At 46.5% G+C, this 72,089-nt stretch overlaps 1 protein-coding gene across 2 annotated transcripts; it reads left to right on the top strand.

The window, feature by feature from the left end:
- Window positions 1–14,266: 14,266 nt before the first annotated feature.
- On the top strand, window positions 14,267–69,196 carry LOC115331978 (cytochrome P450 3A4-like). 2 transcript variants are annotated; one of them, XM_040213158.1, is made up of 14 exons: window positions 14,267–14,369; window positions 36,966–37,062; window positions 40,325–40,377; window positions 40,764–40,860; window positions 42,587–42,712; window positions 44,497–44,746; window positions 48,198–48,328; window positions 50,957–51,050; window positions 51,754–51,811; window positions 52,099–52,207; window positions 55,768–55,856; window positions 62,204–62,344; window positions 63,441–63,606; window positions 68,951–69,196. In XM_040213158.1, the coding sequence occupies exons 1-14, from the start codon at window positions 14,314–14,316 to the stop codon at window positions 69,065–69,067; spliced, it is 1,584 nt and encodes a 527-aa protein (XP_040069092.1). In that variant the 5' UTR covers window positions 14,267–14,313; the 3' UTR covers window positions 69,068–69,196. The 2 variants fall into 2 exon arrangements, with proteins under 2 accessions (XP_040069092.1, XP_040069091.1); XM_040213157.1 differs by having other exon boundaries at window positions 51,751–51,811.
- The last annotated feature ends 2,893 nt before the right edge of the window (window positions 69,197–72,089 follow it).

Below are 72,089 nucleotides of genomic sequence, written 5' to 3'. Positions count from 1 at the left end.
GTGCTAGGTCCTGACTAGCACCTTTGGTCGCAGCAGATGAGTCCTGCAAAATCCAGTTAAACACAAGTTAACGCACAACAAATTGACAGCCTTTCTGGTCACGCGTTGATGTAATGCCCCTTGCCTACACCTTAGAATTCAGGTATCGGAGTGCCTCATGCACAGGTCTAGAGAAATTAACTCGTGAGCTTGAGCGCTACGATCCGAGCTTTCGAAGAAACATTACGAGGCAGCACACTCGTGCAAAGTCTATAAGACCAAAAACAACATGGTGTCTGTTCACTACCAGTAGCAAGTTTTAGCAGACCGTTACCGTGTTCTGCGGTGGCCACAGTACGGCTAGTAAGGCTTTAAGCGCGCTGAAAAGCATGCTTCAAAGTTACAGCGCGAGCTACCAGTAGCAATTTCGCTGCGCACGGTAACGCTACGCTAAAACCGCCTATTGCGATTCCCAGCACTTACCAAAACTGCAGCCGAGATGCCGTGTGGCGACGGACGAAGCGCGTCCGTGTCTTTGCGGGCCAGGATTCTGTCCTACCCCTTGAGTTCAGCGACGACACTTGGTTCACGTTCCCCAACAGACTGCCGAGTGGCAATCGCGACGTGGCAACCTTTGAAAAAGCCCGACTGACAGCAAAACTTCCAAAAGTGAGGCAAATCTTCGTACAAACACACGAGCACTTTAGGTGCGACATCCACCGTCGGCCATGACGATTCATCACGATCGCGATTCTGCTCACGCATTGCGATCATCTAAATTGTTTCACTTGCGTGAAAAGACACGATCCATACGACCTAAACTTGACACCGGTAATTATATTTAGATTGTACCAAATTATACATTTTCAGACGTTAAAAATGTTGCTTTTGCAAGAACCTCCGATGCGACGTTGCGCATTCCCTGTAGGGACATGTTTTGGGTACAAATCCCGATGAAGTTACAACTCAATCGCCGCTCTTCGTCGACGTCATCAACGCGCCGCGATGAAGTTCCCTGCCAGTTGAGTTCGCCGCCGATTGAGGTTCGGCTCCTCCCACCGGCGACGTCACGATGAAGTTTCTCCATCGCTCTTTCCAGCATAGACACACAGTACTCGAACAACACGCCTCATCTCCTCACGCTCTTTTGTACGATTTCTGTCACTGACCAGTTCGCTGTACATGCATTACAATCCTGTCTGTCTACGCTGGAAAAAGCGGTGGAAAAACTGCATCGTGACGTCGCGGGTGCGAGGAGCCTAATCTCCAACGCCAACCAACTACATCGAAAGAGAACTCCACCGTGACGTGTGCGGTGACGTCGCCGAACAGTGGCGATTGAGTTGAAACTACATCGTTTCTTTTTTCCCTACGGGGAATTTCGCAGAATCGCTGAGTGGGCTAGCGCACACCAGCTCGGAGCACGTGGAGCGAAAACTCGCGCTGCAGAACCCAGGGATCCTGGGCTCAATCCCCGCCCCTGCCCGTTTCCATCTGGACGAGCATCGTACCGGCGTGCGGTCGTGTATCACGACTGCGTGGTGCACGTTAAAGCCCCTGGGCTACCAGTCGTACTGCACTGGCTGCATTTCTTATTTACAGTGGGTAACAATGTCGCCATGTTCAGGCAGACTAACCTTCTGCTGTATAAACAACTAACGACCAATTTTACTTTTTGGCTATATTTGACTGCGTTAGAGCAACTTCTCTCGTGCTGCACGAGAAAGAAAAAATGTTCCTTCTGGGGTTCAATTTTCGTTGAAGTAGGAAGCAAAAAAGAAGAAAAGAGAATATTTCCCTCAAGTTCGGTTTGTAGCAGAAGATGAGGCAAAAGAAAATCAGTTGTTAGTCCCACGGTGTGTATGGTCTTTTCTTTATGTGTATGTTTATTCTAGTTCAGCTGGCTTTACCTGAAGTAGTTGCTTTAAAATAAAGTATATATCTCCCTCTCTCTCTACCTGAAGTATGAACGAACGAGCTCAACTTAAACCTGTTACCGTTGCTTGCTTGGCTTTTCGCTCAGCCAAATCGCTTATATAGGGTGCACTCAAATATAAACAGAATTGTGTTGAATTTTATAACAGTATTTAGAATATTTATCGATCACGCCGCTGAACTTGCATCACTCGAAGAACTTCCTTTTTGTGAGCGCTTTCTCTGCTTGAGTTAGTTCGAAACACAGCCACTTCGATCCGAGGCAATCGATGATAGCGTTGGTGCCATCACCAAGTACGGGACTTACAGAGCACTGGAAAACACCAATGTTTTCGTCGCTCCCGACGGTTCCCTGGAAGCCGCCAGCGGCGTAAAAGCGTAGAGCTGCGAGGACTGGTTGTTCGACCGTCAGCATGCAGGGCCCTTCACGACAACGCTGGAGCTCTCCGCGAAGCTGGTTGCACAGCCAGCAAGTCACCCCTTTGGTCAGCCGGTATTCTCCCACAAACCTCGCATCGCTCGTCTCGAAAGCATCCCGGTTATCCCTAAAATCTCGATCCGCTGGCGGACCCAACAGTAGAGATGCATATGTTAGGGTCGCCATCTTTTACGATGCCGATTGATCTCTGGCTTCGTCTCGACCACTCAGTTAGGTGCATCGTGACGACATTTTGACGTCACCGCCAACTGCATCATTTTACGAGCATAGCTCGAACTGCATGGGGAAAAACTACATTTCAACGTCATGCCACGTGACCCGAGAAAATAGCCAATCAGTGCCTAATGCAGTTTTCTACATCATTTAGTTTGCGTTCCAGCATAGATAGACTGCAGATGCCTCGCTAGTTCAGAGTTTAAAGCATTAATTCGCACATTCCGTTTATGTTCAGTCAACCTATCGTTAATGCATCCTGCAGTCTGACCAACATATTTAAAGCCGCATTCCAAAGGAACTTCATACACTACTCCACTGACACATGAAAAAGATCTGTCGCGATGCATTTTTTTACATTCTTTCTGTCCTGCCTCAAAAGGAGTCGGTCTAGCTAATTTGAAATCACATGTGAAAACGGCGTTAACCCCAAATCTCTCTGCACACGCCTTCAAGTTATGCGAAATGGCGTGTAAATATGGAATCGCAACCCTTCGGTTCTTGACACTTCGCTTATCTTGCTTATCTTCGATCTGTAGAGCAAGCTGCCGTTTTATGAAGGATTCTTGATAGCCGGCCCTCTCCAGACTTCCCCATTGTCGTTTCAAAGACTGCTCCATGTAATGAAGGCATGACCTTTGTAGAGCGTTCTGGATAAGAGACTTCACTACCCCTGCCTTCCTAATTTTAGAAGGACGACTCTGCTTCGATAGGACGGGTTTTGGCGCCTGCTTCCCATATTGCCAACACAACCCACTGCCCACATGAATACGTAAATCCAAAAATTGAATGACATTTTCCTCCGGCTTTTCCACAGTGAAACGCAGCTCCGGGGCCGCTGAACTTATTACATTTTGTAGAGAATCCGAAAGGTTATCTTGAAAATTGCACACAATTATATCGTCTAGTTATCTTCGAACAAAACCTACATCTGGGTGCAGCTCTCATCTTCTCAACCACATCTCTGTCTAGGGTGTTGAGATAAAACTCAGCCAAAAGCGGCGCGACCGACGATCCTATACAGACACCCTCCTGCTGTACGTACATCCGTTCATCATATGTTGACTGCAGGTATCGGTCCAGAACTATGAGAAAAACCATCTACCGACACTCCCGACTCTGACTGAAATTTCACTAGATTTAGTTCTAAGAGTTCCTTTACCGCCGACATCAGTCTTTTCATTTCAAAGGAATAAAATAGATACTTTATGTCCATTGCGAAAACCGAACACTTTCTACCGTGATTGCTATTCATGACATCCATAAGCTCTCTTGAATTTCTTAAGGATAGATAGTGCTCCAAGGAGATTAGCCCAAACCCACGTTAGAGAAGAGACGATCTTCTGCCAAGTGCCAATTTTATCTATAACAACTCGGAGAGGCATGTCAACCTTGTGGTCTTTTAAAAAGAATTTCAAACATAGAGTCGTCTTGGATTGAGACATGATGCTCTTCACTACACTTTTCTTTTTCTCATCTATTATTACGTTACAAATGTCTCTCCTTAACTTTCATAAGTTTCCTTTCCATTCCGTGAACAACGACCCCAAAGCATGGTCTGTCTGTATCCGGAATGCCTGCTCCGGGATGACAGCAAACCGTCCGGTCTTATCCGTTTGAAGGAGTTTCAAAGACTTTGATTCCAGCTCCTTCTTCACCATGTTTATATCTTTGAAATTCTTCCTCTCCTCTCCAACGGGTATGCGGCCCACCTAATTTTTCCTAATCTCCCTACAGTTCGATCGACAAATGATACCCTTTCATCGTGATTCACATATCGTGCAACGGTGTGGACCGCGGAAAACACATCCAGTCTGGAAAGCTTTACATCCATACAAAACTTGGAAACTTTTTCCAGGATTGCTTCTGTTCTTTCCGAAATCGGTTCTTTACAAGGGTTCACTGCAACTGGTTGATACACCGACTCAACCTGGATACAGATCCAAACTTGGGGCACAGTCGCATTCCTTAGTTTCATCATCTTGATCGAGCTCAAAACATGCGATCTTTTCACATACCAATCTGGTTTACTACGCCTTCTTGACATTGTCCCAGTGTCGATATTCCTTGCTTGTCCTGAAGTCCTTGCCCAGGAGGATATCCCACAGTCTATCGCAGGCACTCCGGAGTTCGTGGATTCTCTTTGTCGCTCCTTCTCTGTATGTCCTGAACATAAACGGAATGTGCGGATTAACGCTTCAAACTCTGAACTAGCGAGGCATCTCCAGGAGTGTAATGCGTGTACAGCGAACTGGTTAGAGACAGATATCGAACACAAAGAGCGTGAGGAGATGAGACGTGTTGTGCGAGTACTGTTCAAATAAAAACACCGGGAAATTGCATTAGCCAAGCGTCACTGCAAATTGGAAGTGAGTCAAAAAAGTTTCTTTGACTGTAAAGACATAGTGTGGGGTGAACGCAAAAGGGGAGGAGGCTGCTTCGCACTTGTTTGCATTTTTGGGTTCGGGATCGTAATGGGGGGCATTGTTGGCAACTGTGTGTCATTCATGGTTTAGTTCAGGGGGAAGGGGGGTAAGTTAGAGAGGGTCTTTTTGTGTTACCAAGTGCTGGTGTTACGTTGTACGCTTCAAAGTCCTCCCGGTTGCGGTGGTGAAGACCTTGTGTTTCTGTTTGTATAACGCGTTTTTTTATGTATTGGTTGCGGTTAGGTGTATTGTCATTCCAGTGTATTGTTTGTAGTTCAGTGATCAACTGTTGTTGTGGTGGCGACGTTCGACGTCCGGGGGAAGTGTATATAAGACGTAGAGGCAATAAAGTTTTAGCTGAGTTTGAGGCGTTGTCTGTCCCTTTTTCTTTCTACTTCACGATTTTCTGTTTTTCAAACCACAGTCTCAGGCTTTCAATCATCATGTATAACTTACACCAGCTCGCCTGCATTTTAACCGTTTTTTTCATTAAATTTTTACTTTTTCTTCTGTCAAACTTTAACGGATTAACTGGTTAAAAATGTAGTCGCGCTTAAATAATTAATTGATTCATCGGTAGGTTATTAAATCAAGTGTCCACACCTAGTTATAACGCAACTTAGAAAAACGTAAGCAAACGCCCTTGTCTGAGTGGACAGCAGCTTGCGGAGCAATGGCCGGGCTAGAGTGAAGAGCCGCGATCTCTCACGGCCTTTGCACCGGGAGTAGTTTTTCCCTGCGGCGGAAGCTTGGAGGGGTCGGTATAGCCCTACAGGTCGCTTTGATTCCCTCTGAGAGGCTCCTCACCGTGTTGTCCTCTTTGCTCTGGGGTTGCGTTGGACAAGCCTCTAGAGTAATTAGACATACAGGTAGTGAGGGCGGCTTCCTTCAGGGACTTATGCGGAGCACCGTCTCCTGAAAGACAAGTTTGTATAGACCAGCATTTAATTATTGTAAGCCGAAACCTATTTGAGTCGGCTGACTACGGTTATTTCAAGCAAGTATAAATTCACACATTTTCTATCGCAGTGGTCAGGGAAGAGTTGTTCAGGATGGTTCAGGCGGCGTTGGGCATGGCTGTGAGGTCGCATCCCTATACGCGGCTAAATAAGTCCCATTGCTCCTCGGCGAAAGTGAAGGTCACAGGGAAAACGCTCTCTAGCCCAGTTATGGTAGAAGATGTCAGGTCAGCACTGAGCATCTCGCTTAATTTTATTTCGCAACAGTCATTGCGGGGACTCCGAAGAACGGAAGAGGAGTGCGAGGAAACTTCACGAGCTGTGATTCTGGTCCGGCTTGCTAAAACAGCGTATTAGCTGAGACTGAGTGAAAGAAAGCATTGCAATGGGTTGGGCGCGCGACTGTCTTGAGACGCGGCTTGAGTGCCACTCGGCTCGAGCGCTGGCTTTGGCATTGCTTTGTTTCCCACAGTCTCAGCTGAGTCGCTGTTTCTAACTAGTTGAACCAGGGCCCGTTTGCTCGAAGCGCTAACCGCGGCTAAAGTTAGCCGCGGTACCTAGGAGAGGGAATTTGAGATCACGTGACTGGCTCGGTAGGGATGCGGGGAAACATGGCGTTGCCCCAGTGAGTGAGCGCCGCTCGCTTTGGAACTAATATGTCGTTGTAGCTGCAATATCGGGCGCGTTAGTCAGCAACGAATAATGCAGGAGGCTTTCGCTTTGCCTTACCTCACTTAAACCGTAAAGCATAGGCAATGACATCGCCGCATTTTTTAGATAGTGTTTCGATTCTGGGCATTCCTAAACCTAAATGACCGCGATAATTGTCGGCATGGCAACGTCTTCGGAAAGCGGATTGTTGATAGCACGCAAAAGCAGACGGCGTCTCGACAGACTTTTTTTCTAAATTATCCAAGCATCGCGAGGAGAACGCTGGAAGTGTAATTCTACGGTTCACGCGCGCTGGCCTTCCTCTTATAAAAGATTTGAAGTAAAAAATCATAATAAGGCTTTAACGAACGCGCGTGCGAGGCAAAATTTGTTTTATACTTTTTGCTTCAGAACGGTTACTACTGCAGACGCCAGCACGTGCGACGCGTGCAACTACAGTCGTAGCATGCACCTCGGTGCTTGGATAATTTAGAAAAAAGGTCTGTTGGGACGCCGTCTGCTTTTGTGTGCTATCAACAATCCGCTTTCTAAAGACGTTGCTATGCCGACAATTATCGCGTTCCTTTAGGCTTACGAGTGCCCAGAATCGAAACACTATCTAAAAAATGCGGCGATGTCATTGCCCATGCTTTGCAGTTTAAGTGAGGTAAGGCAAAGCGAAAGCCTGCTGCACCATTCGTTGCTGACTAACGCGCCCGATATTGCAACCACAACGACATATTAGTTCCAAAGCGAGCGGCGCTCACTCACTGGGGCACCGCCATGTTTCCCCGCATCCCTACCGAGCCAGTCACGTGATCTCAAAATCCCTCTCCTAGGTACTGCGGCTAACTTTAGCCGCGGTTAGTGCTTCGAGCAAACGGGCCCTGGCTGCTTATAATTAGGTGCAAATGAAAAGAGTCATGGTTGGTGTAAAGCGCAAAGTGGAAGCTTGGAGTCGTTGCATTATTAAGCCAACATCATGAAAGTTGATCGTCTGACATTGTTGTTATTTAAATAAATGAAGTAAAAATTAATCAAAAGAAAGACAACCTAGTGAGGGTTTCGCACAAGTGCAACGCTTTTGATAGAGCACTTCATGGAAAGGGGGTTTATCAGACCGCCTTTCCATGACGGTCTGATAAACCCCCTTCCATGACGCCTTTCCATGACGGTTTTCAGACGATGACTGATTGTTTGTTACCTTACTATGAGGACCAGTCACAGCGGTTTGCACATAACACTCTCCGTAAGTTGTGTACGAGTAGAGTAACGTCAAAACTAGAAATCTCAAATCCCTGCACGATGGCGAACAAAGCAGAACCAGCGCGGTTGGAAAGCTGGAACCTTAAAAAAGATGTCTGTTAAAAATCTTGGAGTGGAGGGAAAAAAATTCTCCTTCGACGTCACCATAATATGGAGTTCAATATTTGCACCTTTCGTGGTGTCGGAACATGGCGGGCAGCATTGAATAGCTTATTTGTAGGCACTATGCGTATCGAGAACTTTCTCGTGACCCTTGTAACGCGCTTCACGTTTTTTGTTTTTTTTTTTCGTTTTTTTTTTTTCTTGCAAGATTAACTGTGACTTGCAGCAAGAACGAGGAAGTAGCGCGAGGAAATATTTGAGAAAAGAAACTTCTGTGTCAGGGACAGAATCGACGCCACTTTGCCCGAACTTCTCTACCTCGAATTTCAGCCATCTTTCAAAAGATGGCGCAAGTGCGCGTCGTCTGCTACAACATAGGTCGTTTTTATTATTTAAGACAATTAGTATGCTTTCAAAAAATTACAATCTTAGAATGTGATTTTATTTAGAACGAGAAAAGCACTAATTAAAGAATCGTTGCTTAAATAGCTGACCTCTTCTCTGAAACCGGTTTCTTGCGTACAAAGTCGAGCTTCAAAATAGTCTCATGATTTAAACTTATTTTAAACAAATCTGAATATGCATACGGAAGTATCACGCTTACAGTGAACCAGCTTAGTTCCTCTAGCATACAAATGAAAAAATTAAGTCAGATGCCAGAACGCTGTCTGAGGAAACCAAGAACGCGCTAAGGAAATTTTTAGAAATTTTATCACAATCAAGTTGTGTTTACAAGAAAACGGCTGGCGTTGCACTTCTAATATTTTGTATGCTAAGTTCCTATGTTTACCACAAGCATGCCCTTACATGTCGTTGCTGCTTTATGATGGGAAATTGAGTTACGAGACTTCAAAATCGCATAAAAAAAGCTCTTCTTGAATCAATATTTTAAAAAAAAATGTGAGCTTGCTAATTAAGAAAAACACGTATACAAGTAACTAGACGAGTCCTTTATCTATTCAATAAAAATATAAGAACGCGCCTCGGATGCATTGCAAGTCTAGAAACTTGGAATGCATAGAGGTATGTCTTTGAAAATATCAAAACTTGCACTTTTTGTTTTCTTTTTGTGCGTTAAGTTTTAAAAAAATGTTAGTTATGAAGCGTTCGCATCTGGTTCAAACCTACAGGGCTACAATTGGAGGGAGAAGGAGTGTTCGGGGATACTTATTTTATTGTCGCAATAAAAAAAAATGTTATTTCTTTTCCTTTGGAGGGGGGACATCTTGTCCCCACCCTCCTCCCAATTCCTGCCACCACCTAGGGGGTGGCAGGAGTCAGCAGGGTTTTTTGTTCTCTTTTACCCCTGTACCATTTTTTATGCGAGTAGTAGGATTTACTTAGAAATAACTCTTTACGCGTAAACGCAAAAAAAAAAAATTCCTTTGTTGTTAGACGCAGACAATCCAGGTGACCGCCGTTATACATGAGGTAAACACCAGGAAAAACATTTCATCCTGTTCACATTTCTTCAGGCCACGGAGACAACCAATCAGAGCAAACAATAAAATGTCCCATCAAATGATTAGGCTCAGCACACGCTTATAAATGAAAAATAAACGCGAAGCGATATGCCCACGGACAACCCATAGGGAGCGCGTGGCCGAGGCGGTGGCTGGCGGAGCGCTGCGAGCGCTCCGGGCAATTCCATTCTGCTTCGAGGGAAGGACGCTCACTCGGGGCTCAGCGCAAACTGATAAGCGCGTTTCGCTTTAGCTGAGCCCGAGTGAGCGTCCTTTTCTCGAAGAAGAATGGAATTGCCGGAGCGCTCGCAGCGCCCCCGCCAGCCACCGCCTCGGCCACGCGCTCCCAGTGGGTCTTTCATATTGCCGGAGACTGTACATGACGTTACACCTCGCTGTCCCAGCGCGAATTACCCCTTTTTATATCTTATCCTACCAAGCTCCATCATTCGCGGGTACCCTTCTATTCTTTACCGTGCTTGATTGATTAATTGATTGACTGATTGATTGATTGATAGGATTGACCGATTGACATGATCGATTAATTAGTTGATTAATTCATTTGTTTATTAATTCATTAATTGGTGTGATTGGTTTATTGATTGGTTGATGGATTGATTGATTAAGTGATTGATTGATTGAATGATTTATTTATTTATCTATTTATTTATTTATTCTTTTACTTGTCATACTCCCAAGTCACGGAAGCAGGGATCAGAGATTGTAAGATAAGAAATCGGTGGCGAGTTGCTCGAAATAGGTGGCTTCAGAGATGGTAGTTAGAGATGGTAGGCAGGAAGATGGCTCTGCTCGGTTTGACGCTCTTGGGGCGAAGGAGTCGAAATATTCGTTTTTACGACATGCTGGCATTCTAACCTTAAACTGATGATCCGTACCAGATGACAAATAGGGTGCGCTAAGAAAAAAATCATCTCTGATAATCGGGATAGAATTATATATTTTATGAAAAAGACAAATATATTAACGACGTAAGGTTGTCTCATTGTTCTACTAGAAAATGAGCCTACAGAACATGGTGTGAAGTGTACCCGTAAAGAAGAGCTGCCATTTGCTTACTCCTTCAGGTTCATAGCGGAACAGTCTTCACGCAGAGGCCTTTAAGGGTGCTCGCCGATGGGCCGTGCCCGCCGCCATATTTGAGCTATGGGGATGTGGCCAACTTCGTCGAATTGACGGCGAATCCCGACATTTGACTGGTTCGGCGAACCTTCGCACATTGACAAATTTCGACGAAGTTTGACTTCTTCGTGTGTTGTCTGACTCCCATATTCAAAGGAAAATATAAAAAGAAATACCTCGTTTTAAATTTTGGGGAAAAAAACAAAAATAAAAACGAACCATTTAATGATGTAGCTGCAGTCAGTGACAGCTCAAGAAACACAGGAATTCGTGGCCAACGAAATTGCGTTGATAAGAAGGAACCAATCACAGAGTGTGAACATGGTAAGCCACGCCCCGTGTTTTTACAGTACCTTCAACCCCGCCCCCACCCCCGAGGCGGTGCCACCTCGTTTCTAATTGGAGCGCATGAGTCCGACCCTTGCCGAACCTGTAGTTGAAAGTCGGAGGCGGTCGAACCCGTTAGAACTCGAACCTCGGTAGGGTCGCAACGAAGTGTTCATAGTCGGTGTCAGTTTAAGATCGCAAGGGAAGCTCTTTCCACTTTCGAATACCGAACGCTGGAAAGGAGGCGACCTCCCCTCGAGCGTCCGCCCTTAGAAAGTAGAAAGAGGTGAAAAGAACTCCCCCTGAAATTTTAAAGGGGCACTAAAGAAGATTCTGCCAATCGCCTGTTCTTGGTCATACCTAATTCTACAACCCTAAAAATCCTAAGAAGAAAAAAAATTACAATCGCGCGACGCCGATTTTTTTTAATAAAAAAGTGAAAGCTGCTTACAACTCCCTGTAACGCCGAATTAGAGCGCAGCTCTTGAGGAGGAGGAGGGAAGGGCACTGGGGGGGGGGGTTAAACTAACCAGGGGGGGTCACGTGACCCCCAATGCCGATGATGTCACCACTGACGTCACTGATGACGTCATCAGTGACGATGACGATGCGGGTACCGATGACGTCATTAGTGACGTCACTGATGACTTCACCAGTGATGATGACGATGACGATGCGAATGTCGGTGACGTCATCAGTGACGTCGCTGATGACGTCATCAGTGATGATGACGATGCGGATGTCGGTAACGTCATCAGTGATGATGACGATGACGATGCGGATGCCGGTGACGTCGTCAGTGATGATGACGATGACGATGCGGATGCCGGTGACGTCATCAGTGACGATGACGATGTGGATGCCGGTGACGACATCAGTGACGTCACTGATGACGTCATCAGTGATGATGACGATGACGATGCGGATGTCGGTAACGTCATCAGTGATGATGACGATGACGATGACGATGACGATGCGGATGCCGGTGACGTCATCAGTGATGATGACGATGACGATGTGGATGCCGGTGACGTCATCAGTGATGAAGACGATGACGATGTGGATGCCGGTGACGTCATCAGTGATGATGACGTCATCAGTGATGATGACGTCATCAGTGATGATGACGATGACGATGTGGATGCCGGTGACGTCATCAGTGACGATGACGTCATTGGGGGTCACGCGACATCGGCGGGGGTCACGTGACCTCAGGGGAGTCACGTGACCCCGGTGGGGGGGCTCGCGCGGTGCATTATGGGACATTTCCCATGATGCACCGGGGTCACGTGACCTCGGGGCGGTCACGTGCCCCCCACGAGGTCACGTGACCCCGGTGGGGGGCTCGCGCGGTGCATTATGGGACATTTCCCATGATGCACCGCGCGGTTACGCCGACGCCGACGCCGACGCCGACGCCAACGCCGACGCCGACGCCGACGGCGACGCCGACGCCGCTCAAGCCGGAAACGGGCCCCTAAGAGCTGCGCTCTAAAACGTGACTACGGGTCTTAACACACCACTTTCTGGACAGCTGTTTCTGCTCAGGAAAGGCGGTGCATAACCCTGCAGCGGTGTCAGCGCAGTGACGGCGGGCCCTAGGCGGCTTGCGATTGGCCGGCGAGCGGCCATTGTCACCGCGCTAACACCACGCTGACACCACTCCTGGGCTATGCCCCGCTTTTCCTGAGCGAAAAATTCGACTCAGAAAGTTGTTTGTTTCAACCTTTAATCACATTTTTTTATAAAGAAATAGGTTGTTGCGTGATTGTAGTTTTTGAATTTTTAAGATGATTAAGGCCTGTAGAATCAGTTACGACAAAGAACAGACGATCGCAGAATCTTTTTAGGGGTGAAGCTCCTTATGGGCTAGCTATGTCCGTATGTCCGTCTGTCGTCGGGTGCACGTACTCCTGCTCGTGAGCTCACGCGCTCACGTGCTCGTGTAGGGCAAAAAAAAAAAGAAAACCTCATCTCCACGTAGTGAATGATATTGATTGGGGCGAAGCTAGGTGCTTGTCTGCGTATAGCCGCAGCATGCCGAGCCTTTCGTTCGTTTTCATCCATGTCAGAAAGAGAATGTGTGGTATGGAACGTGGTTATATACACGTTTGAGCATTTGACCTCAGCGTGACAAGGATGAAAGGCTCGGCATGCTGCGGCTCAGCGTCTTCGCAGACAAGCACCACCAGAGCTTCGCCCTAATCAACATCATTCACCACGTGGAGATGCGGTTGTTTTAGAGCGCAGCTCTTTGGGGCCCGTTCCCGGCTTGAGCGGCGTCGGCGTCGGCGTCGGCGTCGCCGTCGGCGTCGGCGTAACCGCAACTCTCGTAACCCTCGTGAGGGTTACGAGGGTTACGAGGGTTAATCTCATGAGGGTTACCCTCACGAGGATCACGAGGGCCACGACGGTTACTTACCCTCGTAACCCTCACGAGGGTTACGAGGGTTAGTTACCCTCAAAAGGGTTACCTTCACGAGGGTTACCCTCCACCAGGGTTACTGACCCTCGTAACCCTCACGAGGGTTACGAGGGTTAGTTACCCTCAAAGGGTTACTTTCACGAGGGTCACCCTCACGAGGGTCACGAGAGTTGCCCTCACAAGGGTTACTAGGGTTACCCTCACGAGGGTCACGATGGTTACCCAGGTCACGTGACCCCGGGGGGGGGGGGGGGTCACGTGACCTGGGGATACCCCCGAGGTCACATGACCCCCGTTGACGTCATAGCCACTTATGACGTCATCAGCGACGTCACTGATGACGTCACCGGCATCCGTATCGTCATCGTCATCATCACTGATGACGTCACCGGCATCCGCATCGTCATCATCACTGATGGCGTCATCAGTGACGTCACTGATAACGTCATCGGCATCGTCACGTGGCCCCAGGTCACGTGACCCCACGGACGTCACGTGACGCCCCAAGGTCACGTGACTCCCACAAGGTCACGTGACTTCCCACCCCCCGAGGTCACTTGGCCCCCCCCCCCCACCAGTACCCTTCCCTCCTCCTCCTCAAGAGCTGCGCTCTAATTCGGCATTACAGGGAGTTGTAAACGGCTTTCATTTTTTTAGTGCCCCATTGACCTGTCACCGACTATAGTTTACACGTGGACGGCAGATATGAGCACAAATCTATAGCGTGGCGCGAAAGAGACAAATGAAACAAAGAATGGAAATGAAGCGGAGGCAAGGGTTATAATCGCGTGTACGCTCCAGCTGCCGATATCTGCTCCGACCCGGGCTTCGTGGAATACGATCAAAGAACAATCAGCAGCCGCCAGGGAGCGACTGCGGAGGGAACGCAAAGCCGGGAATAAATACCGACGCCTCCGGGGCTGTGCCACGCACGGCAAGCAGTGTCGTTTCTCCGGACTGGACGCAAATTGCCACCAGAACTGCCGCGATGCTCGCCTTAGCGTTCTTGGTGCTCGCCGTCAGCGTGGGAAGCTGGTTTTATTCGTGAGTACTGCTCGCCGAGTTTTCACATCATCGTGTAGACCCTTTGAATCACAGTCACACTTATCATGCATCTTATACAGAGGACAAGGTGTTCGCTGCGGATTGATGGTAGAATTATCCGTAGAAACGTCTCAAGCATAGCATTTTTTTTCGGGCATACTGATGGTTTGCATTTGAGAGCTATTGCAGGTCTGGGTAACATTAAGGTAGGTTATACAGAACTTGGTACGAAACATAACATACATTTTGAGACAAAATTCAAAGGATGGACATCCCACACAAATCACTTATACATCTTTCCTGAAACAAATGTCACTTTCGCCAAGGGACGTGGAAATAAGTATTCCAGACTCAATCCCATAAGCAAATGTATATATATATATATATATACATATAATTACTTTATTTTTTTACAATCAACGTGTCAGTATGTGACCTCTCGCGGAAGCTTGTTCCTATTCTCAAAGGAGAGTGGAAAGAATGATTGGTTAAAACACTTTGTTCGACAGAATAAGATTCTTAACGACCTAATGTGAACGCCTCTAACTATGCGAGGCAAACTCTGTTTCAAATAATTAATTGTGTCAATATTCAAAGCATTGTTCAATAACAAAAACAAGAAAAGCATCCGAGTGTTGTAGCGCCTCTACGGTGTCCAACTTGGCTTGTGTGAAGAGAGGAAACAGAGAATGGAGGGTGCTATATTAATTATACTTTACACGAGCTTACTGGCATTAATGGGACTCAACTATACTCTCGCACAACGAAACTGACCAAGGTTACTAGAACACTAAGTTGTGAAACTCACCGATGAAGCCTGGGCCGCTGGCGTCCACCGAGACCGAGCTAAACACGACAACAGCACCACTCTTTTTCGTTTGTCTTTTCTGTGGTTACCTTGAGCTCTTAGAAAGCATGTTTCTGAGTGAAAACAAACGGAAAAAAACTCTTTTTGTAGTAACTTTTATTTGATTTTAGTACGAAATAAAGGGCGCGTTATGTTTTCTATAATCTTTAGTTTGCAAGGTTTAACGGCCCAATTAATATCGTTTTTATACAACCATGCCTCAGCGGCATACCTCGGCATTCTCACTCATGAGTGCGATCACTCACGATCACTCACGCTCACCGTCAGATTTGAGGTGATCGTGAGTGAGGCCGCGAGTCTCGGAAAATTGTGAGTGTGAGTGTGAGTGTGAGTCCTGAGAACTGACGAGCGTGAGTCTGACCGTGAGTGTGATCGCGAGTTCTGGGAACTAATGAGCGTGAGTGCGAGTGTGAGCCCTGCGAACTCATGAGCATGAGTTTGATCGTGAGTGTGATTGTGAGTTCTTAAAACTCTTGATTGTGAGTGTGAGCTTGAGCGCTAAGTGAAGTACTCATGAGTGAGTTTTGAGGTCTCTTGAGTGTGATTGTGAGTTTCGAGGCTCATGAGCATGAGCCTGAATCAAGACGTGAGTCTTAGGGTGGGTATGAGTCCGGTGATCGCATTAGTCCGCGTGATGACGTGAGCCTGAGGACCATGGCCATGATGAGTCGCGGTGAGCGCTAGTATTATCTTAGCTGGGTTGGTCACGTGAGCTCCCGGGCCGTCTTAGTGGGCGAGGAGACTACCGCTTCGCAACTACTGCGTGGGGTTCAGGGCTTCAGGGTTGGTTTGGGTGTCGCTCGCCTGCTCCTTCGCCATTTAAGCGCGCCGGTTCCTGTGGAGGGCGGAGGAGGGGGGAGGGAGGTGCTTGTTCTTGCAGGCTCCTCCTTGCCAGCGCTCTCCGCAATCTCTCAACCAGCTGTAGAAGGCAAAGGGGGTATGGGGGGGGGGGGGGGGGGGGTCGCTTTCGTATCTCCTCGGCGTTCGCTCTTCGCTTCCCGGCAGATGGCGAGACGCCAACGGACTGATGGCGCCTCGAGGCGGCGCGGTAACGTCGGAGTTGGGGAAGCGCTCCAAACGGTTAGCGCTCCTCTCTCTGTGGCATAGAAAGGTTCGTGTGGATTTCGGTTCCTGTTGTCACGTTGGTGTCAGTGGGCGCAGAATTTTATGATTGCGTCAACTATAATGTTCGCACGGCTGCAATAAAATTAAATGACTCGCATTACCCTCATCAGCACCCGGAATTTTATTTTTCCCCGCACCTCAACGTACCTTTCGCAAATGAGTTATCACTCAGGAAGTGCAATAAAGGCGGTGTCATGATCGATCGAAGCTTCAAGTGAGGTCTTTCACATTGTGCGATATCATGCTTTAAGTGTAATTTGGGGCAAGCTGGCGCAAGTGCATGACAGCCAGCCGCCAATGGCCAGGCGGCGCCACGAGAGTGCTGCATTCAGCGCCACAAGCGGAAGTGTGTGTGTTAATCGGTCGGCCAGTCTGCCCGTCGGGCCGTGGCGAGCGGCGGCGACCCCGATTTCAGCAGTCCCCGTGTGCACGTGCGCGCCATGTCCCTGTTTATTTTATGCGGTTTTTTAAGACCATTGGGAGCCTTGATAGGTCGAAGTGCTTAGAGCATAATCTGGAGTTGTCATTTGGACACCAGTTTGAACTGTCTTCGCGCACTTGCGGGGTCGCTCTATAATAATCGCTGCCCGATCGGTCTGTGCTTCGCTCGTCTCCCAGGAAGTGACACAACACAACGAGAAGGCAGCGAATGGGTTTACTGTACTTCCCGGTTGCCCGTCTTCGAGAGCCGGCAGTCCGGACGCGCCGACCCTAGTTGTCACCTGTCGTTCATAGATCGCAGTCGCAGTCCGTGTACACCCCTGCGGATCGTCCTTCCCACGCACTGCGTACGCTAGCTGTTCCGGGCTATCACAGCCAGAGTTTCGCTGCGAAACCACTCCTGGACCGTCATGGCCGAGGCCGACAAGGCCAGTCTCGCTGTTTCCGCCGGTCCCGATCTGAAGTTCGCTGGTGGAATGCTCCGGGGACCGACATGAGCCGGACCAGCCAGAACGGCTCTATCGTTCCTGCCCGGCTCCAGCCTCGTGCAGCAGGCTCTTCCTCTTTCCTCGCCGGCTGGCCCCCGCTCGCGCCTCGCTCGACCGTACTCTTCTCCCGACGCCCCCACCACACTAGAATAAAATGTGGGCAATTAGAACCAAACTCTGCGTGCTAGAGAACAGTGCACAAGCCTGGTGTAAAAAGGCGACAGGCAAAAAAGTGTGCGTGTGAGAAGGATATTTACGCTTCGCACGAGCTTTTCCTAGAAAAAAAAATGTGCATCCTGCTTTCTTCACGCCGTCACATTTATCACCAGACTCAGCATTAAATTTGGTAGCCGAAACAAACAAAAATTTGTTCTACGAAAATCCACTATTTGAAAACTTGCATGCTTAAAAGGTTTTGGTTGCGACCGCGCGTGCCGAACGGCGCGCGCGGTGGCAACCAAACGCACGCCTACAACTACGAGTGCCGGAACAGGTCGAAGGGCATCTCGCTTGAAGACCTGATCGCCTGATTCTCGACGTCAAACCGAAGCAACAATCGGCCCGATTTTTTCTACTGTATTTCTCTAATAGCTGTCTCAGAGACTCGTAAAACAACTTGTATAAATACGGTATTTTGCAAAAGGAGTCTGTCAGACCACTTTCCAAGCCTGCACATATGTTTTCGTTCACTTTAACAATTAATGTAAAATTCACTTACTTGATGCATCGCACTCCAGTAATCCACTTTGTCGCCGTGTCGCTTCCCAAGATCTTAAAGGGAAGCGGTAAAGTCTGACGCTTGGGTAACCTTCGCGACTGTGGCCGTCTTTCACGCAGCAGTAGCGACGTTTATTTTTTGGGGAAAACTCTAGGCTTAGGGGAGATGTCACAGGAACCCGGAAAGGTCATAGAGACGTGAAGTTGAGACTTATTTTTTCGAAAAAAAAAAACAACTCCAAAAAGGCTCACGCCGATCCAAACTTCCACGTTCACACGTGGTTTCTAAATACGCCCGCCCGCGGGAGGCACTCACTTGATCGAATGACGTTTTAGCGAACGCCCACGTTTCATCGAATGACACTTTAGCGAATAGTCGGATGCCGCGAAGCGGCGTTTTCGGGTGGGCCAAGTGAGTTCATATTTTTGTAACGAGTTGCCGCAGACTGTCGCCGCGAAGCGGCGTAAAGCGCAGCGCGACGGATGGGTTAACGCGCGCCCCCGTTATTCGCTAAAACGACCATTCGCTCAAATGTCGCCGTTCGCTAAAATGTCATTCGCTCTTGTGATATGGACCCCCCGCCCGCAGTCCTCGCGACCCGGGCCGTCTTGGTCTACCCAATTTGTTTTATTTTTCAGTCGCTAGATGACGCAACGTCTAGTGCCAAGCTGCATTGCTGGTTGCCTATGGGCACACTTAGCAAACTGTGGAAGCTACGACTCAGTGGGGAATTAGAGCGTCTAGAATGGACGCCTGTGAGTTAGAGTATCTAGACTGGACGCCTGTGAGACGCTGTCACGTGCTTCACTCCAATAAATCTACTGGCTCATCGGGATTCGTAGAATTCGCCGTGTATCGTTTGCCTTCGATAACGGAGGCGCGCGGTGGCCGCAACGTCGCGGCGCCTGCCGTGGCCACAACCCGGCCACGGCGGGGCTGCCGGCGCGCCGGCTGGACGCGACTCCGAGGCGCCAATTGCCCGGGCTTCTCGGGCTTCGTGCATGACGCTGTGCTCCGCTTGGCCGCTGTTTATTCATGTTTTTTTTTACGTTATTATGGTTGAATGCATAGGTACTCGGGGTGAGGCAAGAATTTCTTGTAAAACAAAAGTATTATATCTGATAACCAACTTTTTACAATTCAATTCTGAAACACTTCTTATCGTTGGAAGGCATATGACACATATCGCGATAATTCAAGTCCGTAATGAATTTTTACAATGATGTAGCAAAGGGCAAGATTGATCAGCGGGTCGTTGAAACGCAACTACTGCGTTGAATGAACACTTGTTAACCGAGCGACAGAGAATCTGTCTCGAACCGATGGTTACAGAAAGACCGCGGGTTTAATCATTATGCAACATAAATTATAATATCTCTTCTGAATGTGCAACTAAATGACTAGAGGAACCGTTTGTCATCATTTCCGCGAGTTACAAAAAAAAAACAAAAAACAGTCAACTTCAACTTCCCAAATGTGCTGCTAATTTCCGGGAACTAAATGCGCGAAACAATGCTAAATATTGTATTTAAAAACACCGCCAAGTTCGATTTTGATAGGGGCGGAGATTGTGCCCGGGAAGACACCTTGTTATTTTACAATTAGAATAGGATTCAGGAAATGTTGACAAAGTTATAACCTGTACTGACGCTTGTGTGCCGAACAAATCACTTAATACCCCGCTAGTATTCCTACCAGTGGCGACACCTGGAAAAGGCGAGAAGACCGATTTTCCGTGACGCTCAAGCGTACCATCAGAGTAGGCTCGTAAAGGCCGGTTCACACATCTGCGTTCCAAGCTACAGGAACGACAGAAACGACACGAACGACATGACACCGGGACAATCGTGACACATGATTGCTTGATAAAACTGCTCTTTGCATTATCTGTCACGCTCTGTAATAAGAACATAATCGTTCCGGTGTCATGTCGTTTGTGTTGTTTTTGTCGTTTCTGTCGCTCGAAACGCAGATGTGTGAACCGGGCATGGGATAATAGACCGACCTCACCGCCAGTTTCGCAACGCCTTCTCTGTCGCAATGGTGGTCTTTCCGCACGAGGGTAAACGCCACATTGCGCGTGTCGATCACGAGCCGTCTCGTGCACTACCGCTGCCTCCTGTGAAGTACAACTATGGTTGCGTCAGGCACGCTCCAGGCAGTTGGTGAGATCGGTCTATTGGTCAAAGCGAACGACGCTCTCTTTTTTTCTTTCTTTGTCGGGGGTGTTTAGAGATATTGCGTTTTCCTGGTTGATAACATTAAACTATTGATATGTTGGGCCTGAAATATTCACTACAGTACACACGGATGAGCACTATATAAATAGGATTACGCTTCCAGCGAGAGCTCGTGCACGTAGAATTGGTCAGCTGCCCTATGGCAAAGAAGACGACGTAGACAATTGAGGAGTTTCAGCGATGGTGTCACCGCCCTGGCGGCCGGTCGCCGAAAGAGAAAGAGGGGGATGGGTTCGCTGGGCGTTGGCTTTGTGTAAATCCGTTGGCCGCGAACGTAGGCTTATAAACTTCGGCAGCAAGAATATTACGCGGCTCTAGTGTTCCGGTACGAGCAACAGAGCAGACACGATCTGCTTCGACTAGCTACGACCACCCGCCGCAGCGATGGAGACGTCGAAGGAGCGCAACTTGTATACTACGCAGTCAGTCGCCGTCGCCCGACGCAGATCGTTTGGCATTCAGGGCTTTCCGCCCCGGATTCTTCGTTTGTACTTGGAACCGAGTATTATTTCCTGTGCTTGTGTATGTGCTCAGCGGTTGGATATGGATCTCATAAAGCAGTTTTTCAGACTCAACAGCGACTCAAAGTTGACGGCGGAGAGGCTTGCAGCAACGCTTTCGATTGGTGCACGGGTGTGACGACTACACGGGTAAATTTTAAGATACCTGCTAGCATCGTGGACCATAGTCGCTTTATGTTGACACGATTTTAAGTTTAAGTACTCCGTGCAAAGGCGAATCTATCGCGTTTCTAATCTACCTTTGTTTTTATTGTTGTTTTTATCACGCACGACCGACTACTAAGCAAATGCTTCTGTACCGATCACGGAGTGAATCACTTCGGCCTTACATTGCGGAACGCCCAATAAAAAGTAATGTTCGTTCGGCGAGAAAACTTCCCTTTCGAGTGACCTTCTTTGATTGATCTATAATTTCTCCCGTATCTAGGTGCTTTATTCAACACGATCGATTAGGTTTGCTTCCCTAGTTAAGACATTTTGCTGCCACATGCTTGGCATGATGTTGCCACTGGTGGTATTGTGAACTGGTTTACTTCCAAAGCTAAAAGTGTAACAGGTGGGACCATTCAGTTTGCTAAAAATGTGATGATATGGAAATTTCGTTGCATAACTAGCGTTTTACGTTTAAGATTGATAAGAAACGTGCTCATGTGATGATGCATGTCTACAGCATAAGCTTTGCAGATCCAGAATGGGTGTGCTCGTGGCTACAGCCTTGAGGTTTTAGAGCGCAGCTCTTAGGGGCCCTTTCCCGGCTTGAGCGGCGTCGGCGTCGGCGTAACCAAGGTCATCCCAAGGTCACGTGGCCCCCAAGGTCACGTGACCTCCAAGGTCACCCCAAGGTCACGTGACACACAGTCACGTGACCCCCTGAAGTCACGTGACCCCCCGAGGTCACGTGACCCCCCCGAAGTCACGTGACACCCCCAGGTCACGTGACCACCCCCAAGGTCACGTGACCCCCGCCGAGGTCACGTGACCTCCCCGATGACGTCATCGATGACGTCATCAGTGATGATGACGATGACGATGCGGATGCCGGTGAGGTCATCAGTGACGTCACTGATGACGTCATCAGTGATGATGACGATGACGATGCGGATGCCGGTGACGTCATCAGTGATGATGACGTCATCGGGGAGGTCACGTGACCTCGGCGGGGGTCACGTGACCTGGGGGTGTCACGTGACTTCGGGGGGCATCCGCATCGTCATCGTCGTCATCACAGATGACGTCATCAGTGACATCACTGATGACGTCATCAGTGATGATGACGATGACGATGCGGATGCCGGTGAGGTCATCAGTGACGTCACATGACGTCATCAGTGATGAGGACGATGACGATGCGAATGCCGGTGACGTCATCAGTGACGATGACGTCATCGGGGAGGTCACGTGAACTCGGCCGGGGTCACGTGACCTGGGGGTGTCACGTGACTTCGGGGGGCATCCGCATCGTCATCGTCATCATCACAAATGACGTCATCAGTGACGTCACTGATGACATCACCGACATCCGCATCGTCATCGTCATCATCGCTGATGACGTCATCGGAGTCCGCATCGTCATCGTCACTGATGACGTCATCAGTGACGTCACTGATGACATCATCGGCATGGTCACGTGACTCCCCAAGGTCACGTGACCCCCCCAGGTCACTTCACCCCCCAGTACCCTTCCCTCCTCCTCCTCAAGAGCTGCGCTGTAATTCGTTGTTACAGGGAGTTGTAAACGGCTTTCACTTTTTTAATGGTCCAAATGGGTGATTACACGGCGATAAATATAGCGGTGGAAAACTGCCCATTGACTCGGTGAGTTTTGATTGTGACCATTGGTGTGCTGTTGGCAAATTAGGTAATGGCAGACCTTTTCCCTGACCATCTGGCTTCAGGGAACAACGCGTCTAGATGTGCTTAAATATGTTTATATCAAGGTTCACAGTTGACCTCTCTCCATCGTTACACGAAGGCCGTCTCAAGCCGCAACAAACAGTAGTGAATATACAATGCATAATAACAAGCAGTGTCCAGGCGTATAGTCCGCAGAAGCCAATTTGAGCCGAAAAATGTTTTTTTTTTAGGTAGTTTGCATTTGGTCTATAATCCGCAGGGCCTGGTTTCCGCGCCCAGTGCATAGTCCGCCAAGCTGGTGCGTTGTTTCTTCGTGTTTTTTTTCCTGGGTGGCATTTTCTTCACAAGTTCTTCGGCGAATGCTATTGAGCCTGAAGAACTGCTCTTGAGGTCCATATCCAGCCACTGAGCACAGACACAAGCACCGAAAATAACACTTGGTGCCAAGTACAAACAAAGCACCTGGGCGGAAAGCCGTGATTGTCAAACGAGCAGAGTCGGGTGACGGCGACTGACTGCGTTGCACCCTTTCGACGCCTGCATCGCTGCAGTGGGTAGTCGTAGCTAGTCGTAGCGAGATGATCTTCACTCCAAGCAAGAAATCTTGCCATACCATAGTCATGATATGTGTGCAAGTTTTCGGCGACGTGGGCTCTCTCACGTTGGTGCAGTTGTCACCAAGAAAGGTACATATCAATATTGTTTGGCGTTTGAGGCTGAAACTATGACGCATATTTTATCTAAACCTATATTTGCCGGTCTGCGGCTACAAACATTTTCGTTGACGTTGCTTAGATGATGTAACCATTCAGGCCTCGCATTAAATGGTGTTGCGAACTCTTCGGTTGTATATGAAAACCAATTTTCGCCCTAATAAAATACATTTTCAAAAAAACACGTTCCTTCTGCTGATACATATCTTGCAATTTACAATGAAGAGGCCAAAAAAAAAATCAGCTGTGTACATCTACCACTTAGCATAAGCACCTATTGCCATCCATTCTTGAGCACACTCAAATATCAGCTTAGGTTGCTCTTGTTCTAGAAGCTTTGCCCTGTTTTACAAAAAGAAAAAAAAAACTTAAAAAAGCTTTACCTTTTTTCTTCTTCTGGCATTTAATACAGACTTGTTTATTTTGCACATCACACACAGCAGATATCACCGTGGTACATACAACTCGAACGGCCGATGAGACTATTTCTATTACGATAAAGCTTTCCACAAAACCCATAAGGACGTTTGTAGGGGTGCACAAGCACATCGAAATGAGATTGGCGCTTCCGGGGGCTTGTTTACATTATGCATAAAAACAGGACGATCGGCGACCAGCTGATCACAATATAACACCAAGGATACTTATGTTTTCGTACATAAAACGCAGGATAAAGACCTCAATCGTCCCTTGTATGCTGTAGCTATCATACTTTCCATCCAACTGCTTTTTAGCACAAGTAACTAGAACCGAAGAGTTCGCAACACCGTTTAATGCGAGGCCTGAATGGTTACTTAATCTAAGCAACATCAACGAAAATGTTTGTAGCCACAGACCGATAAATTTAGTTTTAGATAAAGTACGCGTCATAGTTTCAACGCGCCAACATTGTTGATATGCACCTTTCTTTGGACCCGCGTACATTCGGTTCAACTTGATGACAGCTGCACCAGCGTGAGAGCTCACGTCGAACACTTGCACACATATCTTGACTATGGCAAGATTTCTTGCCTTCGCCTGGCTTGAACACTTCATTTGTAGCATCACGGTAGGTCTTGGTTGAAGCGATGATCGTCTCGCACACGTAAGCAAACAGAGAACGACACGCTTTGTTTTATTTATACGCTACCGGTCTACGGGCGTCGCAAATCTATCCCCGTTTTCCGCCATGTTGGATCGATCGGAGCGCCCCCTATATTCGCTGAAACTCCTCATGCCCCTACTCTACAACAATACAAATACCTCGTTCATTAGACGTCTAAAGACTAGAGCACTATAGAGCTCCTTCGGGTCAGAGTAGCGCAATCTAGAACGCCATCTCTCGGCGACTAGCGGCGAACGCCCGGGGTCTCCAACTCCGGTCAGAAATGCAAGGGGAACGTGAAAAAATCATTGTTTCCTCAATATTGTGGAGATGTGCGGAACGTCAATAGTTTTTGACATGATAAAAGAGCAGTTTAGAATAATTTGCGCTAAGTTTCGTGCCATGTAAGGACATCATTGAAAAAGAATTGCCTGAGCGGCATTATGCAGCAGACGACGCGGTGACGTCGCACCGTCCACGTGACCCGCTACAGCCAACCCAGAAAGTCCATCTCCGCTGCGTACAAAAATCGTCTGCTTCAAACGCCATTGCCTTGAAAATTGCCTTCTCAAAATTTTCACAGGTATCCGATATTATGAAAACTTTGATAAAATGTTTAGTGCTTTACCAACTTCACGACAGACTAGTTTCGAAAAGTGTGAAGTTGGCGTTTATTTTTTAATCAGCCGTGTGGTGTCGATCTCCATGTCTTCTTCATAGGGCGGGCTGCCTCCTGGAACCCCGAGTACCACGTGACTCGCGCCGCGCTGCTCCGTGGGCCATGTTTTCGGCGAAACACGCGGATCAAAGGATTGCGCTACTCTGCTTCGTAGGAGCTATATAGTGCTCTATTAAAGACTACCGAAACCGACAGATTAATCTCTACGTCACTACCTATTTCGGAACACTTGCAAGACGAGGATGCAAAACGGTCAGTTTTCGTATTTCGCGTGCATTACTGGGCACAAAATAAGCCTCACATGATTCTACAAACAATTAGCGGTATACTAAGCCACCACTGCGTCGAGAAACACTCCTTTTAGAAAAAGTTTAGAATGATTCAGCATCTCGCGAGCTTTGAGTGTGCACGCGGCCAGAAGCAAGACAGAAAGCAGCAATTACGTCCAGCCGTCTGGCTGCCGAGCGCCGAGCCTCAGCTTCCATATAGGGCACGCTCCTTACGTAAACAAATATCTGCTAAACAGGCCGAGTACGCGCCATAACGGCCATACGTGTGCAAAAGGCCGTCGCACCGCACGCACCACTCCAGCAACGTAAGCGACGTAAGCGCACAGCCAACACCACGCACAGCACACTGCACTGCGTGCGTACAAAGAGTGAGGAGCATTTGCGCTTCCGCCACCTGCGCCCTGTCCGAAGCGGACACCGTAGTGCGCTGCGAACACGCGAAGAACGCATGATGTCAAGGAGCCAACGCCGCGTCGATGAAAGAGAGAGAAAGAGAAATGTCGTCTAGACGTACGAGTAAAACAAAACAAAAAAAAGTGTCGACGAAAATTAGTAATATGGTGGCTGAGTAGTAAGCTCTGTCGAGCATCGAATGTCGAAGAAACGATCTTCGGATGACATATCGATGAAACGAATGTCGAAGAAACGATCTTCCGATGAAACATTGCAGTGTCGCTGAAACAGTCTGTCTATGAAACCTTGTTCGACGAACTGATGGCCCATTATAAAACTGCGTGTCAAGAATGACGCGGCTTGCCACATGGAAAGTGGCGCGCCCTACATCATTGAGAGCGCGACAAAGAGCCACATAGGGACGGCCCCAAACCCCCGAACCAAACCAAGCAAAGTCATGCCAAAGTCAAACCAATCCAAACGAAATCAATTCAAGGACGGCTGCATGTATCAAGATAATAAATGCTGACAGTATTTTATAAACGCCGAGATGACTGAAAAACAATGTCGGCCAGTGATTCCCTAAATTGTAGCCTATTCCGGCAAGCACGGTCGATCAACAAAAGCAGAAGCAACTCGAGTGAGAAGAAAACTCGGCCACCGCGGCCTCTGTTCATAGAATAGCATACGACTGACATACATGTCAAAAAGGATTATGGTGAGATTTCAAACCGTCGTCATGTGAAACCACCCTACCTATACAAAAAAGCTATAGGAACGATGGACTAAAGGCAAAAACTACGGACCGCCAGATCCAATCACGAGCCACTTAGAAATTGCGCGGTCTTTCGCTTCGATGCACGTGTTAGTGCCCGCGTGTCGGATCACTGATGAGGGGACGGGTGGACAGTGATTCGAATCGAAGAGCACAGAATGACTCAACAATTTTGCATCGCAAAGAAAGCCACGAAATCTAGGCTCTCTTGCAGCGTCAAAGCTACAGCAATAATGGGCGCTTTTGGTTTTGAGCATTATTCGTCCAGCCCTAATCAGTGTTAAGCGTGTCACAGTATAGCGTGGAACGTGATTGGACCTGGCGGCCCGTGGCTTTGGCCTTTAGTCCATCATAGGGTGAGACAAGGTATAATATTACCGCTCTCCCCCGCCCCCCCCCCCCCCCCCCCAGAAAAAAAAAAGGTCGATGCATATGTTTACTATGTATACATTCTGCATAAACTTCTGTAGAAGTACGTGTGGGTGGCACAAAAAAAGAAACGGGGGTAATATATGTAGTAATTGCTTATCTGTGTATAAATGAGCGAGGAATGCACAGCGAGGCGATGCTCTAATCACTGCGACGTTGTCTGTGTAACCTGTCGGAAGGCGCGTTTGTGTTTTTCCGCCGCCCTTGACAGTAGGCGAAAGTTAAACACACCCACTTTCGTCAGCTTGCATTTAGTTTCTTTTGCAATTCATCCAGGTTTACGAAATTTGGTAGAAATGTGCTGGAGCATAAATATTAACATAGTACATTTCCTTCAAATTGGATTGGTGGCTCAGAAGTTCACTGTTTTGGGGTAATTTCCCCGCCGCACGACTCACGCGAAGACAAACCAACGGCTTGAGAGAAACAAAAGAAAAGCACAAAGAAAGCAACCGGCAAGTGTGATGACCTGTGAGTGTGAGGACCTGTGAGTGTGATGAGCGTGAAGACCTGTGTGAGGACTGTGAGGACCGTGAGGACCTGTGTGAGTGTGAGGACCGCGAGGACCTGCGAGTGTGAGGACCGCGAGGACCTGCGAGTGTGAGGACCGTGAGGAGCTGTGAGTGTGAGGACTGTGAGGACCTGTGATTGTGATGAGCATGATGACCTGTGAGTGGGAGGACCGTGAGGAGCTGTGAGTGTGAGAGCCGTGAGGATCGTGATGACCTGTGAGTATGAGGACCGTGAGCATCTGTGAGTGTGATGACCTGTGAGTGTGAGGACCATGAGGATCTGTGAGTGTGATGACCTGTGAGCCTGATGATTCGTGATGACCTGTGAGCGTGATGACCGTGATGATCTGTGAGCGTGACGACCGTGATGATGACGGCGAGTTAGTTTTGGTTTTGCGTTGAACCGTGAGGGTGAGTCCGGGTGATGACCCTATTTTGAATAAATCGTGATCGTGAGTGGGCGTGAGTTCTGATTGAGGAAAAAATGGTGATCGTGAGTTTGAGTGAGGACTGCCTAAAATGCCGACCTATGCTCAGCGGTGATTTCAGGTAGCGTGTTCCCACCTAGGCGCATCCTATCTTTTTTAGTAATTCGCGGCGCGTTCGCTGGAGAAAGAAGGGTGGCACTTCCTGAACCTTCTTCCATCATGTCTGTTTTGGCGGCAAAATTGCCGATGAAAGCCAAAATAGAAGTCACGTGCAGTTTTTCGAGTGGCCACTGCGGGAGAAATAGCGGCGTTGCAATCGCCATTAGCCCGGTTCTGGACTACGGATCGTTGACACTTTTTTAGAGCGGTCTCTATGGCAGTTCCCCAACTGAGTGGTTTAGTAACGTTGCCATTCACCAAGAAACTTTTTTTGTGTGTAATTTTAAGGGCAAAAGCGCGCGCTTTCTTTTAATCTCTCCTTAGCAAAACTTGATGACCTAACTGTAGGAGCGCAGTATCCGCCAATAATAATATTGGATATTTGAACGCAGCTCATAGGTTGGACCCGACCATTGTGTGAGCACTCGATTTGGGCTCGTGATAATCAAGAGATCGACAAGCATTCGAGTAGGCCCGTGCCATTGCACGTGTCCAGTCGCTGCAATGACGACAATAGCCGAACCATACCGATGTCTAGAACTCAGCGCGTGTCCTGTGCTTTGCAAACCGCAGCCTGTCGCTATGATTAACACTGGCGGCATATATTCGGCTCCAGATGGGAGGAACCGGTGGCCGAGTGGTCTAGCGCACACCAGCTCGGAGCACGGGGAGCGAAAGCTCGCGCTGCAGAACCCTAGGATCCTGGGTTCAATCCACACCCCTGCCCGTTTCGATCTGGATGAGCATTGTACCGGCGTGCGGTCGTGTATCACTACTGCGTGCTGCACGTTAAAGACCCCAGGTTAGCGGCTTTACTGTACTGTCCAAATTGCTCATCTACAACTGGGAGACAAGTCGCCCGTTGAGACACACTAAGTTCTAGCCTGTATAAACATACACACACGCCAATTTTTGTTTCGGCTCCAGATCACGCGGTTGCTTGTTCTGGCTACGAGTTCAAAGAGTGAACTCTGCTCGTTTTCCTTCAATTTTTTTTTCTGCGACTTCCATCGCGTATGGCGAAAAACGATCGTGTGTTCCATAGGTCATTAGCTACAGGGATTCGTTCTGAGCGGTATTTGCGCAAAGTACAGAAATTGTTGCATCACCCGTTCAAGGTCAAAAAACGACGTCATGACTGGTGTCAGTGCGGAGCACTGATCTCTATTGTAGTAGGCAGAATCGCGCATCGGGAGTCCGTTGCACCACCGGTGGCCATTGCTTGACACAAGGCAACACACGCAAGTCTAGGGGAGAAACGCGCAAAAGTACACATAAAAGGAAAAATACACACAAAAGTACACGCAAACACGCAAAAGCAAAAGTGAAGCTTCTGCACGACGCTCGAAGGCAAGTATTTTATGAGGTGCTGCGATCCTTATATCGGGCATTTGGAGATCAAATCAGTGTTTTTCAAACGTTCGAACGCCCATTAAAAAATCAAACGTGCAAGAGCACCCACATTTTGTGGTAGAGTAAACAAAGGAATTCGCTCTCAATAAGACTGTTATAAGTGAGTGCCAGCAGTTGACGAATGCCGAAAAAGTTTCATCTTTACGTCGGCTGTCTGGAAGTGAGCGAATTTCGCGTAGTAAGGCCGTCAGCTTGGGGTCTGCTAAACCCAATTCATCAAAACCGCCACCGATTCCGCGGTAACTCGAGGTAACTCTAGTCTCATTGAGATGCACTACGTTTTTGGACCGGCGGGGTCATTCTTGACCATAAAACATTTATTTATAAAAACTGCGAGGGCTGTCAGTTGCGCGTGTTACTGCTTCTCGTGAATCTCGCCCATCACGGTGCACTCTAAAAAAAAGGGGTGTGGACCTTACACCCCTTGTCACATATACGACACCCCCAAACTTCAGTTGGATGTACAGCGCACTGACGTAGTACCGACGCTACCAAATTTCACGAGCGGTTTGATAGCCGAGTCGTACAATTCATTAAAATACTTAATGCAAGTGTGACTGACTGCAAAAAAAAAAAAAAAGCTATCGGGGTTTCTTAGGCTCAACTGCAAAACCTGTGCGTTTTCTTTTCTGTAGACTTTGATACGTACTTTAGCTGTTTATTGTGTCATATCGCACCACCATCAACCCTCTCGCAAAGGTTGGGGCACTCAGTTCGACATGAGCGCGCGGTACGTCGAACTGAAGTTTTGGGGTGTCGTGTGTGTGACAAGGGGTGTAATGTCTACACCCCCTTTTTTTAGAGTGTGGTTCGTGATGGTCAGCTCCCACCTCACCCTCCTCACTCAATGGCACTTACTCCGCTCCAAAAACGTTTGTTGCCATCGGAAAAAAAGAAAAGCCTCTGAGTAGGTTGTTTTCAGCAGAGAGGGCACCGAAGGTATCTTCCACGCACGTGCATCGCAGGCGCCATTCAAGCCGTAAACAAAAAGAAGAGAGATAAAGAGAGAGGTAAGTGTTACAGGTCGCGAGCAACGACACGTGCATTCGGCCTCCACTATATTCAGCATACCCTTCAAAACGTTCCTTGACACAGAACAGCCAAAAGACGTCACAATCGCTTTCATTTTTCGCCGTACCAGATACAGTGTTTCCACACTTTCCCTTTATTTTTGATATTTCTACCGAAGATGTTGCGCAAATAGAAACGGCGCCTGGTTGATGTCCTGATCATCTAAGCGTTGGCGGGAAGTGTGGGGGGGGGGGGGGGGGGGGGGGAAGGGGGGGGGGGGACGCACGGCAGACTTTGCCCTCCAGTCTCACATTTCCCTTTCTGTTGTGACCCGAACAAAAGGTACCTCACTTTAACTTGGAACGCAGCGATGGCTAACACATTTATACGGTGTGATTGTTTCTGTCGTGACCCCGAATTTGCTCAACATTCGGACGTCGTCAGTCGTCCTGGTTTAGGAAGGGGACTGCAGCGCTTTGAGAGCTATTGATTTCACCCCACACCCGCAACTCTGCAGGCTTTTTTTTTTCGTGGTTTATGAGTACTAGAGTTTTGAAATCGAGTCAAATACTTGTTGCCCGAATACCAACTTGATTCAGACTTCGAATTTCTAGTATTCTAGTTCAAATAATTCGACACCTCGAATGCTGGTGGACAGATTCCGCCTATTTTTGAAAAACGCCCTCCATATAGTGACCAAGTCCCCGCAGGCATCGGATGAACATCAATAAAGCCTCCACTGAGATGTCTTAACGGACTAATTATTTTGACAAATTTACTTTGTTGTATTCCTCGAACAATCAGTCGCGCTCGAGCTCCTTCGACATGCCCAACGAAAACCCCCAAACCGCGCATGTCGCCATTTTGACTTCAACTACTTTGCGTCACTACCAAGTGGCTGGGGCTACAAACCAGTTGATGCATCCATAATATGTAGAAAATAATTGATCCCGCCTCGTCGACTCGTTCGTTAACCACTCGCTACCCCGGCTGTCAAGCCAGGGGCCGCGGCTAGGTGGCGGAGGACATCGCTCCCATTCAAGCAGCTCAACCGTATCTCTCAAGCCTTCCAGCAGCTGTCGACGGGGTGTGAACATCCACGCGTGAATAGAAGATTCTTCAGCTGCGCCTTAAGTTTTTCGCTGAAAAGAGGTCATTCAGGCCGTTTCTATTCGGACTCTTCATTCAACGTGCTTGCGGTGGAAGAAGCGCGTTTGCATTTTTTATTTGTTTTGCCGAGGCGTTTTTTTTTTTTTTTTTTAATGTAGATTAAAAGTAAAAGAATTCGTATTCGATATTCAATCTGAAATTTTAATTTTGGCAAATATTCCGCAACATTCGATTCGAACTCAATTAAAGCAAACATTTCACTATTGGCGCAACACTACTATTTCTGTATTGCCATAAGTGTAAAGAAAGCAAAACCTTCCAGCGCAGTCATGCTGCACTGGGCTACGCTTGCACTCCAGGAGTTCGCGTCTACTATTCAGACGTAGCAAACTACTCGTCAGATGTAAAGTGCTAACTTGAGCTAGTTGGTAAATCATTGTTTTATCTTAGTTTTCGTCAGACTATTTATATGACGCGATGTTTTATCTTAGCAATGTGCGCGGTTTTATCTTAGTACTCGCCAGAACTTCCAGCGCCGGCAATAACCAACATACAGGTACACCAGCTCCTGCATTCACCAAGCATTTTAACCAAATGCAATAAGTTTATCATTGGGGACTTTTAACAAACTGTTACCGTGTTTCGCGTACCGCACTACGGGAGCCTTTGAAGCATACTTTTAAGCGCGCGCGCCGCGGTCACAGTATCATCCGGGCACGCGCTTAAAAGCATATTTCAAAGGCTGCAGCAGTGCGGTACGCGAAACACGGTAGCAGTTTGCTAAAAGTTCCTACTCCCGAGCCATATTTTGCAAGCAGCCAGGATCTCGTTCAGTGCACCCATTAAATAATCACCCCGTGTGTTAGAAGTGTGAAATAGTTCTTTCTCGAACGGAAGGTCTGTGGGGCTTGGTCGATGTCAGTTATCAAAACCGTGCAGATGTCCTCGTGAAGGATTGAGAGTGCATGGCTCCCGCGAAGCATTACATCTTAAAAAATGAGTTATAAAAAATAAGGATAAACAAGAAAACTACGCAAGTTAGAAGGAACCGTAACGCTGCGGGCATGCCCCACGGACGCGCGCGCAAGAGCAGCCTGCTCCTGCTCAGCTCCTGCCGGGAGAGGCAAGCATCCTCGCGTGGTTCGTGCCGAGCCAACGAAAGTAGCTGTGGTCGAACTTCCAGCACACCACCGGCACCAAACGGCGCAGCGTGCTGTTCGCTGCTGAAAGACATCGGAGTAGGAGGCACAACCTCGCAGTTCCCTACTTTCAATTCGCAGTTTTAACAGTTTCCAGAGGCCTCCAAATGACTAAGCATGTTCGGACGTGCACACACTCCGCTGTTTGCATTTCATTTGAACCGAATGGTACTACACTATGTTTTGTGAAGAAACACAAACAAATTAAATTTATCTATGACTTTGGTATCTGATGTATCAACTAGTTATGAAGATATTAGGAAAGTTCTGCATTGTCATAGTAACCAGTGTTGCGGAGTTGCCACTCCGGAGTTGGAATGATTCCGGAGTCATTCCGAATTTTCGCGACCCTGGAATGGAATGGGAATGGAATGGCGGCAGCGTTAGATGCCTTTTGCCCGGAATGGAATGGTAATGGAATGGGCTCGGTTCTTCTATTTTTTATATTTCTTTTAGTGTTTATGATCAGCGAATTTGAGCCAGTCAGTGAGCCAGTTGCTCAGAAATAAAATGAGCGGGCGGGAAACAGCGTACCCGCGTGGAGCTCTAACAGAGTTGTACGCCAAAAATGCAGTACCAAAAAAGTGTCGAAGCAAAGAGCAGAGGGGGGAGGGAAGGGGAGGGGGGGGGGGGAAGGTGGCGGTGGCGCTTTTCGTGCAGGCGACGGGCTTTACTGGCGTTACATTTTGAGGAGCGTTGTTTAGCAGGCGGCCAAACCTGCTGCCCTCCACGTTCATTCGCGCGCACTCATTTGAAGCGAGAACAGTGGGTTTGCCTCGGCAATAAAACAAAGCAAGATTCACTTCTCTCTTCTCCTCTTGCGTTTTTTGTTGTTTTTTTTTTTTTTTTTGCTCCGACACTTGTTTTATTATTCTGCATTTTTACGTGTAAGTCCGCCTGTTACTTTGTCTTAGTTCCGATGCTTGTTTTCTGTGTTACATGTTTTACATTCAAGTGGGTTAGGGTTACAGTCAAGCTAGCGGGTTCCCGCTCATTTCCTTCGTTTTAGATTGCCCACTTTGTTTCACCTTGCGATGGACCTCTGCGGACGCTACGAGTCACCCCAGGCAATCCAGCACGTTGAGGCGGACTACACGCCCGGCGCGTCGCTGCGCCCCCGGGTCACGCGACACTCGGAAGGCACTGGATTGGTTTCGATGGCTCTCGTGCTGTCTGTCGCGGTTCATCGTAAAGTGAAGTAGATTGTCGTCACAGCTCTTGTGGCGTAACCGAACTGACTAGACCTGCAGAAAGACTGTTTCGTGACATGGTCTCTCGTGCTGCGCCGTAGAGGTTGCACTTTGTCAGAGGATGCGTTGCTGCCACTGTGCCTGAAGTCGCTTCCAGCAGCGTACTAGCCGTATTGCTGTGCAGGTATTTAAAGAATACAGAAATTAATATAGCTTATTTCTGTGCCACGCACGAACTGGATATTTTTATGGTCTTATCAAACAAACACGCTGGCCGCGTACTTACGTCCTAGAAGACAAATGCAAAAAAAAAGTTTGCCCCGAAATATTAGTGGATTTACGTTTTGGTGATTGTTGCGAGCCACGTCGTCGGAAGACCGATGTTTTGAACAAGCATCGATATATCAATCGGCTTTCTCGATGTTTGCTGTGTTATGTAAACGAACACTTTGGGCCACCTGCGCTCCGCGTAATAAAATCAGTGCTTTTTTTAAGCATTTTGTATTTTGTTGCAATTGTCTATGCGTTTGATAATGTCAGCTTTATAGTGCTTATGCCGGCAACACAATGTAGCTGTCAAGAACCAATTTTTACGTTTAGTAAGTAGAGGAATGGAGTGGAACGATTCAGCCATTCCAGGGGTGGGAATGGGCCCAGTGTCCCCATTCCTAGGAGTTGAAAGGAATTGAATTATCGAAAACTCTAATTCTCCGGAATGGAATTGGAATGGAATGGGGTGCCCATTCCGCAACACTGATAGTAACCTGACTTTGTTTATCCTGTTTAATTACCAAAAATGGTTGGGATGTCTGAATAACAGAAGCTCTCTTTGTTCACAGAAAATGAGACGTTTCGTACAGTTTATTAAAAAAAAAGACGTTTCTTAGTTATAATAAATCTTTGTGTAATATTGCCACGCTCGTCGGCGAGCGACCGCGCGCGTGGCCGAGTGGTTACAGTGCTTGACTGTCGCGCAGAAAGTCTGGGTTCGAGTCCAGTTAGTGGAATGCTCTTTTATTTGTTCTTTCATTGCGTTCTCGTGAGTTCGAGATAATAACGGAGCGTCGCGGGCGTCGGAGTCGGCGTAGCGGCAGAGTCGAACGCTGGGCGAAAACTGACTGCAGATCAGCACGCGGAGTCCCTTATGTACGCGCGTTGGGTTCTGGAACAATCGGCCTAGATTGTTCGGCGACTGGAACATTCGGAACTCGATCTGACGTGAATGTTCTCGAACTCACGAGAACGCAATGAAAGAACAAATAAAAGAGCATTCCACTAACTGGACTCGAACCCAGACTTTCTGCGCGACAGTCAAGCACTGTAACCACACGGCCACGCGCGCGGTCGCTCGCCGACGAGCGTGGCATTACTCCCCCCTTTAAAAAGGCATCGTCTCGATGCCACGTAAAAGGCAACAAAACAGAACGAAACAAACAAAAAATGGGAACATACGGAGGCTCGCGAGACACAATCGTATCAAGCGGTGCACAAGATCACAGTTCGAAGTCTTATCGCGCGTAGTACGGCTTGAGGCGCACGACGTGGACGACTTCCGGTCGTGGAGCGCGGCGTGATGAAGTCCGTATTCCGTCGGGCATCACCTCGTAGTTCAGATCCCCGAGTCGACGAAGTACTTTGTAGGGTCCGAAGTAGCGCTTTAGGAGTTTCTCACTGAGACCACGGCGACGGATCGGTGTCCGCACCTCCACCAAAATGTCACGGGTAGTGACCAATAAACAATAATAAACAGAAAGAAATAAACGTTTAATGTGGCGAACTTGTGCCAAAAATAAAAGGGTACAAAAGATAATAACGGAGCGTCGCGGGCGTCGGAGTCGGCGTAGCGGCAGAGTCGAACGCTGGGCGAAAACTGACTGCAGATCAGCACGCGGAGTCCCTTATGTACGCGCGTTGGGTTCTGGAACAATCGGCCTAGATTGTTCGGCGACTGGAACATTCGGAACTCGATCTGACGTGAATGTTCTCGAACTCACGAGAACGCAATGAAAGAACAAATAAAAGAGCATTCCACTAACTGGACTCGAACCCAGACTTTCTGCGCGACAGTCAAGCACTGTAACCACTCGGCCACGCGCGCGGTCGCTCGCCGACGAGCGTGGCAATATCAGGACCAGGCGGATTATTTCGGTCGCGCACCAGTCACCTAGCTCTGTTTGGAGAATTCTGTTTGTCCTTTGTCTTCCTTGTTCCCCTTCTCCACGGAGTATTATAGTCATTCTTATCCAGCTCGCTGGCACCTTTGCTTTACTCGCATTGTCATTAAAACTTGGTGTTTTTAAGTACCTTTAGAGTGCCTACCAAAAGCTTATGTTCTTGACGAATAAAATTAACCCTGTTTTTTAACCAATAAGCATGCCTGTATTTTCATCTAAGATAACCGTTTTCTTATTTTGACCAAAAGCTTGCGGATATTTCCTCTTATACTATAAACATGTTTACAGTGTACATTTGACCACGGTCCCAATAGGACTTGGACCTGCCCAGAGGTCCTTGCCTCGTATTCCGCGGGCTCCTTGAATTGCCACGCTCCTTACAGGCGTGTGTCCCGATCATTCGGAGTCAGACCTAAATTTTCGCAACGTTGTGAACAATAGCATGTACTCGCTGAACGGGCCTTTTTTTTTTTCTTTTCACAAGGACTGACTACAACAATTCACTAAGTGATGGAGCGAAGCCATTTAATTCCCCGATTCAATGTAGGCGCCGTCCTTTTGGTGGCTAGTGGATAGCGTCTGCAATTAATGATGGTTCAAAAATAAACTTGCTGAGCTTGAGACATATTGTCAGGTCGCCATGACGTTAGGCTTTTTCGCCGAATCGCTGGGGACCTGAGAATCGTTGGCTGCGATCTGTTGACTGCGATGGCTCATTCCCCTTAACGCTCAGTCAGTGCGAAATAAATGTGCGTGCCTACTCCTCTCTCTATTTCGGACAGATGGCGAAAGAACAGGTTCTCCATCTTCAAGAACAGCAACATTCCTGGACCCGAACCGAACCTCTTATTCGGAAACTCTTTGGAGATAATGCAAAAGGTACTGATAACATATTCCCTGCATAAGTACAGATGCCAGATGAATGTCACTCTTGTTTCTTTAATACTGTGACGTCGCATATGCTATACTACCTGCAGCAAGAGGCTGCTATGCAGACTGAATCAGTGACTCTCTCATATTCGGAAAATATTGTGATGCCTTTGTCTCATTTTCATGCATCATCTCTTTATTGTCTTCCCCAAAGACACAAATTCGGTCTCGACAACCTTATGCCAGAGTCCCGCTAGAGCGACAAACAGAAACAACCGACATGGACATGTTTCGAACACATTTTTTATGCTGGCGATGGTACCTTTGGCAGCCGTTTAGTCGTTCGTTGCTCGCGAAGTAAGCACGAGGGATCACAAGCCTGCCAAAGATACCCTCGCGTGCATGATGTTCGTGTTTGAGCATAGCCTGCTTTATTCTACAAAACCTGTCAAAACGCGAAAGGCTCTGGTTTGACGCTTGTCGCTCTCGTTTGTTTCTGTTCGTCGCTCTAGTGGGACTCATGCATTAAGGAGACCATAGCTTTTTCTATATACTTGGAAGAGTTGCTCTAATACTTGCACGAAAGCACTAAATTCAGATGAATCCACGAACCTAGTCGAAACTCCTCGAAAGAACTTGAGAAGGGCCACCTGGGCCGGTTTGCTAGAACAGCGTCTCACCTGAGACTGAGTGAAAGAAAACAGTGCAAAGGGTGGGGCGCGCGACTGTCTTGAGACGCGGCTTGAGTCTCGCTCAGCTCGAGCGCTGGCTTTGGCATTGCTTTCTTTCCCACAGTCTCAGCTGAGACACTGTTTCTAGAAAGTCGGACCTGGAGGCCTCATAGTGGCGGGGGACGTTTCGATAAGCTTCTTCAGAACCGATGAAGCTAAGTGTCTTATACTTAGTTTCAGCACAAGTCCAGACGCAGACGACGCTGCGAGCTAATGGGACCAACCATGCAGCGCCAAATGCGCCACTTACTGTACTTTTTTCTGTTTCTGATTGGTTCAGTGATGACAGAACATGTACACAAACACGACGAACAACTGGACGGTGCGCTTCTGACGTTGTCTGATTTGTCGCATCAGCTTGTAGTTAGAACTTCCGACTGGGCGAGTTGGTTGTTCATGTTAGTCGAGCGGACTAAAAAAAAAAACGTCACTCAAGCTTTCACACACACAAGAAACACAACTCTCACACGATCTCTGCGTGAGCGCTGTGCGATAGTTGTGTTCCTTTTGTGTGTGAAAGCTTGACCGGCAGTTTTTTGAGAGCGCTGAAACGTCGACAAACAGCTTGTAGTGTCCGCAGCGTCTGGACCACGAATGTCTGGACTTAAATTGAAACGATGTATAGTGAAACCTCGACCCGCATGAGCTAAGTCTCTTCACAAAACCTCGGTCTCTTAAGCTTCCATGGAGATCGAGGCTTTTTTCATTGAAGCTTGTGCTATGGGTTAAGCTTGGTTAAGCGTGTATATCGTTAGTGCGCCAATTATATATATATTTTTCTTTGTTCAGTCCATAGATATTTCTATATATATATATATACAAGAAGGATCTATGGACTGAACAAAAACAAGGAAAGGTTTATTGATGATTCGCGAGGATATAATTGAATAGCTAATTAAGTGTGAGTGACTAAATTGCTCAATATTGATTTTAAACGGATGGCTTCGATTATAATTTCGTTGAGCATCATCAAAACCTACTAAGTACACCCATATCAGAATGAGATAAGCCATGCACGCTCACCATATTACGGCGACCCGAAAAGAATTCTCGACTTGAACGCGTTTCAAAGTTACGCTTTTTCTTATCGGAGCGAATCCCGCGCGGGCACTCCCGGCCTTGGTGTCTAACCCCTTGGCTACTAATAGGGAGTTTTCATATATCGTTTTTGCCGTCGCGCAACGCACTCCGCAACACGCTAGCCTATCCGGAGCTCTAAAGTCCAGGCCATCGGTGCGCAGGCGCAGTAGCGGCTCAGGGCTTAGCGGAGGGGGAAACGCCTGGTCTGCGAAAACTTCCTAATAACTCGTGTGACGAGTGCAGCCCTTACGGACAATCAAGTCCGATCCCGAGTGAGACTTGCGTTTCGGTTTCGGCGCTTGCTTAGCGGCGCTCTCTTGCAGATGGGAAAACCAGCCCTGTTAATCCATTTACCTTGAGCAGTTTGCTCGTTTGTTTTGCTGTTTGCGAGAGAGAGAATGCTCCGTTTAGCCAAGAAAATAAAAGCAGCCGCCTGTGAGCGTTCACGCTAAAGCAACGTGGCTTTGGTGCGAAGGTCTGTGCTTTAGCCGACAAAGAGATGCAAAACCTTCTTTTCGAAAGGGATTAGTGCTCAGGCATCGAGGACAACGAATCCTTCGGCCATTTTGATTGTTTTCTTTTTTTTTTAATTGGACGTTAGTTTGATGGGCAGTGACAGGAGTGAGAAAAAGAAAAAGGAAACGAATCCTGCAAGCATTCCATTAACGTCGGCATCCGCACGTCGGTGGGACCTTGCCCAGAGGTCCTGATTTAGAGCAAGATATGTGACATTTGGTAGTCGAAGAAATAGTTTTCTGGGATTTGAATGCAAATTTTCCGTTTAAAATAAAATTTTGTTGCGCGTTCCGCGAATAAAAAGATGACTAGGCAAAGGGGCTAAAACGCTCAACGTTCGTGAGTCTTCAGACTAGCACCGACGTAAAAATGCGAACCTTGTGTAACAGTACGGAGGCTTTTTTTATCTAGCCTCTTCTACGTGCGATGCGTGGCGCCGCAATCACGTTGCGCGTTTTAGAAAATTAGGGCGGGATATCCCGAGCGGTGATGCGCTCCGATAAGATACCGAAACCCAGAAACACGTCCAAATTGCGAATTTTTATCAAAATATCCTAAACTTCTCCGCTTGCCTTATATTTGGGTGTATATAATAGTCTTCGATGGTGCCCAGCAAGATATTTATTGCAACCATGCCGTTATGATCAACAACTAACAATTTATTTAGTTAAAATTAACTATTTGCCTAATTATACTGAAAGCTAATCATTTTGTTTAATGGGGCCTTTGACACAAACCACTACGACATCAACCTTTTTTTTCTTTTTCTTTTTTCTGTGCGATCCGTAATTTTCGCGGGAGCAACTGCACACTCTTCCGGGAACACCATGTAAATGTTTATTGTCGTACTCGCGTTTTCAATTTGCTTCACTGCTTTTCTTGGGGGGGGGGGGGGGGGCACTGGATAGCACTTCTGCTTTATTTATTATAATTTTTAATTATAGGGTGACGTCGTTGCGTTCAGTGATTGGACAAAGGAATATGGAGATGTCGTTGGGTAAGACATTTTTCTGAACCTCGCCATTCCACTTCCATGTAAGGTCCCAATGTATTTACGAAAGAGCTCCCGCGGACTCCGCGCGCTCCTGCGCCAGTCTTCGTTGTCCAAGGTGCCAGACTGGAAGGGGAGAGGTCGTTTCCCTGACCCCAGTTCAAAAATACCAGAGATTGATGCCGCGTGTAAATTCCGGCGCAGTGCGCATTACGGCCTTATGCGGGTGCATATAGTGACGGAACAACACGACCAGAATAGATAGAAGAATAGTCAGAATCAGTGATGGCCGCATCATGCTGACCCCCTTGACCCCGCTCTTGACGTTTTATTCGCCGTGTATTTCATTTATTCCTCCGTCGTTGGGTTCAATTTTGGGGGTTTTGTTCCAGGTTCTTCAGCGGAGCATGTCCCTGCATCTTGGTCAAAGATGTCGATCTCATTCGCTCTATTCAAATGAAGGACGCCGGCAACATTTCGGAACGAACTGTAAGTACATACCGTCCTTCAGCATCCACCCAGGAATAAGTGTGTTGAGACAGCGTGAAGTTAGCGAGCCCCAGAAGGCGTCTAGCTGCTGTCTTCGAAATAGATAAGAGAGCCAATGCAGCGCCACCTCTAGTCTGTATTGTTTAGGGTACACCCCGCAGTACGACCACGACGGGACGCCGGTACAACTCCCATTCAGATCGAAACGGATGCTCATAGGGATTTTAACTCAGTATCCCCGGGTTCTGCAGTGCGATCTTTCGCTCCACGTGCTCCGAGCTTTCATCTTCACTATAGGGGGCCGGATGGCGTACAGCTGCTCTCCAAGCCTGGCGCAGGTGAAACCACCGGCAGTCCGATGCTCGTCTCGGAAATCGGGCGTCTGCTGGGCTTTATAGTGTATTCAATCGATGTTTTGGCCAATGATTTATTGTGTCTTTGAGTGTGCTTTAATGATCCCGTTTCGCACTAATTATCGATAATACGAAATTTGAACGTGGGACATCTGCACATTTCATTAACTAGAATATCAATATTTTCACATCCAATAGCATGCCAGGGGACTTCTCGCGTTTGCACGGGCTGGTACTGCGAAGCCAGCAGGCTCTCTTCAGACGACAAGAATAAATACTGCGCCCTGAACGCTTTTCAAAAGCAGCGCTTGGAAGAGTTGAAAAGCCTGTCAAGCGCTCACTTCGGCGACAGGCCGCTTCCTTCCGGTGGCTTCATACCTGTTTCTCAATGCGCCATCCTGCGCACTACAGGGGTAGTAAATATATCAGCCTGGACTTTAGAATTGAAGTACCATAGAACACGAAGAAAGAAAGGACAGGATAGGACAGGGGCCATCTTTAAAGTTCTTTCATGCTTACGGGATTTGCTTTGTTTGGGAGGAGACGAACCCGAACGTGCTGGGCTGTGGGCACCGCACTTTGCCTCGGAGAGGACGTGACATATCATTTGAGTCAGTTGTTCACAACAAACGCACAGAACTGGCATGCGCATGAATCTGGTCTGCCAAGTTTGTAGGCGATGCGCACTTGGCAGGCGATAAACGCAAGTGCGATTGAACACGCCATGAGCAATCGCCGAGCTCTATACAATAGAACTCAGTGACACCATGCAAAAGGTTCAGCCAGCATAAAACTTTCGCCTTATAAAACGGATGACGCGGCATTTGTTTTTACCTTCACGTACACGCAGTATATGCTGCAACGAGAAAACAAAATTTGTTTAAAAAATGGAGTCGTGTTATGCTTTGCGTGGATAGACCTCGCTATCCATACAGAAAAGGAAAAACAGTTTGCCTCCTCCACAGATTATTACGCAGCGGAAAGGAAGTACATGGCGGGTTTAGCGTTAAATTCATTGCGATCTGGTTGTCGTTTTTAACGTAATTCTAAACTAAATGCCCTTGATTAGGACAGCGGAATACTGATAAGTTCTATTAATTTTGTTAAATATATTAGGCAAGATGTTATGAGTCTCCAAGAACTACATATTAAGATATAAGTTGGAAGTTCAGGCATTTTCGAGCCGCAGAGGTAGGCCATTGGCGTAGCAGAAGGTTGAAACTCCGGCGGAAGCTTTCAGAACTAAATCAGTATTTTATTTTCTGGAATGAACCGCTTTAGTTCTATCCTCATTCTCACAACGAACTTACTCTTTTATTTCGTTCGTTTCGAATATATTTATACCTGGCGTGCTCCTTCATTTTTTCCTCTAGATGGAGTCGGTGTTTTCGATTCTGCATATCATCACGAAAATGCACCTCCAGTCCGGATCCGGTGATAACGTAAAAAGGATCCGCAGACTAATTCCCACCATGTTCAAGTCCACCAACCTGAAAAAGGTAAAAAAAAGTTGCGAAGTTTTTTTTACTGTTCTTGATTACAATGTCGGGAATCGCGTCGGGGAAAACATGTAAAGTGCACGTTCATTGTCATCTAAATAATTTCTCCTAAATTCTCTCAATCGCACGACGAGGGAGAGAGACAGGGCGTAAGGTATCGTATTATACTCCTATTTAAACTGCCACTGACAACCCCAATATTGATATATTTCGTTTTGATTATTGCACATGACTGAAAAAGGATTTGAAACGCTCGCCACAATTTATGACGTAATGAGATAAATGGTGCGCTCCTTGGCTTTTTGGATGACTTCAAACAGGAAGTGTCGTTTAACTTTGAACCTTTCCCCTTCGTCGTTTATGGACAAGCGCACGTGCTAAGCGGCCAACCGCGAAACTATTTTACGAGACCTTTCTCCGCGTGCAGTCGAGGCGTAACTCTTCAGAGCCTCTTCCTTTTGGCAGGGTTAGTGGGTCTAAAACGAATTTTAAAAAGTAAAGAAGGGAACGACGGTGAGGGGCGATGTCGCAAAGGTGCTGCCTGAGAGGTTCATATCCGACAGGCTATCCGACACCTAGAACAACTTCTCCGATGCGTCCTCGACTTCCCCGTCATGCGCACCCCTCTCAACACCCTCAGCACAGCAGCCGGGTGCCGCCATGTTGAAGGTATAAAGAAAAAGCTAGGAAACGGTTGATGTTACGTAAGTAACACCCCCGGTTTCGGATTTTCATATTTAGAAGTCAGAATAGTAGTGCCTTTGCAGGCGTCGGAAAGCCAAAGTATTTTATGAGTGACAATAATAACCATTACAGACATGCAACTTTCGGCACCTCTTAACTTTTTCAAAAATACATGCGTCAATTAAGCCCACACCACCCCCCCTCCCTCCCCCCCCCCCCCCCCCCACCAAAAAAAAAAAAAGCGAGGAGGAGTTTAAATTGAGGGAGGCGGACACAAACTTAGACAACCTCTTTTGAACGCCCTTTTTTTTGCGATGAGTATTTTTTTTTTTTTTGTTTTACTGCTTGTTTCCGAAGCGTTTGAGACGGCAACAAAATATTATCTTGGGGTTGTCGAAGCCCTTTAAATGTTTCTGCACCAATTCAAACCATGTCGGATTCCGTCCGTCGGTTTCAAGGGGATACAAACATATTGACTTAATTGATTTAGCTTAAAACCAAGCCATTTTCTTGACGTCCGGCAATATGAAAGACATATTTTCCCAATGTGGCACTTGTTTCCGAATGTTTCACTTCACCACTTCTCATGACGCGGATATCTTTTGATACTCTATCTTTCATTTCCAGAGAATACGTGATAACTTAATTGTTTCTCCAGTGTAGTTTGTTTTCTGTCGGCGTTCACAATTTTGAACTGTGTCAGGTACTACGCTGTTGAAGAATATGAATGAATATATGAAAATTCTGTCTTATGCGGTCAACACCTTTAGGTCTGGAATATTAATGCAGCAGAGTCAGATTTTAAAAAAAGAAATTGTGATCAGTACCAAATTGATAAATACATTAAAAAAAGTCAAACTAGAGGTTCTAGCGAGTTAAATCAAAATTTTCCAATGTACTTCTTTGGAGCAGAACACGACCATATTTTGAACGAATGCCGCACCAGTATAACTTACAAAACTCGCATTGTGAGCGCGAGATGCGAAGATTGATTTCGTCAGACCAAAAAGGAGTGCGTAATGCACTCCTTTTTGATGCTTTCTGATCGGTTTAATTTTTTTTTTATTTAATGCTTTCTGATCGGTTTAAATCTCTCGCAGATTTTTAACTGGATGGTCATGTCGGCGGACGCACTCGTGAAAGACCTGAACCCCGGCCGCCACCCGGCAGGATCGGTCGAGGTGTGCAAACACTTCGGAAAATTCGCCGCCCAAGTGAGCAGTGGCTTCGTTCTGGAAAACGCCAGAAATGGAAAGGGACATCCGGCGAAGCCCACCGCGGAGCAACTCTACACGTGCTCCCTCGAAGTCGTAAACACGCTCAGCACCAGGTGGTTCACGGGGCTCACAGGTGCGCACGACAACGCTCTGACTGCGCATTTTTGTGCTCTTGTTATCGTCTCTAAATTCAAACTTCCCAAACGGAAGTACTGCCACACGTGACAAATGAGGAGATGGCGGATGTTTGGAGAGACTAAACGTTTAATGGGGGCGAACTTGTGCCCAAAACGAAATAAAAAAGGGTTTGCGTTGTAGGCGTTGATGTCGGTAAAGCAGCAGGATCGAGCACTGGGGCGAGACTGACACTCCGACTTGCCACGCGGAGCGCCTCTTGTAGCCGCGTGGGTTTCTGGAGCATTCGGGCTGGAACGTTCGGCGCGTAGAACATTCGTAACTCGATCAGACGACAAGGTTTTCGAATTTGCGAGAACGCAAAGTAGAAAAAATAAATAAAAGAACATTCCGCTCCCTGGAATCAAACCCAGATCCTCCACGACAGCCAAGCACGATAACCATACGGCTACGTACGCGCTCGCTCAGCGACGCGCTTGGCATTACTCCCCTTTTTAAATGCGCATCGTCTTAATGCGACGTGCCGGCAAACAAAAACAGCAAAACAAACAAAACAAAAATAATGGAAAAGTACGGGGACTTGCACTACACAATCCTATCGAGCGTATTACAAAACGCCATTCACAGTCCTATCGATCGTAGTACGGCTTGAGGCGCACGACGTGGACGACTTCCGGTCGTGGAGGGCGGCGCGATGAAGTCCGTGTTTCGTCGGGCATCACACCGTAGTTCAGATCCCATTGTTCCTTCTCGGCTCAAGTAATGAGAAGGGCAATCGATCCTGCACAGCGTACGATAAAAGTTTAAGCGCTGTCAATGAGTACGTGGCCATTGATGCTCGATACAGCTCGCTTTTCGCAATCATTCAATTGTTTTTTTTTTCTTCTTTTTTTGAGAGAAGAAACAATTTTTTTTACTGTAAGATCCAAAGCTGCAAAAGGCACAGCAAAGTCGCCTGACAAGGTGATAATGGTCTGCGTCGTGTGCAAGTTCCAGCAGCTAGCGCGCCATGCAACACAATACAAAGAAAAGTAAAAAAAAAAGAAAGAGAGAGAGAGAGGAAAAAAAGCCTACGCATACAGTAACGTGAACAGCAATACAGCACTAGCACAACAGAAATAACAACAACAAAACATTGACGCCCCCCCCCCCAAAAAAAAATGCGAAAGAAATACCATCTGCCAGAATATTCAGCAGTGTATTTGTAAAAAAACAAACAAAAAAACGACCAATTTCAATTAAAAATAGCAAAAAGGATGCATAAAACATTAAGAGTTTCACAGCAAAAAATAATTATTAAATAAACGTGCCTATAAAAATTTCGTTAAAACAGTATAGATCTTAGATGCATCTTCGGGTCTTCTATTGCGATTATAGAATCAGGCGACGTTTGGAAAATCGCCCTTTATCTAAACACGCTTCACATATAATTAGACTGAATCGACTAAAGAACGACCGATTTGTGCTAAACAAGCAACCACTTTTTTAAGAGCTGGCCGCCTCGCGTGGATAACACTCTGTAGGGGCACCAACCAGACTGGTAACTGTGACCACGCTTGAGCAATGCTTGACTAGCAGACGTAATCGCAGCAAGAAGCGGCACCCGGAGACCGCACTTGCAAACCACTCGGGGATTTCTGGGAGTGCAGGCTTGGTACAGCATTTTAGACAAAATCCCGAGACTGGGGAGAAAAGAGGACAACACAACACAAAGTCTTAATTGAGACTGTGTTGTGTTGTCCTTTTTTCCCCCAGTCTCGAGGTTTTGTCTAAAATGTTAAACTTTCACCAGCTTATTTGCGCCCTAACTTTTTGTTCGCTAATACTTTAAGATGCAATTGAGACTTTGTGTTGTGTTGTGCTTTTTCCCCCCAGTATCAGGGTTTTGTCTAAAATGTTAAACTTCCACCAGCTTGTTTGAGCCCCTAACTTTTTCTTCGTTAATACTTCAAGATGCAATTGAGACTTTGTGTTGTTTTGTCCTTTTTTCCCCCAGCCTCAGGGTTTTGTCTAAAATGTTAAAATTTCACCAGCTTGTTTGCGCCCTAACTTTTTGTTCGTTAATACTTCAAGATGCAATTGAGACTTTGTGTTGTGTTGTCCTTTTTTTCCCCAGTCTCAGGGTTTTGTCTAAAATGTCAAAATTTCACCAGCTTGTTTGCGCCCTAACTTTTTGTTCGTTATTACTTCAAGATGCAATTGAGACTTTGTGTTGTGTTGTGTTGTCCTTTTTTTCCACAGTCTCGGGGTTTTGTCTAAAATGTTAAACTTTCACCAGCTTGTTTGCACCCTAACTTTTTTTTTCGTTAATAGTTCAAGATGCAATTGAGACTTTGTGTTGTGTTGCCCTTCCCCCTCCCCTTCCCCCCCCTCCCCCCCCCCTCCTCCCCCCCCCCCCCGCCCCAGTTTCGGGGTTTTGTCTAAAATGTTAAACATTCACCAGCTTGTTTGCGCCCTAACTTTTTGTTCGTTAATACTAAAAGATGCAATTGAGATTTTGTGTTGTGTTGTCCTTTTTTCCTTAAGTCACAGGGTTTTGTCTGAAATGTTAAACTTTCACCAGCTTGTTTGCGCCCTAACGTTTTGTTCGTTCATACTTCAAGATGCAATTGAGACTTTGTGTTGTGCTGTCCTTTTTTTCTCCAGTCTCAGGGTTTTCTCTAAAATGTTAAAACTTTCACCAGCTTGTTTGCGCCCTAACACTTTGTTCGTTAATACTTCAAGATGCAATTGAGACTTTGTGTTGTGTTGTCCTTTTTTTCCCCAGTCTCGGGGTTTTGTCTAAAATGTTAAACTTTCGCCACCCTGTTTGCGCCCTAACTTTTCGTTCGTTAATACTTCAAGATGCAATTGAGACTTTGTGTTGTGTTGTCCTTTTTTTCCCCCAGTCTCGGGGTTTTGTCTAAAATGTTAAGCTTTCACCAGCTTGTTTGTGCCCCAACTTTTTGTTCGTTGGTATAGCATTTCTGGCTCGTCGCGTCCCCCAGACAAACAGCATCTAAAAAGGCCGCTAAGAGGGCGTAGCGTATTGTGTTTTCCGTGTTGGTTGGTGGAACTCAATTTGTGAAAACTTGCATCAGGATGATTTGCTACATGGCCAGAAGTTCATGTGCGTGATTTTCTACCAATAACATAATTCGAGATAAGAAGCAGGGAGCGTGTCGAGCAAAGGTAATAGTAAAACGGAAAAAATGAAACACTTAAGGAAATTAAAAGTTTTATTCTCTTCTTGATGGGTGCCTACAGGGCACCCATCGGACAGGTTGGTATGCGCACCACTGGCAGCTTAAAGTGAAGCAGAGCGCGACTTATGACGATTCTTGCGTCGTGACGGGTTCTTGGGGCTAATGCAGTCGTCTGATTGGCTGCTCGGCGATAATGCGATGCCTCGTCGCACCCTCCCCTTCTCCGGCTGTCAATGACTCCAGACCTCTCTTGGCGTCTTTTAGAGGGTCTCCCCGAGTTCTCTGTTGTCTGGAAAATGCTTCATTCGCTCGTCTTGTGCCTCGGATTGCATCCTTTGGCCCGACTGCGGAAAATCTACCGACGACTGATGACGGAAAACGATTTTCCCGCCGACGTAAGTCAACTCACAAATTGCTTGTCTTCTTGGAATTTGTTTCCACAATCTTATTGAAAAAGCGAGATTCCAGTTTAGTGTATCTTGGGCCAAATAATTGTTGGATCTTTTAAGGCTTTGTTTTATGGATTCATAAATATTTGTTGAAAACTAAGAATAGAACGTTCTACAATTTTGGGGTCCCCTAAAAAAGAAGAAAAAAAAAACATTCTAGTCAATTAAAGCAGTATAGGTGGGCTCGCTCCAAGATTGCAAGATTTGAACTGTGGAGAAAATCACGTGAGCGGAATTGTGACTTGTTTTCCCCGAAGTAACATAAAATTTAATAAAAAAAATTAAAAAATTGAGAAAATTGCTAGTCAATTGTCTTGCATGCTTGAAGGATTCTAGCATCACAAACGTTCATATGATCATTTAGCAGCACATCTAGCCTGTTCACGGCGCTCTTCATCGGATAATTTAACGTGTACACTTGAAATGATAAACCTGGTTATCTTCTAGAACATTCTTACCCCCTCCTATTCTCCCACCTCGCCTCCTCGCCTACCCCTTCTTGTCACTCCATCCCTGGTCACATGACCTTCCCGTTAACCAATTAGTGCCGATGACGTCACTCCTCTCCCACCCATCAACCAATCAGTGCCGAGCCTCGCGGCCACGCTTTTATTCAGGCTTCACTTTTTGGTTTGACAAAATGCCGAACATCAAACAAAAGAACGCTTCCCGTTAAAATGTTCACGGGCTTATGAAGCGAAGACACATGGGCAATACAACCTCCACACTTTAGTAGCAAAGAAGTCACCTATGATCGGTATGTCAGCATACTACCCAACCCCTAAGAATCATTATGTATTTTTGTATATGCTGTCATTTTCTAGGTCCAGAATTTTTAAAAAAGAGAGCTTGTGTTAGCATTTTTATCCTGGGGCCATGTTGGTGGCCATGGCGGCCGCAAGAAAAGATCCGAAATCAGTTCATTAGCTACCCAACGAGTTCTCATTTAGTTCTATTTTTAATGTTTATTTCACTTTATAAAGTAATTCAGTTCCGTATAAGAAAAATTTAAAGAATTTTAATTGGGATTCAAACCCATGAGTAAGCGTCCTCCAAGCTTGGACGCGGTCCGTACATAGCTCGCACGATTTTCTCTCGATCGGAGCTTCTCGCAGTTGGCGAGAAGCGGCTCTGATCAAACAGAGAGTTCCAGCAGGGAAGCCTCGACCGCTTTCTGTAGACATGATAAACATGTGCCCTAACGTGCCGTATTGTCTTTTCTTTTCTTCTTTTTTTTTTTTTTCATGCGCGTTATTTTTCTTTAGTACAGATATAACGACGAAGCGGGTATAACGAAGTCATATCAAATTCCCAATCGACTTCGTGATAACCGATCTGACAGTATTACACCTCGAGTTAGTTTATCACATTTTCTTTTAAGAATTGTGCTTTTTTTGGTAGTCGGGGGTACATCCACAGTCACAGCAGTGAATTCCCAGATAACTCAAGATTTGTTTTGTTACATTATACCGATGTTCTCTTGATCGGTGATTAATGCACCGTCGGGTCTGTCCGAAGTAGAACCTGTCCCACGAGAGAGGATTAGAATACACCACACCTTCTTGACAGTCAACGGCATGGTGCCGGTGCTTTTTTGTGCAATGTTTCCTATCTTCACCGATCTTGTTCGCTTTCCTGCACAGAGTACACATCTCTCTGGACCACGAAAAGCTATTTCGACTTCTGTTCTTTTTTCAGTCTTTTTTTTATTATAGGAATTCTTGTGCAAGTACGGAATGACGGACGTTTTTTTGCTACGTTTTCTTGGGCATTCGTCATTGGCTAAACGCTTTCTGAAGTTATTCCGAAATTTTTCGGCGACTGAAGTTATACTCATCTGTGGGTAGCCGGCAATCGCAAGCCTGTCTACTTGTTTTAAGAAGCAATTCGACATTTTGTGGCAACAAATTTTAGAAAGGGTGGAATTAAAGCATAAATTCAAAATTCCTCTGTTCAGGAACTTTGAATGCGCTCAGCCGAACGAGAGGATCGGCTCATTACTTCTGTGCTCAAAAGCTCAGCATTCATGCCCGGCTGAAAAATACAAGCCTAGGTCTTAAAATCTAATGAAATTGTCAATTCATGCGTTAGTTACAAGCGTGCGAGACAGTCTTTAAAAATGCTCAAAGTGCGAGTGAATTCGGATACAAATTTTAATTTTTTTGCAGTGTACAGAAACTATATAAGCGTTTAAAAATATGAAAACTTCTGCCACTTTGGTGCCCTGTATACAATCTGCAATTAGCTTGTCATCATTGGCTAAAGAAAGATCACTCGTAATCGGTCCGATGCAGGAACCAATGCATGCTCCTTGTCTTTGGATAAAAATGTCGTTGTCCCACTTCGAAAAAGTTTAACCAAGATGCTCATCAACCAACGAGCCCAAATATGCCTTTTAGCAAGCTTCGAGAGTGATACCGATCTCACTTCTCAGAGTGTGAACGTAAATTAAAATGGTGACTGGTGATTTGACAGCGTCGCAGTGAAGCATACACGCCGCAGTTTCCGAGGGCTAAGGTGACTACCGCAGTGGTTAACCAGGCTCCCCACTTTTTCACGACGTGGTTCCCACAGCCCGAGAAGAGTGACCTCGTCACACTGATGCTTCACGCGGCCGCCGAGGCAAAGGCTCAGCCGGGATCTCAACCAGCCAACGATGCGCCGAACCGTAAGCACTCGACACGTACTAGTAAAAAAAAAATGAAAGACGTTTACAATCCCCTGTAACGCCGAATTATATCGCAGCTCTTGAGGAGGAGGAGGAAAGGGTACTAAGGAAAAAAAGTGGAAAGTCTTCCACTACTAACATGGGTGTGGATCGAGGTCTGCTTAACGCAAGTCACAGAAAATGCACATCTTTGGTGAAATCATCGCGTGTAAATTTGGCGGGAATTTAGCGGGGCAATCTTTCCCCCTAACTTTAGCGGAGAATTTTTTCCACTAGATTTAGTGGGGAAATTTTTTTTCCGCTAACTTAAGCGGGGAACTTTTTTTCTGCTAAATTAAGCGGGAAAATGTTTTCCCTAGATTTAGCGAAGAAATTATTTCCGCTAAATTTAGCAGAACATTTAGTGTCATCGTCATCATGATGACGTCATCCTCATCGTCATCGTCATCGCGCGGTTACGCCGACGGCGACGGCGACGCCGCTCAAGCCGGAAACGGGCGCCTAAGAGCTGCGCTCTAAAATCGAGTAGCCGTAGCAGTCAATGCTCCTCTATGTCGGCGACCACTCCGGCTGACGCTGTTTATCACGACGCAAAAGAACTCTAGCCACACTCTAACCACACTAAAGAAGTTGAATGTTTCTCGAGGTCTTGCAGGGCGAATTGCTTCTGTTTGCTAACGAAACCATTCGTATATTCCAGAAGAAAAATTCCGGTACGACACCGAAATGGAGTCCAATGCCCTGATCATCCTTATTGCTGGGTAAGTCGGACATCACTCTCCGAGGAAACAAAAAGGCATCTTACCAAAGTTACTGAGCTCCTTTGGTAAAATATGTACTAACCTCTGCTTCAAAAGTTCCGAATCGATAAAAATTCGAAATGTGCATCATTAGATGTTTATATACCAGACTCTCTACAAAGGCTTTTTCAGAATATCGACTCATTCATGTGACATACATTTGCTGTTCCATCTGTAGGCTGTGTCTGCCCTTTTTGGGAACCGCGTTGCAGATAATCAAATTTAAAAAAAAGAAATTATCATTTCAGGAGTGTTCCAATCTGCAAAGCATTGAGTTCATGCGCCTTTTTTCTGGCCAAATACCAGGATATTCAGAAGAAGGCAAGAGCAGAAGTCGAAGCTACACTGGCTCGAGATGTAAGGGCAGAATTTCTTTGTGTTTAGTCCTAACACATCCAAATAATTTATAAATGTTTTGCATTATAGAGAACGCTGACCCCACCTGCACTATTTAAAAATATTTTGCGAGCAACATAATTTGTATTTCCGTCAGTAACGACATCATACAAGTTTCTGAGATAAAACTCTCACCATATCGGTATGGACTATCAATGAGATGTTCAATTATTCCTGAAAACAACATTATAAAATGAGCCTGCGAAAACTAGCTTTTAAAATGGAGTTATGTTTTAAAATGCGCACTTCTTCGTTCCTCACTTCGCCCTTGGTTGTAGCAGAGCGAGCACATATTCCCTTTCTGTCCTTAACTAAAGGCCGTTCTCTCTTTTCCGTCGTCTCATTCGTACGACGAACACTCTGCGCCTCAGTAGATTGCCAAGACTATTTAGTAATGTCCCCTTCAGTTCACCCGTTTTAATTGCAAGGCGTTTTGAAGACGAGAGCCTTTCCAGCAAGCGTATGTCCTCTAGCATAGAATGAATGAATGCATTGATGCCATTGGCTATACCCGTTTGGATCGGGCGATAGCTTACGCCGCCTAGCCTAGAAACATTTACATCCATCCGCATTAACTTTTGCTATAAATATTGGCTCTCGTGAAATCATTTACCCGACGCATGTTAAGTATTGTAACCCTTCTCTAGTGATTCTTGACTAACCTTCGTCTCCTTTTTTTTATTGTAATCTTTCGTTCCTCCGTTCCCGTCATCCTCGCCAGGAGCAAGCTCAGCGCTCCCGCCAAGTCCGTTATTTATAGAGGGCAGGACGTGCATTTAATAGACAAACGTTCTAGCGTCTCGCGGTCACTACGGCAAGGCGTACGGTCACATATCTATCTTTTCAACTTTTGCCGTATATGTATCTCCTAGCACTTAATAGCACTCCCCTTCTCGCCTCAAACTGTACAGAGCTTCCCCGTGAATTGTCAAACCTCTTTCCCATTCAAATGTGCTGTTTTCCCGAGCAGCACAAATTTGGCCTATCATTAGCCGACGGCTGGCGAGGGTCATTTGGCTAGTGGCCAGACAGTGTCCAGCCATGCATTGGTCGATGACTGGCCTTTCTCTGGCCACTGGCTATTGGCCACTGGCCATCAGACATCGGCCACGAATTGGCCGATGAATGGCCCTTTGGAAATTGGCCAAAAAGTTATCGCCAGCCATTGGCCAATGCATGGCCAAAATCCGTGAAGCATGGTTTACAACCTGTATACGTACTGATACACCCGATTTTTTCCCTCTTAAATTTTTTTTGTTTCTTTACTTTTTATTTAACTAAACTACTTTTCTTTCCCCGATACTAGTGCGTAAGTGTTTAAAAGTCAGCTTTCGGGTTCCTTCCGTTAATGTTCTATTAACATTTTTATGCCAAATTGCTTCCATGCTTTTCGTGCCTAACAAGCACCCTCCATTTCAGTTAATTTTTCTTCAAATTTTACGTTACTTATTGCCTTTCAGCTTGGAAAGGATGACAGACCCATGTCTCCCTGTACCTCCTCATTTGATGGGAATTTTGCTACGTTGCCGCCAATCCCCAATCCGCCCTTGCTTCATTTTCTAATTAACAATCCCGATTGAACGTCTCACCTCATTGCGCAGAAAACTCCCCTTTGCCAAAAAATAGTCCAGGCGCAATCAGTAATTTCCATATACCCCTGATTACTTCATACCTCTACTAAAATCCTACTGTGCCTGGAGTTTCATAATTGCAAAATTATTGTCTCTTTTCTTAATATATATTCGTAGTGCTTTTATAGATATTTCCTTCACTCCTTAAGTCATACCTACAGACGTGTTTTCTTGTAAATTGTCTATTGGAATGCGTTGCAAAATGTGTTTTCAGGGGTTCCTTATTTTCGTTGTTAAATACCGTCACTCCATACCTCTATGAAGTAAGTCTCAGGTCCCCAAGATGTCCCCTTTCCTCTCTGCATGTGCCAGGTATAGTCCCTACAATGTACTTCGGATATTTGCCATGGGTGCTATATACAGGGTGTCACAAAAACAAAATCTTCAGGTGTTTTTTTTTCACTCGAAAAATAAACTACGCACGGCCGAACGCTTATTTTCCACCCAAATATGTAGCGCCAGGGGTCCGAACCAGATGTCAAAGTTTCACCATCTTAATAAAAGTTATAAGTGGTTGCATTGACAGTGTTCAATGTGAAAATGGCGGTCGACGCAGCTCTTCAATACATGGAGCTCTATGGCCCCAGAAACCGAAGACGGGCCAAGACTGGCTCCATTTTTCCATTGGAAGTTTCAAATAATAGCAGAACTTTTTCATAGGATATCGGTTAGTGCGGAACTTTGGCTTATGGTTCTGACGTCTAACGCTACATTTGGGTAGAGAAGGAACGTTGGGCGACGCATAGTTTATTTTTGCGCTTAAAAACACCCTGAAAATATTTCGGGGAGTACACCCTGTACTATGACCCGTTTCGAAAGTGCACCTCTGTTAGAAGCGGTGTAATCACTGCATAATTGCGGACGCACGCGCTAGCTTCTTGAGTTTCATTGCACTTGCTCTACATAAGCCTTCTTGCTGCAGGAGTAGCTACGCGCTGGCGTCAGTTGCAGGATCCGGGCTGTCGGTTGGCGAACGAAATGTTGCCGCGTTTACTAGATATTTTTAGAAAAACGTACACAATTTTAGCGCACGTTAGCGGTAACTTTAGCACTTGCGTTAGAGCGCACATTAAGGAGGATAGTTTTAGAATAGGATTTCTCCACAGCGACGCAAAAGCCAAGTATTGATTAATTGTAAGAATTTGACGCGAGCGGTCCACCGGTTGTGTCCGCTCAAGGCGCCTTGGCAATAGCTAGAGCTCTCTTATACCTACACGCCGAGAAGCGTTGGCGCGTCGCAAACAGCAAGTTAACGGCGATCGCTGTCCAGTTTGCCAGTCCTTCCAAACCTTTCGTGGCGTGCGCCTCATATAGGAATGCAACGTCGTCCTATTCAAAACTGAAGTTGGGAGGATGCCGCCGACATTGCACCAATGACGGCGACCAAGCAGCCGCAGTCCTGAGGAAGCCGCCATTTTCTAATTATGCTCGTCTTTGGTGCCGACTTTTCGCGCAGCGCATCATGAATTTTATGAGGAGGAACGCAAAGGCGGCGAAAAATCTTTCTATACATCGCAAATTTCTTAAAAATAGCGTAGGTAAAACATTTGCGTACGAATAACTACCGCTTCAGAATAAAAGTTTCACCGCTACCGCTATGGTCAAGTATCGCGCTGTAATCTTGGGGCTGTGGCTTCAATTCCCCTTGGAGGTCTTTCAAGGATTTTGTTCCGTCGTCTCATTTTATCAACTTACAACTATCTCGCGCAGGTGCCTTTGTTTCGCATAAAAGAGCGCAGTATTTTTTCAAGGGGAGGAGAGAGAGGGGGGCGGGGTTTGAATAAGATGTTATCGCATTTCAAACAAGGATACTTGCGTGCAACAAACACACTCTTTCAGTATCGTTGTTTGTTTTCTGTGCGTAACATAACATCGAAACTTGTTTTCTAGGGTAAGCTCACTTTCGACAACATTTCGGCCATGCGGTATTTGAAGCAGGTCCTTCTGGAATCTCTCCGTTATACGTCGTCTGCATTCGGGTGAGTCTTCGATTCCCTCTGCTCTCTTTGTTCCCGCCGCGAAGCCCACTTAAGCTCCATTTGCGCTTCACCTGGCGGTGGTGTACTGAACGGGGAAAGTCGCCGCGCCAAGAACCTCAGATGCCACGGTCGCTGCTCGGCGTAGTACTTTCCCTCAGAACACTCGTTGAGTGCGCTTCGGTTTATGATGCTGCTGGCTCGGTAAACGACGGGGAGGCCAAAAGGTTCCACATGTCAAAGTGTAGTCTGCGTCGTGACACATGTGAAGCGTCATGTTCAGTGTCACACCGCAAAGGTAACTTTCTGACCGAGCTTATCTTCTGGATTTGTTAAATTCTCTGGTTTTCTTTCTTCTTTATTTTATTTTTTTTTTAAATCGTAGCCATTGGCTCTTTTCTCCTTTGCAGGAGCATGAAGAAAGCAGTAGATATTTTGTTTAGAATGTCTACGTGTGAGCGAGTATAGACCAGTTCCAATGATCGCCTTTTTGCGCTCCGCCATCTTTGTCGACAGGGCTGTGGAGAGCTACTGCGTGCGCAGTAGCTCTCCTCTGAGGAGCAACAGACGTCCCAGACGACTCCACAGCCCAAGGTCTCGGTATTCTGTGCCTGTCTCATGAGCTCCAAACAGGTGTATAGAAGTGAAACGTTTGCAGAGCATGGAATTTAGAAGAAGTAGAGAAGAACGCACTCCCAAAGCTCGAAACCCACCAAACACACCTCGTGGAGTTACTGCTCCGGCCCTCAGGCGCAGGTATCAGGGTAATTTCATTTTTTTCTTTTTTTGGGGGGAGGGGGGAGGGGGAGGGGGAGGGGGGACGCTACAGAGTAAAAAAAAATGTATATAACGAAGTAAGAGTGCGTGTCTTCCGCACTTTCACTTGATGAGTAAGTGTATAATTATATACAAATTAAATTGATTAATTTCCTGCTGTTCTTAGCAAGAAACGTTTTGCTTCTGCATCTAGCTGGGAAATTTTATTGCGCTATTATTTACGCTAATTTCATTTGCCCTCTAAATTTAGCATAGAATTCGCGTTACGCTTCGTCGCGCACTTGGTCTTTAAGGCTCTTTTTTCTTCTTTTTTTTTCAAAGCCTTTAGCCCCGTACATGTCCTCTGCAAGAGACAACGCGAGGCATGTTGGTAGCCTTGAACTCTCAAGTGGATGATCGGGCATTGTTTGGTCGCAGGAAACGCACGTGTGGGAAAAAACCGGCTCGAAGGATGGCCGCAGTTGTCGCATTCCTTTTTCTATGCAGAGTCGATTATATATCCACATTCCGTTCTTTAAGCGTCTGTTTAATTACAAGGCGTTTTGTTCTGTTCAGGCGAATCCATAAATGTGTGCGTAAGTGTACCGTAATTAAAACAGATGCGTTTTATGTCGTAGTCAATTCTCCATATGTGGAAGCTGTAACTGTGTTATTTCAAAGAGTTGTACGCTTTATTGTTCCGTTTGCGTTTTCCAGCGAAGTCGATTACATTCACGTGCCAGTGCTTTGAGCATCTGCTCATCGCAAGGTTGTTGCCTGTGTTGAGTTCGACGAATCTATGTATGTGTGCGCAGGTGCGCATCCGGCAAAAAAGATGTGCTCTTTATTTCAGATGAAATCCTCTACTTGTCGAAGATACAACCGTCTAATTTCACGCGTTATGGCCTGTGGGCGACATGCTTGACGATGATTCATTTAACTCTCAACAAACCTAAATGGGGCAAGGGGACCTGCGTCTCGTTTAAGTTTGCCAACTGGAGTGACCGAGGTGCGTTGGTATACCCAGAGATATCCAAAAAAAAAGATAGGGATAAGAAATGTGTATACCATGGTAAGACCATCCGGTATTTATCTTCAGGTATAGTGCCAGAAAACCATTACAAAATCTTCCCCATCAATGAGTTCTAAAACCTACCGAATTGGGAATAAAACAACTTGTAACGACTGACGTGTGAATTCCTTTGCCAACGTTTATGAAAACATTCCAAGATCAGCGTTTGCAATGTTGGCAGACAGTAATCTAATTCCGCCGATATCGCTGAGGTGCACCCAAAGCTGACGAAATACGAGTGTCAGAAAATAATTCCGCAGTACGAACATGCTCAACGTCATCGATCATAATGCGAGAGGCTGTTAATTCTTCCTCGTGCTAAAAAGAAGTTAGGAGAGCTGAACTCAGTAAACCCTGAAATTTGAAGACATTAAACATTTAGTTTTGTTGTCGTCCCTGTTTGTCGCAGATGTATTCTCGTGACGCTGCTTTTGTGTGCGTGCTTTTTTTTTAGTCCAATAATAACGCCTTGCCATACATTATTCTATATACACGAAGTCATCTAGCGAAAGCTTGCGTGCATTAACAATGCAACAGGTTTTACAAAGAACAAAATGCACGTAAATTATTAATCGTTTTCCGTAGAAGGAAAAAATGGGACCTCAGTGAACATCCATGTTTTTATAGGCTTTGATGCTGACTATTCTGAAGAAGGTTTTCTTGTGACTAAATTTCAATCTGGTTTGTTTACCTGATCAATAGACTATAGTGTTTGTTAATTATGTGAGTACAATGAAACATTTCTGGCGAAATACAGAAAAATCTTTCTTTTTAACAATATCGTCAGTGAGGGAGTTCCAGTTTGAAATAGACAGCGCAAGTGGTGACGATTTTGACCTATTAATGGGACCGAATATTGGCTCAACCTTCAATGAATGATCATCACGTAGGGAAATATACGTGGAAGGCTTCCAGTACATCAGCATGAAAGATGGCATGTTATAATATATTTCATGAGATAGAGAAAGACGAGATAGTTTGCGACGTACATCGAGTGAAGTTAGGTTTAAAAGACCCTTAAGTTGAGAGACGCTGCTTTTGAAAGAATAGTTACGATGAATGAATCGCGCTACCCTGTTTAGAATTTACTTAGCCTATTGATCAGGTAAGATTGGTGAGGGTCCAATATCGTGCTTGCACATTCAAGTCTAGATCGGACGAGGATTTTGTATGCCATTATTAGCTTTACATCCTGTCGGGCTTGGCAAAAGCGCCTCCGAAGAAAACCAAGAGTTTTAGATGATTTGTTAAATATGTTATCAATGTGAGAATTCAAAAACAGGTTCTCCGTGAAAGTGATACCTAGGTATTTATAAGAGGGGACAGGTGAAATAGCAACAGAGTTGCAAGAGTAGGATGTAATATATGTTTGTGAACGATTATAAGATACCATATTAGTTTTCACGATATTAATATTATTTGTCAAGTTAGGCACCATTCCGGTAGAACCTATGCCTCGTTGGAGGGTTTCCGAGTGACTGGGAAGGAAAATTCGGCGGTATATTACACGATGGTCTGCAAAAAAGTACGGATGACGAAATTAGCGGAGGTGGGTCATTAATGTAAACCAGAAAAAGCAAGGGTCCTACGACGCCCGACTACCCGATTTTACTCAGTACACCCGATTTTACTGAAATAGGATGGGATGGGGGGGGGGAGTGTCGTCGATTGACACAAACTGTTCGCTATTACCTAGAAAGGAAGAAATCCAATTGATAACGTCGTTGTTTATGTTTAGAATTTAAAGTTTTCATAGTAATTGTTGATGAGAGACAGTGCCGATGGCTGTATACGGTTCGTGCCTTCCCGCGAACTATTTTCCGTAGCATCGTGGCAGGAGGTCTTCAAGACATTTCAAATGACGACCTATTGGACTACCTTCAATCGCCCTTGTTTCATTTCCGCACGAAAACGGCATGCCATTTTATTCGCCTTTCAAGCAATGATTTGTATGACGCGCTAGCACGGTCTGTAGGTGGTCGATACCTATACAATTTAGGTTGCTCCTGAGGTGCGTTACGTTTGGGATTCCAGCTTTATGCGGTTTCATTGTTCTTTGAGCTAGGGGTTTTTCTTTCGGTTTGTTTTATTTCCCAGTGGATTCAGTGTTTTATTGTGTCCATCTTCAGTGCCGGACAAATAATAATAAAAAAATAAAGTCGGCGATTACGGGGGCGTATGTGGAAACAAAAACTAGATAGGGACGTAGGGTTTCCCAACCCTTAGCGAACATGCGCGCGAGCCAAATACTTGGAAATTATCTCGATACCGATAAGTGCCGTTGATAAAGAGAACAAAGCGCGACAACGTCTGCGGTTCCCGATGAAAGAAGCAGCATCGCAAACACTTCAGCGCGTGCTGTTTTCGGGCTCCGCACAAAGTGGAGCTGTACATGATTTTGACGTCATGATGGCGCTTAAGACGAGGACAAAAGGGAGACTAGACAACACGGCGCGCTACTTCAACTGTTTATTTTTGAAAAAAAAAAATGGGGGGGGGGGGGGGGGGGACTATATACACTTAAACCGCTTTACCTCAGCCAATCCCAGGCCTCACCGTCGCTCGAAAAAACGCTATCTTCTTGTCCAACAGGTCAATAGAGGCAGCGCTGACACATTGTGCTCCAGACTGTTTTATCAAGTCTGCTTCTATTATTTCCCTGACCGTCTTATCATTGTGTCTGGCTAGAATCGCGCACGTGTTGAACAAGGGCCTGCATCCACAATCGTGACAATGAACTGAAAGATGACCGTCACGGTGGTTATTAACATTCAAATTGTGCTCTCGTAACCTATATTTAGGCATCTGCCTGTTTCCCCGATGTACTTTTTACCGCATGACAACTGAATCACGTACACGACTCCATCTGCGCAACCGACAAACGGGTTTCCTTGCTTCTTGCCACAGCACAGGGGGCTTCCGCGAAAGGGGTTCGTTCATTCGCACAACCTGCCTAGCTTCTCCGGAGCTGAGAAAACAACCTTCGTATTCGCTCGGTTATCTGCTTTTTAAGTTTGTGCGCAGTTTTGTGCACATATTGGACAACCGCTATTTTTTGTTTAACTTGTTTCTCTTTAACTAAACCCGAACAAGGGTTATCTTGAACACTCAGCCCCCTGAGAACGCCTTCCGCAACAGACAAATAAACAGTTGAAGTTGCGTTCCGTGTTGCCTAGTCTCCCTTTTGTCCTCGTCTTAAGCGCCATCATGACGTCAAATTCCCAGTACCAACTAGCCCAACAATCTGCACTAAACATGATGTTTTTCTTTCCGCGAAGCTTGGGTTATCTTCTACACACAGACATTTCTTATTCGGGATTTCTCAGTTTTCCTCCAAACCTGCTTGGCGATAGCTCCTCGGGGTTTATCGATAAATACCGAAAACAGGGAACCCCATTGTTATGGTTGAATGTTGGACGGTTACAGGTGCTTTGGGTAGGCTGTAAGGCTTTCGAATGCATGGGAATCATTAAAAGAGGAAACTCCGGTCAAAAACAAAACCAAAATAAATTACTGGTAGCGCTCGAATGGCACGAAATATGATTACAGCCGAAATATTCAGTCAAATTGAAGTCGCGTACTCCACTTAAACTGATTTTAAAAGTGCGACCAGCTGCTCATTAGCAGGTGGAAATCGGGTTAGCTTTTTAGGTTTTTATTCAAGCAACAGTAGGCGACGCGTAACGCAGCACCAACGTGACGCCACGTCGCATCCGTACAGCTTATGATCAATGTTGCCATTCCTCTCTAGCAGATGGTTTTGGTTTTGCCGTAGACGCCCGAAACCAAACTTTGAGCCGTGATATTTATACAACTACACACAATAACAAAAAATATATACCTTATAATTCAGGAAAACAGAGTGATCTGAAAGCGGTCGTAATCAATATTTCGAAAACCGCCAACGCACAATGATATCCTTAAAGGGATACTAAACCGCAATCTGGATTCCACAAAACACACGGCGAAAGCGTGCAACCGGATGCTACATCACTCATACAGCAATATCTCAAACGGATGACTGTATTTTTCAAGAAAAGGAGGCGCATTTGATAGAAATGTTCACTTCATGTTTCTCCGACAAGGAGGGGGAACGGCCTCGCGACTTCTGCGCCTCGCGGTCTTGAGAGAGCGAAGCGAAGAGAGGAGGAAACTAGGTATCGTCACGGTCACGGGCCTCGTCGGCCTGGTTCAATCTCGACCTCTTTTTCCCAAAATACGGCCGTCCATTCGAGATATCGCCTTACGAGTAGTGTTGTAGAGATTGTAGCGTCCCGCCTACATCTCCTGCATTGTTTTTTCTGAAATCCAAATTTCGGTTCACCATCCCTTTAAGGGAAACCTTGTACAAGTTCTGATCACGGACATCGGGAAGTAACATAGACTGTCCAAACGTTTTGTGGGCGGCCCTTAATTGTCTGATCCTGTGGGAATTCAATTGAGAGTATACTCGTCCCAACGTCCGCTGCTCGTGGCACGATTTAAAACTGTTGCCACGGACGCACATGCCCATCACTTACAGATTCAACACGCGCATCACGGGCCAGGAGCATTCCTACAAGGGCTTGACAATCCCGAAGGGAGTGACCGTCGTGGTGCCGTCCTTCGACCTCCACAATGACCCGGACCTTTTTTCCAAGCCGGAGCTATTCGATCCCGAAAGGTGGCCCCTTTTTTCGTAATTGACGGATCTCGATGCGGCGTCAGTTGATGCTCGAACTCTCACAAGTGCACAAACGCACGTTGCACCGAAATGCACCCCAAACACCAATTAAATCTTATCAACCAACGAGAGGGGCCATACCCCAATGGACATTCGGTTCTATCCGCCAAGGAAGGAACACATTTAGTGACACCGAGAGAGATTGAGGAACGAACTTTAGCTAACGTGGATAACGGAAACACAGTACTCCTATTAGAGAAAGGACGCCAGCGTGAACTTCTGCTGAGATTGTATGATTGAGACAGTGAGTCAACACTGTCCCAGCACGGTGTGGCATCTTATCCGGTTCAGCTGAGTTGCCACACTATGCTGGTTACTCCGCAGAGTTGTTCAAGCTACGCACGTAAATTAGCGACGCCAGGTGGCGGACCAAAAACTTTCGTGGTTATCATGTCAAATCATAGACTCCTCTATACTGAAAAAGCGTGGCAGATCGCCACAAGACGCGGCCGCCGAAAGTGAAAAGGTGGAGCGGCTGACAACAGTCATGCAACGAGCGCACCGCTGCGGCGAGACGCCGAAACACACTTCTGCCGAGCGACGGAATGTCCGCTCGTGCTCCTCGCGCTCCTCGAGCTAACGCTTTTTTTCTCGTCGGGTTTGAAAATAATGTTTCGGACCCACACCGCTGCAAAAGCTTTGCGCTGAATGCCAGGTTCCCCGAGAAATGTTCTCTACTACCAGAGCCTCACGCTCCAAATCTGCGACCGGGCACTCTATGGCTCCGCCGTCGAACTGGCAGGCTTTGTGAGTATAGAGGAGGCAAAGGTCAAATCTCTGGCCGCACGCGCGCTTGCGCGTTTTGAGCACCAATCAAAGCTGCGCACGCGCACTCTTCACTTCTGAAACTTACACAAAAAGGTAAATTGCACAGTGAGGTTCGGCACCCATTTTGCGAAGCGCGGGAAGACTATACCGGTTGAAGTACTGAAATGTGGATGCTCGCGTTGCGAATGATCGGACAGAGAACAATGTCAGGAGTTTTGTTATGTCGCCAGCGCTCTGTAGCCACCGCGAATCTGACCCATCCTTGCAGATTCGACGGGAAGGGCAAGAGTGCCGAGGACACGGCCGCCCTGCAGGTGTTCAACAACGGCCTGGGTACCTGCGTTGGGATGAAGCTCGCCCAGGTGGAGATCGTGCTGGCCCTGGCCCGTCTACTGGCCGAGTACCGACTGGTGCTGGACGAGACGCGGCACACGGTCAGTGTGGGGTCTTGAAAGCTATCAAAAAAGAATCCAGCGCCAATTATAATTTCCCTCCCTCAGTCATCAGACACACGGAAACCAACTCGCTCTAAACTTTCTCAAAAAAAGAAGAACACTCATTGTAAAAGGGTTGATAACTGGGCTAGTTGGTAGTTACACATATGAACGGCATTAGCGCACACGTATGAGGAAGAGAGAAGGGACAGAAAAGAGCGCTACTCAAACTGTATTTACAGAGATGAAGAAAAGAAAGAACATCGTCCAGCTCCCCATAAAGATGAAAAAGGAAGAAGAGGAAGCAGAAATATAAAACAGGAATATAAAACACAAAGTCGGGTGTTCCCTCGCGCGCACAGGCTTAATGCACTGGTTCTTTGATTAAACCCTAAAACCTTTTTTGGCTGTGCCTTCGTTGTCGTGGTGCAGGGTGTGTTTGCCTCAGTCTTCGCTCGCGCCTGGTCACCCGTGTCAGGGGGGAGACGAGCACATCATCCATGGTCGGCTGCCGCTGGGTCGTCGTGCCTGATGTCTCGCGGCTCCCGTGACTCATGCGAGTTCTGCATTGTCCGTCTTAAAAAGTCTGTTTCCTTGCTTGTCAAGGCTACCGATGCAACACTAATGCATTTAGTAGCTGCGGATATGATGTAGAAGGCTTCTACCACTTCGCGGGTCATTTTATCCTTGTGCCTCTCTAGGGTTATTGTTTCCCCGAACAGCGGATTACAATTTCACTCCTTGCAATGTGTTGCAAGATGGCCTCCCACTGGTGGCTCTCAAAGAATAATCATTCTCGCGAAGTCGGTCGTTAAGACACCTGCCTGTTTGCCCTACGTAGACCTTGCCGCAGGAGAGTGGAATCTTGTATACCACGCCTGAAGTGCACGGAACAAAAGGTTTAGCATGTTTTTTTGTGCACCTCTGTCTTGTGGCACCTTCGGCTTGCGAGTTGACTATGGAGCAAATTTTGCTCATTTTTTGCGGGGCTGAAAATACCACTCGGACCCCATACCGACCTGCCACGTTCTTTAAATTGTGTGACGTCTTGTGAAGGTACGGGATTACCACCGGTCTTGTCTTTCCTACATCTTGTTTGTTGGCTTGGAGGCCTTTTGCCCTTTTCAACAAGGTGTCCGCTACATTAGCCAGTAGTGGTAACGGATAGCTGGCTTTTCTGAGTCTTTCAACCTGCATCGAGAAGCTGGCTTCCATTGTGTGGCAACATGATTTCTTGAGCGCGGATCCCAAACATGTCAGAGCAATGCCCCTCTTGACGATCTTAGAGTGAGCCGAACTGAAATCCAAAATTCGTTTCTTAGAGCGTGGAGAGTACGTCCAGCACACATGCGTATCACCTAAGTGAAGCGAAAGGTCTAAAAACTGGAGAACGTTTTCTTGATGCAGAACTCGCATGAGTCACGGGTGCCGCGAGACATCAGGCACGACGACCCAGCGGCAGCCGACCATGGATGATGTGTTCGTCTCCCCCCTGACACGGGTGACCAGGCGCGAGCGAAGACTGAGGCAAACACACCCTGCACCACGACAACGAAGGCACAGCCAAAAAAGGTTTTAGGGTTTAATCAAAGAACCAGTGCATTAAGCCTGTGCGCGCGAGGGAACACCCGACTTTGTGTTTTATATTCCTGTTTTATATTTCTGCTTCCTCTTCTTCCTTTTTCATCTTTATGGGGAGCTGGACGATGTTCTTTCTTTTCTTCATCTCTGTAAATACAGTTGTGAGTAGCGCTCTTTTCTGTCCCTTCTCTCTTCCTCATACGTGTGCGCTAATGCCGTTAATATGAAGAACACTCATTGGACCACATTGGCCCAATGGACGAGGGGGGGGGGGGGGGGGGGAGCTTGGCCAATGGCGGGGGGCGGGAAAGTCGTCTCGTGCCAGCGAACGCGATGTGATCGCACGTCGCGATTATCTAGTGTGTTGAAGACCGGACCCCTTTTAGGTGTTTGCTGCCTCGTCATTCGCGGAGGGTCCTTCCGTATAGACGACGGAACTATGAGCAGTTTGTTTTCCACGGAGCCCCCGTTGTTTTTCTGGCACAAGGCCCCGTAGAAAGGATTCGTCATCGACATCGGTCAAACGCGGCCACCGCTTGAAAATTGTTGCGTCAGTGTTCAGCTAAGACGTTCAAACTGCACTGACTGAATGACAGACTTATGCAGCGTTTAGTTACGTCAGCCCTAGTGCAGCGAACCACACCTAGACAGAAGGCCTCCGCACGCGTCATCACAATCGGATGGATCGAGGCGTGAGATCATGCACGAGTGCTGTGTCAGTGTTCGGCTGGGGCTCGTGTCCAATCAGGGCGTCAAAGGTCGGAGCGCGATCCGACTCTGATGACGTTTCATAGAGGGAGAGGAGACCATGTGGAGGCGTTCTGTCTAGGTGGTGTTGGTGCAGCGTAACAAATAGAAACAAATAATGTATGTTGTTGACCCCGTGGGTTTCGTTCTCTCCGCTTGGGGCGCGACGGTTGAATCTTCTCCCCGCACTGATCGGCTTTTCTACGTACGGCGATTTTGTCGGTCACCACCAGCTTTAAAAGGTAACTCTGGTCGAAAACGAAACCAAAAAGAAATGACTGGGATCGGTTTTGGTGGCACAAAATATGACCACAGTTGATATATCGCCGCGAGCGCAGCTGACCATGTAGGCAGTGCGCCCGTGGCGTGACGGTTATCGCGCTTGCCTTTTACGCAGTAGGCCAGGGTTCGATTCCTGGTCGCGACATGTCATTTATTTATTGTTGCAGTTTACTGTTCTCGGAAATTCGAGAACTCTGTTGAATGTTCGAGGTCAGAATGTTCGACGCGCGAACCTTCCACGGTCGATTGGTTCGAGAAGTCCCCGCGTGTACAAAAAGGGCTCCGCGTGGCAAGCCGCAGTCAGTTTCGCCCCAGCGTTCGACTCTGCTGCTACGCCGACTTCGACGCCTGCGACGCTCTGTTATTATCTTTTGTACCCTCTTTATTTTTGGCACAAGTTCGCCACATTAAACGTTTATTTCTTCCTGTTTATTTATTGTTTTTTTTTGTTTTGTTTTTTTTTTTTGGCCACCACCCGTGACAATATATACTACGTCAAAGTGAATCCGCGTACCTATCGTGGACACTGTTAGCTATAACACGGCAGCGGCGGCCGCCCCGTACCCCCAGCGCCCCATAGCAGGCGCCATCCGAAACTGCGCACATGCGCCGTGTGGCGTACTCGCTCTTCCCGCCTGCGAGCACACCCTCGCTGTGTCGTCTGCTAGGCACAGAGCAGACGACGCCACAACGCTCGCCAATTTTCGCTGAACATGTTTCAGCGAAACGCCGCGTATGAGGTGCCCACGGTTGATTCCCTGACTCTGCTGGCTAAGGATAATCATCGTATACTAAATGTAACATCACGGTAGATTACATTTTTTTATAAGACAAAACTTGCAGTTATCATCCGTTTCACTTTAGGTCTAAGTGCTTCGGACGCTACGAGACGATATGACCCACCAAGCAGCGACACAAGCACTTTTTGCACTTTATTGGGACCCCCGGGGATGCACTCCGTGACGTTGCACCTTTGCCGCTATTTGATTGGCTCTGTCATTTTGAAGCGTACGCTGCGGTCGGAGTTAAGGTGAAATGGAGTATAACAGTCTATTTCTGTATCACACCTACTGCGCTCATACTGGTTTGCGAACGCATATCGGTAAAAATGCTGTTTCTGACAAAGCAAAAAAAAAAATCTTAAACAGGGGTTATGCCCTAATGACTCTGCAATCTGCCCCAATACAAATCGCCGGTTGAAAATGAGTTAGAGCCCAGTTCGCTATAGCGAGGGTACCCGACGAGCAGCACTGTAGCATCGCCTTCTCTGCGCCTAGCAGACGGTAAAGCGAGGGTGTGCTCGCAAAAGGGAAGAGCGAGTCCTCCGCACGGCGCATGCGCGGAGTTTCGGACGGCGCCTGCTATGGAGCGCTGGGGGTACGGGACGGCCGCCGCTGCCGTGTTATAGCTAACAGTGTCCACGATAGTACTGCACTAAAACCGATATTACAGACGGGACCAGGTGCTCTTTTGGCGGGTGGCAAACGGATTAGCTTTTGGTCATGTAACACTGGGCAACGCGCTTACCGCAGCACCATCATGACGTCATGTCGCGCCCGTACAGCCAACGTTACTAGATTACCTCAGTTGTGGAACTCCGGCTGAAGGGGGTAGCCCCCCTCAATCACTTCAATCCACCTGCCATCGTTCGAAGCGCCATCTAAATTCTCGTTTTATAACTGTACGTTTCATAGAGCTGCAGAGAGCAGAGCAAAAACGCCATCTAGATGCCGTGCTTCGAAACGAACGTATCCGATAGGATACACTGCAGAAACCAAAGCAACCGTGCGGCGCGTCGAGCGACGCCAGGCGAGTCGTGGTGAGTGAGGGTGGGTTCTGCTCGTGCATGCAGGGCGTCTATGAGCAGTTCACTAACTGAGCTAGTCTAATAACGTTGCGTACAGCTGATGATCAGTGTTGACATTCCTCTCTAGCAGATAGTTTTGGTTTCGCCATAGACGCCCGAAACCAAACTTTGAGTCGCGATAATTATAAAACTACACACAATGTCGAGAGAAAACTTATACCTCGTAGTTCGGGTACACTGACTGAGCTGAGAACAGTTGTAGTCCCTAATTCGAAAATATTAACCTGAGTTGCCGTACAAGGCGGGAAGAGTCCCGAGCGTATCATTACAGCTCCATTAGAAGGGCCAAGAACATGAAAAACCACGCGTTTCTTAAGCCTAACTAGATATCTAGCTTTCACCGAGCTCAGTCATGCATCATAGAGAACTAAGAGGCCTCAGTTTACCCCGACCGAAGCAAGACACGCTGAAATTTATCCCCAAGCTTTTCGTAACGTATATTGGCGTTCAGTTTATTCGAATAAACATTCCAATATAGACTGAACGAAACATGCCTCGCGAGGAAATCTTCGAGGTGAGGAAAGGTTTTCGATCGTCTTTAGAGTTGTCATAAAGTAAAGTATAACGAGTCATACTTTTACAAGTATATCTCTCCTCATAATTAGCACCGTTCATATAAAAAAAAACAAAAAACGGGAGACATGCTACAAAAAATAAGAACATGTTGCCTTGTTTTTTTTTTCTTCCTTTGATACTCGTTTTTTTTTATCTTTGTGTATCCTTTAGAAAAGATTTTAAGCATTCTGAATATTATGAAGCAGGTAAAGCTGCGGAAAAACTTGGGCGGTTTGAGGCTCGCGTAAAACTGACCGTTTTGCCCGGGCCAGGTACCTTCATTTAATCTCTGTGCACTTCCATTCGCTCTAGGGGGGACGCCAAGAGTCACACATGATCGCGAGGAATTTCAAGAACCCGGAAATCTGGATCAAGTTTGAGAACATCGTGAAACCATCTGCCACGTCGAACGGAACGGTGTTCGACTGAAGAGGAGCGTTAGAAACAAAAGACTCACGAGGAACGCGAAGGAAATTAAGCCGTCCATCGGGCCTCCACAACTATAGCCTAGAATATGAGACCAGTGGCGTCGAAACAAAGGACGGGGGGGGGGGGGGGGGGGGGGGGCTTTAATTCCCTCCCCTCCCTTTAGACCTTCAAAAAAACTTAAAGTAAACAATACAGGCAGGAGATGAATCCCCCTCAGCCCCCACACGCCCCCAATCCGCCGAATAGACCCGACGTCTGTGGAAAACATCTTCAGAGTACGTCATCCTTAGTTGATCTCTATGCTGTCAGTGGCCAGACATAGCCTCCTATACATGAGGCTATGGGCCAGCATGCTAAATGTCGACGATAATACGCGGCAAAGCTCTTGGCGCGTACACCTCGGAGCAATATTCCAGCTTTTCTCCCTGTCCCCTCGCGCCTATTTTGTACTCTGGTTGTAAAATAAATTAATTGAATTGAATGACAGGGCCCTCTAGCGTGCCTTGATCATTAGGAATTAGCCCTCGAGCAATGTCGCCATCTGCTGCGACAGATGCCCATGTGCTCCTAACCTGCAAAGAAACAGATACTAGGACGACTCAAGAATAACTGCCTAAGTGCGCCGTCACTGCATCTATTTGACAAGAAGTTCGCCTTCCTGTTTTTCAATAAATAATCCAGCTGTCAGCAGCGCTCGGTGTCATCTTGTTATCTGTCTTTGAAGCGCTTATTCATTCGACGCACCCAGTAGTGCAAATAATAGATCGCGCAAAGACGTGGTGAGCAGCGCTGTTCTCAATTAAATAATTTGAGTAATCTTTTGTATGAACTAGACAGCAGTAATTTTACATCAAAGTGTAGTCGTTTAAGTGGTGAGCTTGTTTTGAGAACATGTCAAAAACACTTGCCGCAATCGAAAGTTACCAATAAAATACACAACTTTCTAGTAGACTGATATAGGGTTGAGCCTCTCGTGAGATATTAAAAAGAAATTAGAAACAAAAGAACGATGATGTGGACTGTTTGGTATCTGAGCAAATAAAAAAGAGAAAGAGAGAGAGAGAGAAAGAAATGGGGACAACGAAACTTAATCTTGCCTTTGGCCTCGTGCCGTTTCCGACGTTTCACTGCAGCAAGGTTCCATTTGACTTGAACCTCCGTTTGACTTGAACCTCCGGAGAATTTTGGTCTTATACGTTACTTTCAAACGAGAAAAGTTGTTTTTTTTTTTTTTAACACATACGCCCGCACAAGATATGTGTTGATTTAAGTCTGCGGTAAACTACAGGGTCTTAGCGTGCTGCGCTTATATATTATTTAAAGCTATTAGATTCATTTGGTTGATGCTCTATACTCTTACGTATTTGCACTCTTTTTTCGGCTTGATGCAACAACTTATTGTTTACTTAAATAGGAAGCGTAATCTAGATGTCTAGGACACTCGATCCATCTTACACAGACTTAGCGAGAAACAACAAAATGAAAGACATACTCGCAGCAACTTTCGACAAACGAAAGGATATGTCCTTGCAAGTTGGGATTGATGTTTGTCCGCCCATGTTCTCTCCAAAAATTGGTGTATAGCACAACTAATGGACTCATTCTGACTTTGTTGATTCCCTTGCAAGCTTTATTCAACGGAAAATATGCCACACTACGTGAAAATGCGAGCAAGAACAAGAGGTTAAAAATTTTGTATATGAGTTTAGACGGAATACTTCCGATGGAAAAAGATTAATTAGGTCTCGCCTTTGTAAAATTACGGGAAATAATAATCTGAAAAATCGAGAAATATAGACATGCCGAAGAATGTTACAGGTATACTTAATTTCCCATAAGATTGATGGGACTGGCCTCCGCTTCCAGAAAGCGCGGGTGCTACGCAAATTTTCCCACATTGTAAAATTTGTAGTTATACTCGTATCTGCTGTGTTGTCTAACGGTGCCAGGGGCTGCTGTTTTTTTGTTTTGTTTTTAGTTATTCTTATTATTGCTTGAAAATTGCATGGTTGTTCAAAGTGTTACGTGGCTTTTAATGGTATTCAAGAAACACTTCTGGTCCTCTTCGCGTGTTTACCATGGTTTACATATTCATCGATTGCATGCTCACACCTAATGTAGTCCCCGTGGGGAACTGATATAGTCTTGATGTTTGAGTGAAAAAAAAATTAAATAAATAAATAAATGTGCGTTCACCCAACACCAGCTAGAAGACAAAACTAGCACCCCCCCCCCCCCCCCAACCCTCAAACGTCATCACCAACGGTCCCCCGCCTCTGACCCTCCTTCTTAGAATAAAATGGCGAACGTAAACAGCAAACCCGCGTCCCTGTTTACAATAAGAAGCAATAAATGTTTCAGCGTGTTCGTACGCTTCGTCATAATTCATTTATATAGCCTTTATGACTGACTACAGGATGATTATAATATTGCTTATGGACTGTTGGCTTTATATTTGACACATAGAGTGGTCTTTTTGTAAAATTGCAATCTTCGTACCGTGAGCGTTAGCGAAGGGGGTGACAGCGGTGATATAAGCGTGACGCCGCGCACGCGACTTTAAAAAGCACGCACATAAAAAACAGTACTCTATCTCATGCAGTATAGTAAACAAAAACGTAAATAACCGTGCTTGTTCTTGCTAGGACTGTCATCGTTATATATACTCCGGACTCGCAGGGTTCGAGAGGCAAATTGTCAGTCTGATAAAAGCGCCATACCTTGAATCGAATTTGAAATGTTTTGTTGTTTCTCAAAGTGGGAAAAATCATGATTGTATTGTTAAATTCAAATAAATCGGGATTATTTTATTTAAATCACAATATTTGGATTCAAATCACTGGAGTTAGTCAACAGCGCTCTTTATCACTATATGTATTTCTAAGCGTGGCAGATTAAAAATAGTGGGGAAGAAATAGTTACTCTAACCTAAAGTACAGTAGATTTTAAAAAACCTTTTATTTATAAAAACCCAGTCATACTAATACATAAGCAGTTGAACTTTCTAGATAGTTAATAGAGT

Source organism: Ixodes scapularis, unplaced genomic scaffold, assembly GCF_016920785.2.
Source record: "Ixodes scapularis isolate PalLabHiFi unplaced genomic scaffold, ASM1692078v2 PGA_scaffold0__279_contigs__length_252992795, whole genome shotgun sequence".
Lineage (NCBI taxonomy): Eukaryota > Metazoa > Arthropoda > Arachnida > Ixodida > Ixodidae > Ixodes > Ixodes scapularis.
The sequence above is the reverse complement of the archived record's forward strand: the minus strand, read 5'-3'. Positions and strand labels throughout refer to the sequence as shown.

Bases quoted from the DNA above. Each gene is read 5' to 3' on its own strand.
- LOC115331978 (XM_040213157.1), top strand. From the start codon at position 14,314: ATGCTCGCCTTAGCGTTCTTGGTGCTCGCCGTCAGCGTGGGAAGCTGG. The intron at 40,861-42,586 runs GTAAGTACATAC...TTTTTCCTCTAG, and splicing joins GCAACATTTCGGAACGAACT to ATGGAGTCGGTGTTTTCGAT. The intron at 55,857-62,203 runs GTGAGTCTTCGA...CATCACTTACAG, and splicing joins TATACGTCGTCTGCATTCGG to ATTCAACACGCGCATCACGG.